This window comes from Arachis hypogaea, chromosome 18, assembly GCF_003086295.3.
Source record: "Arachis hypogaea cultivar Tifrunner chromosome 18, arahy.Tifrunner.gnm2.J5K5, whole genome shotgun sequence".
NCBI classification, from domain to species: Eukaryota; Viridiplantae; Streptophyta; class Magnoliopsida; order Fabales; family Fabaceae; genus Arachis; species Arachis hypogaea.
Window position 1 is genome coordinate 83,556,241 of NC_092053.1, and position 72,089 is coordinate 83,628,329.

The 72,089-nt window shown below is 39.2% G+C and overlaps 1 protein-coding gene across 1 annotated transcript; it reads left to right on the forward strand.

Moving 5' to 3' along the window:
• Window positions 1–30,027: 30,027 nt before the first annotated feature.
• LOC140181392 (uncharacterized) lies at window positions 30,028–39,561 on the forward strand. Its single transcript, XM_072224946.1, has 2 exons — window positions 30,028–30,928; window positions 38,915–39,561. The coding sequence occupies exons 1-2, from the start codon at window positions 30,028–30,030 to the stop codon at window positions 39,559–39,561; spliced, it is 1,548 nt and encodes a 515-aa protein (XP_072081047.1).
• The last annotated feature ends 32,528 nt before the right edge of the window (window positions 39,562–72,089 follow it).

The following is a 72,089-nucleotide window of genomic DNA, read 5'->3' on the forward strand; positions in this document are numbered from 1 at the left end:
AGCTCAAGGGGCTAACAAAGGTGATGTAAAAGGTAGGCTTATTTGGGATAAGTGAGCTAATAACAAATAATGGCCTCAATCATATGCAAGCATGTAAATATACTAAATAATGGACATATAGAATGGAACAAAGCAAAGATTGCAGTTATAGAGAAGAAAACACACAAGAATAAAAATTTTATGGTTAAATAATGTAACCATATAAATAAGCTCAAATCTCACAGGTTGTGTGTTCTTCGGCTCAAAAACCATGTTCCAAATACAACTTCAAACAAGTTTTAACATAAAAATTTTGGTTTTAAATTAGTGAAAATTTTCAAAAAATAGGATCTTAAGAAGAAACTTATTATTTTAACCAAGCAGTAACTAAATGCAAAAATCAAATAAACATGCAATTAAATATGCAAATGCAACAATTAACAAAGAAAATAAAATATTGGTGTTTGAGATAGGAAAATACTAACCCATGGAGATCGGTATCGACCTCCCCACACTTAAAGATTGCACCGTCCTCGGTGCATGCTAAGATGTGCAAGTGGATGGGGGTTGTGGTTCCTCAGTTGGGGCTCTTTTTGTTCCTTTCCTTGCTGTTGATTTGGGAATGGCTTTCTCTTTTCCTTTCTTGGTGGCCATCCTGAAAAAGGGAAGAGAAAGTAAATTAAATTCAAAGAGATATATATAGCAAGGAAGACAACGGAAAAGGTGGTGATGGATGCACATTAAGATATAACTGACATTATCACATGCTCGCGAGTACATGTGAAAAGCCAACAATGGAAAATAGCTAGTGCATGTAAAGACAAGTGAATGCAAGGTGTTTATTGGCATGCCGGCAAAGGGCATGAGTAGCATAGACCAAGCAATACTTTGTAACAAACCATCACGCTTGTATTGACAATTAATTTCAATTAATACAATAGTAAAGGGAGTTTATGAAAAGCAAGCATTCAGAGTAGTAGGATAAAAGATACTGAAAAGTAGTGCACAATGCCATACGGGTGTTTTCACAAACACATAGCATGCATGTTAAATAATCTAATGAAAATAATAAATTGAACATGCAAGCAACCCTTTAAAAATAAATATATATAATTGTCAAATAATTCCTCTAATAATCCACAAGTAAAATATAGAAATACTGACCCAAATAAATTTCTAACACCAATGAAAATAATGCAATGAATGAAAGTATGTAAATAAACTAAAATAAAATAAAAAGAAAAACAAGAGAGATGAGAAGGGAAAGAAGATAAGAAAGGAAGAAGAAAGAAATAAGAAAAGATAAGAAAAATAAGGATTAGAGAAGAAAAGATAAGAAATTTGGCTGATCTGGATATTCTGTGCGCCGCTTGTGATGCGGACGCGTGGTGCGCAAGAAGGTCAGGTGACGCGGACGCGTGGGTCACGCGATCGCGTGGCCTGTTTTGTGCGATTGGCGCAAGTGCATCCTCATGGTCGCGCAACTCTCTGTTCGAAACTCTTTTTGCCAAAATTTTGGGTGACGCGATTGCGTGGGGCATGCGATCGCGTGAGTGGCCATCATGGGGACATGACGCGGACGCGTGAGGCTTGGGCTACCAGCACGAGTCCAGCCCAACTCCAGCTCAACTTTCGGCCATGCACCTGGTTGACGTCGATTTTCAGGTCATGCGGCCGCGTGGGGCACGCGGTCGCGTGGGAGGCCATTATTCCCCTGCGACGTGGACGCAGACGAATTGTGCCACTGGCACGCCTCCAGCCTCGCTCCAGCGTGACTCTCTGTTCGTTTTTATTTTATCTTATCTCCTTGCGACGTGTACGCGTCGCGTGGCATTTTTTTTTTTAATCTAAAAAGATGCAGAATGCAGTGTTAATATGAATGTGATGCAAAACTCCAGGTTCAATATAATAAAATAAAATGAAACTCAAAAACAAATAAAACTAAATAAAAATGAAAAAGGAACAATCATACCATGGTGGGTTGTCTCCCACCTAGCACTTTTAGTTAAAGTCCTTAAGTTGGACATTTGATGAGCTTCCTGTTATGGTGGCTTATACTTGTATTCATCCAGGAATCTCCACCAGTGTTTGTGATTCCAGTAACCTCCGGGGTCCCAAACTAGGCATGTAAAACCCTTGAGCAGCTTCAAAAAGATTCTTAGGCTCCCGAGGTGTTGGATGTCAGAACAGATTCCAGGATCCCAAATCTTGCTTTTACACCCGTCTTCAAGTTGATTATCATGATTCCATCCGGGTAGTTCAGCTTTAGAATTCTCACTGAAGCGTTCGAACAACTTTCTAGACCCATTCAATTGAGCTTTACACCAACCTTTGTGTTTAAACTTAAAGCTTCCAACCATAATGAACCTTGCAGGAAAATTTTTACCACTGACCATCTTCCTCTTACTCTTAATGCCACAAAGAGCTCTAAGTTGACCATCCGTCTCCAGTAGCCCATATTCAAGTGGGATTAGAAAGCTGTGGGATATGAATTTTACCCACTTGAATGTTGTGAAGGATGATGGTAACTTAGGGGGAGGTATTTTTAATGAAATTGCAAGCTCCACTCCCTTGTGCTCTTCTCTGATAATTACCACTTCTTTGCAAGTTTCTTCAATTTCAACCTCTTCCTCTTGGTAGCTCTCATTCAATTCAATCTCCTCTTCATTGCTTTCCAAGGGCATGGGTGGTTGTGCTTTTTCTTCTTTAATCTCCATCTCTTGATCAACCTCTTCCAAGTCTTCAACTATGATATGCTTTGGAGGTTGTACACCCTCCTCAGCATCAATTTCAACCGTCTTAGAAGGAGGCTCTATGACTGGACTTTCCCATGGAGGTTCTGCATCTCCTAAGTCTTCAACCACTTCTTCTTCTTCTTGAACATTGACAGCTTCTTCTACTTGTTCTAGTACGAATTCATTCTCTGTCTTGTCCACTGGGGTTTCTGGTATCTCCTTCATGCTACGCTCTTCACTAGACTGTCCACATGGAGCTGTGGCTGATCCTTGTATATTTGAGCGCCTAGAAGCCCATTGAATTAATGCTTGCTCCAGTTGTTGAGTGGTTGCCTGAAATCGATCCACTGTTTCCTTGAAACGATCCTTTATCTCCTGATGCACTCGGTTATCATAGGTAGGATCATAGTGCTCTTGGATTAATGGATATGGAGATGGCAAATATTGAGGTGGTGGTGGGATGAGGAGATCATTCTGTGATTAAAAAGGAAGTGCACTAGAGCTTGAGGGTTGATTGTTAAAGGTATTTGGTGGTCTGATTTGGGCGGCGAGAGCTCGTATAGTAGAGTTTAGATCGGTAAGTGCTCTCTCCATGGAGGTTTAGGGTGGATCTATGTATGGTTCATTTGGTTCATAAGGTGGTTGGTATGGTGGATGTGGGTTAGGGTCATATGGAGGTGAATGGTGGAAAGAGGCTTGTGAGTATGGTGGTCCAAAGTCATGTTGAGGAAAGGGTTCATAGGCATATGGTGGTGGTTGTTGATAGTCCATTGGAGGTGGTTGTTGCCATGAGGGTTGATCAAATCCTTGTGGCTCCTCCCATCTTTGATTGTTCCAACCTTGATGCCTGTTCTCATTGTAATTTCTTCTTTCTGCAACATTATTGTAACCAGACTCATAGCCAAAGGGGTGAGAGTTCATAGTAGCAAAATAAAAAATAAAAATAAAAATAAAAATAAATTTAAATTAAAAGGTTATTTAAATTTTGAATTTGAAAATTAAATTTTGAAATTTGAAATTTGAAAATTTGAAATTTGAATTTTGAAATTTGAATTTTAAATTTTTGAAATTTGATTTTTTGAAATTTAAAATTTGAAATTTGAAAATTTTTAAATTTAAATTTTGACAATTTTTAAATTTGAATTATGAAATTTGATTTTTGAAATAAGATAAGATAAGATAAAAATTTTAAAAATAAAAATCTGAAAATTTTTTTTTTCAAAAAATTTAATTAAAAATATTTTTGAATTTAATGAGGAAGGAGAAAAACAATAAAATGACACCAAATTTCAAATTTTTAGATCAAAACAAAGAAAACAACTAAGAACAGCTTGAAGATAAAGATGAACACTAAGAACAAATTTTTGAAAAAATATATTTTTTTAATAACTAAATAAAAACCAATAATCTCTTAATTTACGAAAAAGCAAAAATAAAAACAAATAAACAAGCAAAAATCAAAAAATATTTACAATAACCAATAATAAGGCACACGTTTGCAATTCCCCGGCAACGGTGCCATTTTGACGTTAGGATTTTTGCCAGTAAAGAATGTCATAAAAACAGTCGCGTTGTAGATATAGTCTTTAAACCGACAAAAATCCCTTCGTACAAACGTTTTGGTTGTCACAAGTAACAAACCCCATTAAAATTGATAACCGAGTATTCAAACCTCGGGTCGTCTTCTCAAGGAACTGCAGGGAAGTATGTTCTTATTATTAGTTATGAAGATTGTAAATTTGGGGTCTTGAGAAATTTGGAGTTTGGGCAATGTGCACAGGTATATTTTCAAGCAATAAAAATTAATAAATAACTGTAAAATAAACTCTTGGCAAGGTATGGAGAACTGGAGGTCCCATCCTAGTTATCCTTATCAATTGTGATGAGAATTGGATTCTTTACCCACCTTATTAACCTCTAACTATGAAGGTAAGTTAAGTGGACAAATTAATTCCAATTTTCAATCAATAATGAGTTTGATAACTCAAGAGTTACCAATGTCTCAACCAAAGCCAAAAGAGAAAAATCCAAATTATTTATATAATAAAAAGGAGCAATCATAAGTCTGAAATACCTCAAGAAATATATTAAATAGAAAATCAATCTAAACATAGAGAGTCATAAACAAAATTGAGAAAAGCAATAAAAGAACATTGAACCTGGGATTGAGAGTCACTCTAAAATTAAGAGAAATCCTAAATCCTAATCCTAAGAGAGAGGAGAGAACCACTCTCTCTAAAAAACTACATCTACTCCTAAAATTGTGAATTATGAGAGCCTTCTTATGAATAGATGCATTCCCCCACTTTATAGCCACTAATCTGTGTTTTCTGGCCTGCAAACTGGGTCAGAAACAGTCCAGAATTCGCTGGTTTCGAATTTTGCCACGCTGGATTTCTGTCACTGCGACGCGGCCGCATGGATCACGCAATCGTGTCGCCTAGTGTCAGGAGAACTATAACATATTATATATCAAATTGAAGCCCCGGACGTTAGCTTTCCAACGCAACTGAAACCGCATCGTTTGGACCTCTGTAGCTAAAGTTATAGCCGTTTGAGTGCGAAGAGGTCAGGCCGGACAGCTTAGCAATTTCTCCAGCTTATTGCATTCCTTCCACTTTTGCATGCTTCCTTTTTATCCTCTGAGCCATTCCTGCCCTGTAATCTCTGAAATCACTTAACACATATATCAAGACATCTAATGGTAATAAGAGAGGATTAATAATAAGCAAATATAAGTCCAAAGAAGCATGTTTTCAATCAAAGCACATAATTAGGAAGGTAAATGTAAAACCATGCAAATAGTATGAATAAGTGGGTAAAGAGTAGATAAAAACCACTCAATTGAGCATAAGATGAACCATAAAATAGTGGTTTATCAACCTCCCCACACTTAATGATGCGGGTGGAAACTGTCTCTCAACAAATTTCCTTCGGCAAGTGTACCGAATTTGTCGTCAAGTAAAAACTCACAATAGAGTGAGGTCGACATTTAGAACACTCTGGAGATACTTCAGCAGATAAGCAAGAAGAGAGTAACCACGAAATCAAAACTACACAAAAGGAGATTCTGAACCCCTATGCATCTTTTCCCAAAGACTCAAGGGTGGTTTAGAAAAGAGAATATACTCAAAGTTCCTCGACATGTTTGCATCTCTCCATGTAAACATACCATTCATCAAGGCTCTCCAACAAATGCCCTCATACATTAAGTGTTTGAAGGAGCTGCTGACCAGGAAAAGCTCACTCAAAGGAGGGCAAACAATAGTGATGAATAAGGAGTGCAGTGCTCTCATTCAACCAGAGTTACCTACAAAAAAGAAGGATCCAGGGAGTTTTGATGAGCGGATAATTTATACGCTTTTTGCCATTGTTTTTAGGTAGTTTTTAATATGTTTTAGTGACTTTTTATTATATTTTCATTATTTTTTAAATAAAAATCACATTTATGGACTTTACTATGAGTTTATGTGTTTTTCTATAATTGGATTCTGACCTCTCTGCACTCGGAATGGATTTTCTAGAGTTACAGGAGCCCAATTGGCACGCTCCAAATTGCGTTGGAAGGTAGACATCTAGGGCTTTCCAAAAATATATAATAGTCCATACTTTGCTCAAGGATAGACGATGTAAACTGGCGTTCAACGCCAGTTCCATGTTGCAGTCTGGCGCTAAACGCCAGAAATAGGTTACAAGATGGAGTTAAACGCCCAAAACAGGTTACAACCTGGCGTTTAATTCCAGAAACAGCCTAGGCACGTGTAAAGCTTAAGTCTCAGCCCCAGCACACACCAAGTGGGCCCCAGAAGTGGATTTCTGCACTATCTATCTTAGTTTACTCATTTTCTGTAAACATAGGTTACTAGTTTGGTATTTAAACAACTTTTAGAGATTTATTTTGTACCTCATGACATTTTAGATCTGAACTTTGTACTCTTTGATGGCATGAGTCTCTAAACTCCATTGTTGGGGGTGAGGAGCTCTGCTGTGTCTCCATGAATTAATACAATTACTTATGTTTTCCATTCAAACACGCTTGTTTCTATCTAAAATATTTTTTCGCACTTCAGTATGATGAATGTGATGATCCGTGACACTCATCACCATTCTCAACCTATGAAAGCGTGCCTAACAACCACCTCCGTTCTACATTAGATTGAATAAGTATCTCTTGGGTTCCTTAATCAGAATCTTCGTGGTATAAGCTAGAATCCATTGGCAGCATTCTTGAGAATCCAGAAAGTCTAAACCTTGTCTGTGGTATTCTGAGTAGGATTCAATGATTCAATGAGTAGAATCCATTACTGCAGAACAAGTATTTATTTCATACTCTTTTATTTCTCGCAATTCAAACTGATAAATATAATTGATATCCTGACTAAGAGTTACAAGATAACCGTAGATTGCTTCAAGCCAACAATCTCCGTGGGATTCGACCCTTACTCACGTAAGGTATTACTTGGACGACCCAGTGCACTTGCTGGTTAGTGGTACGAGTTGTGAAAAGTATTATTCACAATTCGTGCACCAAGTTTTCACATCCCCTGTGCCATAGGAGAAACAGTGATTGATAAGGGACTCTGTGATCTGGGAGCAAGCATTAATTTAATGCCTCTATCCCTCATGAAAAAGCTGCAGATCAATGAGCTAATACCCACAGACGTAGTCATCAGGCTGGCTGACAAAACTAAAAATCAAGCAGCAGGAGTGGTTGAAAACGTATTGGTAAAGGTTGGGAACTACTTCCTTCCCACAGACTTTGTCATATTGGAAATGGAAGAAAGTTACCTCCATCCAATCATATTGGGAAGACCATTCCTAGCTACAGCCAGAGCACTTATAGATGTGGAACGAGGAGAGCTAATAATGAGGATATATGATGAACAACTTACCTTTAAAGTCTTCAAACCCTCACAAGGAGCAGATCAAGAAAACAAGGAATCAAAGGAGGATCACAATAAGGCACTGGTGGAAGAGACAAGCACTGAAGCACAAACAATAACCCTGGGTATCCCTTTGGTTGACAAGCAATACAATCAGAAGCCACCACAGCTAAAGGAAACCCAAGAGGAGCTAAAACCACCAGAGTCATATGAGACCAGCAACAAAATCTCCCTGGGAAAAGAAGCCACAAGGAGCAGGAGAGCATTAAAAGAAACAAGGAAGAAGGCACCAAGGGGATGGAGGAACAAGAAGATCCCTACAGAAGGCTTCTCTCCGGGGGATAAAGTAATATCTGCGCATTTCCCAGTTATTCCACCTCATCTACCCACCATTCCATCTCAGCTACCTAAAGTCTATACCATCAGCAGAATTCTATCCTTGGAACATGTGGAGATTCTTAATGAAACCAACGGAGATAGATTCACTGCGAGAGGGGAAGACTTGAAGCATTACCAACCACCTTGAAAAAGAAAAAAAAACGTCAAGCTAATGACACTAAAGAAGCGCTTCATGGGAGGCAACCCATGTTTTATATGCTTTATATCCTTTTAGTTTCTTCTTAGGTTGTTTAAAGTAGTTAAAAAAACAAGGTTCCTGAATTCCAAATCAACCTTGACAAACACTTAAATGAATCCTTGTATGCAACATATAGTGAACAACAAGTTTGGTGTTCAAGGCACACTAAGAGAACATAAATTCAATTCATATTGTGTTACTCTCAGAGCCTTGAACAAAAATCTTTTTTACACTACATGGCCACAAACTAAGTTTGGTGTTACCAATGTTGCATACATGGACAATTAAATAGTCAGTTGGTTTGCATTCACGAATAGCACTTAGTTAGTTAAAAAAAAATTTAAAAAGTAGTTATTCCACTTTCTAATTTTGCTGCCAACTTTCAAATTCATTAATTTTATTCCCTTGTCTTGTATAGGAAATGAAGGAAGGATTGAAGAGAAAGGATGGGACAAATGAAGAGGGGAATTCAGCCACTTCACAAAAAGGAACTATACACATGTCTTCAAAGGGAATGCATTGGGAAATGTTGCCATGCAACATTGGAAGAATAATACCCTTGGAGACCGAACCAACCCCATCATAAAAGTGATGATCCTTGTGCCCATCCCATGCTAAACAGCATCCGTTCATTATTAGCATACACCATCAATCCACACCTTCCATTTACTCACTACTTTTTTATATAAGTGGTTCCTAGTCTGTACCTCTTTACTTTCCAATTCCCTTTTCTTTATACTTCTCATTTTCAGAACTCAACACCTCTTACCCCATGGAAAGCACTCTCACCCACTCCTTTAGCTACACCCTATCCTAACTCGGCCGAATTCCATCACCTATCCATACCCTTCAACACCTTCACATATCAAAAGTCACTTATGGCATCATCAATCTCCAAAAGGCGAAAGGGAAAGACTCCGGTGGAAAGCATTCCTTTTGATGAGGGAAGGTTCAAGACCGCCTTCCATGAGCTTCAATTTGAATGGATAAAGCACAAGAAAATATTGCCAGAATTGACATTCCAGTTCAAGGATGATGAATGCCCACAATTTAGAGAGAAAATTGAACAAAGGTGTTGGCAAGAGCTCACGAACCCAGACACAAGGATAAATGCAAATCTTATTAAGGAGTTCTATGCCAATGTGGCCAGAGAAGATACCACCAAGGCCCCTACCTTCAGTAGCTATGTGAGAGGAACAGAGGTAGATTTTAGTCCTAATGCCATAATGAGGATTCTTCATCTGAGATCACAACTCTCTAACAAGCCAAGTTGTCAAGCAAGAATAAGTAATGGCCCCGACAATGATGAGCTTGAAGAAATTGTGAACGACATGTGTGTTATAGGATCAGATTGGGAAAGGTATTCGAATAAGAGGCCACGGTTCATTAGAAGAGGAGATCTCATCCTGGAAGCCAAGGGATGGTTTGAGCTCGTGAGAAGATCTATCCTTCCAGCCTCAAACAATTCTGAGGTCAACATTGCTCGAGCTACTATGTTACATTGCATTATGAGCGGTGGAGATATCAATGTACATGAAATTATAGCTGGGGGAATCCAAGAAGCAGCCAAAAAGAGTGATCCGAATGCTCGGCTTTTGTACCCTAGTACCATCCTGAGACTATGTATGAAAGCCAAGGTGGTCTTCGAAGATAACAATCAAAATTGGATAAACCCTGGAAGGTTAGTTACACTTTAGCGCATAACATATGTAGCACCTGCTCAACAACAAAGAAGGCCTCAGATAAGGAAAAGAATATCACAAGAAGAACCTCATCAAGAAGAACCTCAACAAACAGAATACCAGCAAGAAGAGCAATACGATCCAACCAATATCAATCTGGTTCACATTCAAGGAGCCATTGAAGATTTGGCAAGGAGATATATGGAAGGAGAAGAGCAACAACTACACTTTCAATCCCAAAGGATGGATCGTCAGGAAGAACTACTTGCTAATTGGATGAATCAACAAGGAGAGTGGCAGAGACAACAAATGGAGCAGCAACAGGAACACCACTCCCAGCTCACTCAAGCCATCAATCAAGTGACTGAAAGGCAAGAGCGTCAAGATAAATGCCTTCAAGAACTCAACCAACGACAGCTAGCTCAGATGAAAGCATTCAACGAGTTCAGCGTGCTTAATGAAGGACGGCAACTACATAGGAAAGAATTCAACATAAACACTCAAGCCAAGTTGAACTATGTGGCTGGGCATATGCATAACTTGCACCCTGCGATCCCAAGGTATGATACAGTTCACAAAGATCTAACAGAACAAGAGGAAGGAAAGGTGAAACAACAGAAGGAAACATTGAAAAAGAAGATGGAAGATGCTGGCTTCTAGAAAAAGTTTGTCGGAAAGCGCAAGGGAAATAGGGGCTCAAGCACTCAAGAAGAACATAAAGAGGACAAACTAGAGAGAGAGCATGGACACCCTCATGAGTAAAAGGTGGCGGAGTTCCTTTTCATTTTTCTTTCTTTCAATGTTTAAATAAGGAAAATCATGTATGAAATAGAACATGCTTCCATAGTAGCTTAGGCATTTTCAATTCTGTCTTTAGAATTTTCAGTTATTAGTTCTATGTGTGCTAGTCCAAGTTACTTGTTTTCACTTTCACCTTGCTTAATTGTATGCTTGCTCTTTAAGGTTAAATAAAAGAAAAATGTTATGAAAAACCAGAGTGGGGTTGACGTTAGGATTTTTGCCAGTAAAGAATTTTACAAAAACAGTCGCATTGTAGATATAGTCTCTAAACCGACAGAAATCCCTTCGTACAAACGTTTTGGTTGTCACAAGTAACAAACCCCTTTGAAATTGATAACCGAGTATTCAAACCTCGGGTCGTTTTCTCAAGGAATTGCAGGGAAGTATGTTCTAATTATTGGTTATGAAGATTGTAAATTGGGTTTTAGGAAGTAAGGTGGGAATATGTTATATGACAAATAAAATAAAATAATAATAATAAAATAAACTCTTGGCAAAGTATGAAGAATTGGAAATCTTGTCCTAGTTATCCTTATCAGATGTGATGAGAATTGGATTTTAATCCCACTTAGTTAAGTCAAGTGGACTAATTAGCTTGATCCTCAAGTCCTAGTCAATCCCTGTGGGAGGACTAGCTTTAGAGAGATCTAGATCAATTAGAATCTGCCAATTTCAACCACTCCTGAGTTTGACAACTCAAGTGTTACAAATTACCTAACCAAAGCCAAAAGGAAGAAAATATATAAATTAAATTAAAAGCATTAATATAAATAAAGCAAGGTAATCTTAAATCTGAAATACCTCAAATAATATTAAATAAAATATGCAGATCTTAACATGAAAAGTTCATAAGCCAATTGGGCAAAATATCTAATACAAGCATTGAAGCATCTGAAAGTAAAAAGAGGAATACAAAGTAAAAGGAATATTAAACCTGGGATTGAGAGTCACTCCTAAAACTAAGAGAAATCCTAAATCCTAATCCTAAGAGAGAGGAGAGAACCTCTCTCTCTAAAAACTATATCTACTCCTAAAATTATGAATTATGAGAGCCTTCTCATGAATGGATGCAATCCTCCACTTTATAGCCTCTAATCTGTGTTTTTTGGGCCGCAAATTGGGTCAAAAACAGTCTAGAATTTGCTGGTTTCGAATTTTGCCACGCTGGTTTTTCGTCACTGCGATGCGGCCGCATGGGTCACGCGGTCGTGTCGCCGAGCGTCAGGGAAACTATGGCATATTATATATCAAATCGAAGCCCCGGACGTTAGTTTTCCAACGCAACTGGAATCGCGTCGTTTGGACCTCTGTAGCTAAAGTTATAGCCGTTTGAGTGCGAAGAGGTCAGGCTGGACAGCTTAGCAATTTCTCCAACTTCTTGTATTCCTTCCACTTTTGCATGCTTCCTTTTCATCCTCTGAGCCATTCCTACCCTGTAATCTCTGAAATCACTTAACACACATATCAAGGCATCTAATGGTAATAAGAGAGGAGTAATAATAAGCAAATATAGGATCAAAGAAGCATGTTTTCAATCATAGCACAAAATCAAGAAGGAAATATAAAACCATGCAAATATTATGAATAAGTGGGTAAAGAGTTGATAAAATCCACTCAATTGAGCACAAGATAGACCATAAAATAGTGGTTTATCAACCTCCCCACACTTAATGATGCGGGTGGAAACTGTCTCTCAACAAATTTCCTTCGGCAAGTGTACCAAATTTGTCGTCAAGTAAAAACTCACAATAGAGTGAGGTCGAATCCCACAGGGATTGATTGATCAATCAACTTTAATTAGAAGAACGTTCTAGTTGAGGGAATCCAGAATTTGGGTTGAGAGTTGCAGAAAATAAAATGGTGGGAATGTAAATAACAAAAAAAATAAATGCTATAATTAAAGGACTGGAAGTAAATGACTGAAAGTAAATTGAAGAATTGTAAATGGGAATGGGGGATTTGCTTATAAAATTAAATGGCAGAAATTAAAGAGAATGGGTAAGATCAGAGATGGAGAGTTCATTGGGCTCAGGAGATGTTGCAATTCTCCGGATCAAGTTCATTTTCATCTCTTCCTCAATCAATGCACTCATTGATCTCCTTGGCAATATTAATTGATTGAATTACAATTTCTTGTAATTCAATCTCTCAAAGCTTGATCAATAGCCAATTCCTTGGTCAATTGCTCATGAGAAGAGATGAAGTATGGTCACTGATTATACCACATGCATTTCCCAAATCAAGTATTGAGAGGGTTATAGTCACATACCCATCCAAACCAAATTTGGTCCAGCATGAGAAAGCATTTCTAGCTTGATCTCTTCATTCCTCTTTCAAGGTTCAGAAGAGATCCAAGTTTGAATAGCTTCTTTTCCAAGATAACTACCCAATTGGATGAAGATCGAAAGCTTTCAAGTAAAATCAAGAGAAAAGATAGAAGAAGAATAATGAAAATTAGTATTGATCCATCAAATTACAACAGAGCTCCCTAACCCAATGAAAGGGGTTTAGTTGTTCATAGCTCTAGAAAATGAAAACAGAGATGGAGAATACATCATAAAACTAGAAAATGCAGAGAAGGTAAAATACAGAGAGTAATTCTCTTTTCCAACTTTTTTCAGAACTCCTAAACAATTCAAAGTTACTCCTATATATACTACTTTTCTCAGCTTCTAGTTGGCTCTTCAAGTCTTGGGCCTTTGGATCTTGAGTTTGAAGCAGTTCTCTTCTTCATTTGGGCTTGGCTTTACTTGCAGAGAGAAAGTGTGAAGTGGGCAAAGACTTTAGCTCAGGACGTTAGGGGTGTTAACGTTTAGTGAAAATATGAGTTCGAGAACGTTAGTGACAATCAACTTTCTCACTAACGTTCCTAAGTAAAAGCCACGTTAACTTCAACGTTAGTGGCACAAATGTTGCCACTAACGTTGCCTCTAAGTCCTTCGCACACGTTATTGAGACTTAACATTCCCAATATCTTTGAAAAGCCCCCTTTGTTCCCACGTTAGAGCCCACGTTAACTTAGTTAACGTGGCTCTTTAACGTGGGCTTGCCATCCTTCGAGAACGTTAGTGACACTCAACATTGTCACTATCGTTCCAAGGTGCCCCTATGTCTCACGTTAGAGTCCACATTAACTAGGTTAACGTGGCTTCTAACGTGGCCATGCTTAGCCATCCCCAACGTTAGTGACAATGTTGAGTGTCACTAACGTTGGCCATTCTTTCACTCATCAACGTTAACTTCCACGTTAACTAAGTTAACGTGGAGGTTAACGTGGCTCCTTGGGGGGTTGTGTGGTTGCTTCCAACGTTAGTGACAATGTTGGGTGTCACTAACGTTGTCGACCACTCTTGCTTCTTACATTAGCTCCCACGTTAACCAAGTTAACGTGGGAGTTAACGTGGTATATTTCTCCTAAGGCCAACGTTAGTGACAATGTTGAATGTCACTAACGTTGGTGTTTCTCCCCCCTTCTAACGTTAGAGGCCACGTTAACTAAGTTAACGTGGACTCTAATGTGGCCACTTATGAGCATTTGCCAACGTTAGTGACAATGTTAAGTGTCACTAACGTTGGCTCAACTTCCCCTCTCCACGTTAGAGTTCTCATTAACTTAGTTAACGTGACTCTTAACGTGGTCAATGATGGCTTCGAGAGCGTTATTGACAATCACTTTTCTCATTAACTTTGCAAGTTACCTCCCATTCCTTGTTTCCTTTGGTCCTGAAATCAAGCAATAGAGTGCATCAAAGTTCTAGTCCAAGTCATGGGTAATGCAACATATAATTTGTCACTAAACTCATGCAAAATCCTCATGAAATAATGTAAAATGCACAATGTATGCTTGAATCAAGGTGTAAGTGAATATCTACCCAAAACTAGCTTATTTCCTAAGGGAATGCATGAAACTATCCTAAAAACAGTAAAGAAAAGGTCAGTGAAACTGGCCAAGATGCCCTGGCATCACTTAAACACTAGCATGTCCTCATGCTAAGCTCAAGAGAAACTATAAAGATGAAGAGGAATGGTGGAATGTATGAAATGCAACCTATGAATGCAACTAAAATGCAAAATATTTCTACCTACTTGGTTAAAAATAAACAAATCTTTCAAGAACAAATATGAACTGGATTTCACTAATTCAAATCATAAAAATGAAACACAAATCGACTTGCAAGAAGAAAATAACTTATGAAAGCAGGGAACAAAGAATTGAGCATCGAACCCTTACTGGTAGTGTATACACTCTAATCACTCAGGTGTTTAGGGTTCGATCTCTCAATTCTCTACTAACCTTGCTTTCTAAGGCTTGCTCTTCATCTAACAATCAACATAAATTTAATGTACAGATACACATATCAAGAGGTCTTTTTAGGGTTGTAATGGGGTTAGGGTCAAGGTAGGATTGTATTTGGCCAAGTGGACTAAAATCTAAATCCTTAATTAACTTAAACTTTCCACCTAACTTAAACAATCCATGTAATCATAATACAACATCTAACTATCCATTAACCATGTTTTCCACATATTCATGCATTCTAATTTCAAGTACAACTCATATGCATTGCTTTCACCACTTACTTTGGGGCATTTTGTCCCCTTTTATTATTTGCTCTTTTTCTTTTCTTTTTCTCCTTTATTTTGCTAAAATAAAGAATAAAGGGGTAAAATAGGCTCAAAATTGGTTTGCAAGGGATAATGAAAGGTAAGGCCATATGGGTATGTAAGCTCAGTGAAACAAAGGCCTCAATCATATAGGTGCATGCATACATCAAACCATGGAAATATAGAATTAAGCAAGACAAAGATCAAAATTTTAGAGAGAAAAATACACACTAAAACAAAATTTTTGGTTGATAAAATGTAACCAATTCAAATAGGCTCAAAAATCTCACAGTTTTTGTGTGTTCGAGTTCTAAACCATGTTCCAGTATAATATCTCTTCAAACAAGTGTAACATTAAATTTTATTCAAATTAGTGAAATTCTCTAAAAGGTTTCTTGAAAAAGAAAATATTACTTTAACCAAGTGGTACAACATGCAAAAAAATCAAATAAATATGCAATTAAATATGCAAATGCAACAATTAACAAAGAAAATAAAATATTGGTGTTTGAGACAGGAAAGTACTAACCCATGGAGATCGGTATCGACCTCCCCACACTTAAAGATTGCACCGTCCTCGGTGCATGCTAAGATGTGCAGGTGGACGGGCTGTTCCAACTGATGCTTTTCTTCAAGGATTGTGCTGATGGACTTGTTTGTCTTCCCATGTAAACGTCTTCCGGTTCCCTTCCGGGTGGCGATCCTGAAAGAAAAAGGGAAGAAGAGTAACCCAGAAATAGAGATAAGAAAATAAAAGAAGTATGAGTGGGTTAATGCCAAATAATAAGGATCTCAATTACATGGTAGCTACAACATGCAAGTGAGAAAACAATAGAAGCACATGGCATACCAGTGGTGCAAAAATTTGCAACAATGGAGAAGAGAATGGGGAAGGAGAGATAATATAAATTCATGTCAATGCAAAAGTAATACTGATATAAAAGATTGGCATTGATTTAAATAATATTACTCAATCAGAACTAAACAAGTCATTAAGCACCAAGAAAATACCAGAAAAGATGTAACAGTTGAATAAGAACATTTGAACACCAATAATAATTTTAGAAAAATAAAAATATGCAATGAATGAAAGTATGCAAATAATTTAAATAAAATGGAATGGAAGTGAGAGAAAATAGGAAAGGAAGAAGAAAGAAATAAGAAAAGATAAGACGAATAAGGATTCGGAGAAGAAAAGAGAAGAAAATTGTGCTAGTGGCGCGACTGCAGCCTCGCGGTCGCATAACTCTCTGTTCAAAACTTAGTATTGCCAAAATCCAGGGTGACGCGGTCGCGTGGGGCATGCGATCGCGTGAGCAGCCTTATTTCCAATATGACGCGGAAGCGTGGGGCACGCGTTCACGTGGGAGGGCTTGGGCTGCCAGCATGAGTCCAGCCCAACTCCAGCACAACTTTCGGCCATGCACCCTTTTTACGCCGATTTCAGGTCACGCGGCCGCGTGGGTGACGCGGTCGCGTGGGAGGCCATTATTCCAATATGACGCGGTCGCGTCAGCGACACGGTCGCGTGGGGTGATTTGTGCCATTGGCACACCTCCAGCGCTGCTCCTGCGAAACTCTCTGTTCATATTAATATTGTCTCCCATCTCCTTGCGACGCGGACGCGTCGCTGATGCGGTCGCGTCGCGTGCTTGCTTTTTTTTTTTTAATATGAAAAGATGTAGAATGCAGTGTTAATATGAATGTGATGCAAAACTCTAGGTTCAATAAAATAAAATAAAACTTGAAAATAAATAAAACTAAATAAAAAAGAAAAATGAAGGATCATACTATGGTGGGTTGTCTCCTACCTAGCACTTTTAGTTAGAGTCCTTAAGTTGGACATTTGATGAGCTTCCGGTTATGGTGGCTTATGCTTGTATTCATCCAGGAATCTCCACCAATGTTTGTATCTCCAGTAACCTCCGGGGTCCCAAACTTGGCGCAGAAAGCCTTCAAGTAACTTAAAGCAAGTGACCAGGCCCCAAGAGTGGTGATTGATAGAATGGATTCCGGGGTCCCAAATCTTGTTTTTGCACCCATCTTCTTGTTGATCATCATGATTCCATCCGGGTGGTAGGCAATCTGAATTCTCACTAAAGCGGCCAAACAACTTCCTAGACCCATTCAGTGGAGCTTTACACCAACCTTTACATTTAAACTTTAAGCTTTCAACCATAATGAACCTTGCAGGACAGTTCTTACCATTGACCATTTTCCTCTTACTCTTAACGCCACAAAGAGCTCTAAGTTGACCATCCGTCTCCAGTAGCCCATATTCAAGTGGGATTAGAAAGCTATGGGATATGAATTTTACCCACTTGAATGTTGTGAAGGATGATGGCAACTTAGGGGGAGGTATTTTGAATGAAATTGCAAGCTCCACTCCCTTGTGCTCTTTTCTGATAACTACCACCTCTTTGCAAGCTTCTTCAATTTCAACCTCTTCCTCTTGGTAGCTCTCTTTCAATTCAATCTCATCTTCATTGCTTTCCAAGGGAATGGGAGGTTGTGCTTCTTCTTCTTGAATCTCCATCTCTTGATCAACCTCTTCCAAGTCTTCAACTATGATATGCTTTGGAGGTTGTACACCCTCCTCAGCATCAATTTCAACCGTCTTGGAAGGAGGCTCTATGACTGGACTTTCCCATGGAGGTTCGGCATCTCCTAAGTCCTCAACCACTTCTTCTTCCTCAATAATTTCGGCTTCCTCTACTTGTTCCAGTACAAAGTCATGCTCCGTACTGTTCACTGGAGTTTCTAGTATCTCCTTCATACTACGTTCTTCTTTAGATTGTCCACATGAAGCCATGGGGGTTCCTTGAGTGTCCGAACATCGGGAAGCTAATTGACTCATTATTGCTTGCCCCAATTGATGAATGGATGCCTGAAATCGATCCACTGTTTCTTTTAGGCGAACCTCTGCTTCTCGGGTTGCTGGATTTGGACAGGACACATAGAGAAGTGGTGGTGGTTGGGAGTGAGTGGATTGGAATTGGGATGGTTCTATATATGGTTCATATGGCTCATAAGGTGGTTGGTATGGTGGTTGAGGGTTAGGGTCATATGGAGGTAAATGGTGGTAGTTGGCTTGTGAGTGTGGTAGTTCAAAGTTGTGTTGAGGAAAGGGTTCATAGGCATATGGTGGTGGTTGTTGCCATGAGGGTTGATCAAATCCTTGTGGCTCCTCCCATCTTTGATTGTTCCAACCTTGATGCATGTTCTCATTGTAATTTCTTCTTCCTGCAACGTAATTGTAACCAGACTCATAGCCAAAGGGGTGAGAGTTCATGGTAGAAATTAAAAATAAAAATAAATTTAAATTAAAAAATTATTTAAATTTTGAATTTGAAAATTAAATTTTGAATTTTGAATTCTGAAATTTGAATTTTAAATTTTTGAAATTTGAATTTTTAAAATTTGAAATTTGAAAATTTTTAAATTTAAATTTTGAAAATTTTTAAATTTGAATTTTGAAATTTGATTTTTGAAATAAGATAAGATAAGAATAAAATTTTAAAAATAAAAATCTGAAAATATTTATTTTTTTTATTTTTTTTATTTATTTTTTTTTAAAAAACTAATAACCTCTTAATTTATGAAAAAGAAAAAATAAAAACAAATAAACAAACAAAAAGCAAAAAATATTTACAATAACCAATAATAAGGCACACGTTTGCAATTCCCCGGCAACAGCGCCATTTTGACGTTAGGATTTTTGCCAGTAAAGAATTTCATAAAAACAGTCGCGTTGTAGATATAGTCTCTAAACCGACAGAAATCCCTTCGTACAAACGTTTTGGTTGTCACAAGTAACAAAACCCTTTGAAATTGATAACCGAGTATTCAAACCTCGGGTCGTCTTCTCAAGGAATTGCAGGGAAGTATGTTCTTATTATTGGTTATGAAGATTGTAAATTGGGGTTTAGGAAGTAAGGTGGGAATATGTTATATGACAAATAAAATAAAATAATAATAATAAAATAAACTCTTGGCAAAGTATGAAGAATTGGAAATCCTGTCCTTGTTATCCTTATCAGATGTGATGAGAATTGGATTTTAATCCCACTTAGTTAAGTCAAGTGGACTAATTAGCTTGATCCTCAAGTCCTATTCAATCCCTGTGGGAGGACTAGCTTTAGAGAGATCTAGATCAAGTAGAATCTGCCAATTTCAACCATTCCTGAGTTTGACAACTCAAGTGTTACAAATTACCTAACCAAATCCAAAAGGAAGAAAATATCTAAATTAAATTAAAAGCATTAATATAAATAAAGCAAAGCAATCTTAAATCTGAAATACCTCAAATAATATTAAATAAAATATGCAGATCTTAACATGAAAAGTTCATAAGCCAATTGGGCAAAATATCTAATACAAGCATTGAAGCATCTGAAAGTAAAAAGAGGAATATAAAGTAAAAGGAATATTAAACCTGGGGTTGAGAGTCACTACTAAAACTAAGAGAAATCCTAAATCCTAATCCTAAGAGAGAGGAGAGAACCTCTCTCTCTAAAAACTACATCTACTCCTAAAATTATGAATTATGAGAGCCTCCTCATGAATGGATGCAATCTCCCACTTTATAACCTCTAATCTGTGTTTTCTGGGCCGCAAACTGGGTCAAAAACAGTCCAGAATTCGCTGGTTTCGAATTTTGCCACGCTGGTTTTTCGTCACTGCGATGCGGCCGCATGGGTCACGCGATCGCGTCGCCTAGCGTCAGGAAAACTATAGTATATTATATATCAAATCGAAGCCCTGGACGTTAGCTTTCCAACGCAATTGGAACCGCGTCGTTTGGACCTCTGTAGCTAAAGTTATAGCCGTTTGAGTGCGAAGAGGTCAGGCTGGACAGCTTAGCAATTTCTCCAACTTCTTGTATTCCTTCCACTTTTGCATGCTTCCTTTTCATCCTCTGAGCTATTCCTGCCCTGTAATCTCTGAAATCACTTAACACACATATCAAGGCATCTAATGGTAATAAGAGAGGATTAATAATAAGCAAATATAGGATCAAAGAAGCATGTTTTCAATCATAGCACAAAATCAAGAAGGAAATATAAAACCATGCAAATATTATGAATAAGTGGGTAAAGAGTTGATAAAATCCACTCAATTAAGCACAAGATAAACCATAAAATAGTGGTTTATCAGGGGTTCATCTTATGAAGTAAGTCCTCAAGGTTCGTGGTGTGGTAATAGATTAGCTAAGTTGGATCACCTATAAGGTATGAGGGCACTCATGTGTATTGAATTACATGCTTGAAGCACATTCTATGAGACTAGCTAAACAACAAGACCCCAATAAGAAAAAGAGAAAGGACAATAAGAGTTTGAAAAAGAAAGAAAAATAATAAGAAATAAGGCTAGGCACCAAGGGTTTAAATCTTGAGGGATGTGTCTGTGGTGTTCCGGTACAACGGATCTGCTTGGATGAATAAGTTCTCTGGAGTGCTTCATCACTTGGTAACTTGGGTTAACTAACCCGGGATTATCAACTGAAAATCCACTATCAAGAGCAACCTTGCTACAGAACATTTAGTGATCTAAAGAGATGCTGGACAACAAGACCTCAAGTAAAAGAAAATAATAAACCATATGCCTGTAGTGTGCATGTATAGGGGAGAGAGACTTGAGGGAGTAGCTCCTTAGGGGTGTTTCAATACCTAACACCTTGAACCAACTGGTTCAGGAGTGTTGGCTGAAAGCTTATTTTAAAGAGTCACCCTCTCACAGAACACTTAGCCTATGAATGCAATAAATCCTGAAAAGAAAGGGATATCAAGGAATAAAGATCTCATAGGATGCAATTAAGCAAGTATTCAAGAGCATGATGAGGTCCTGGAAACCAGTAAAGGAATGAACCTAAGTTGCTATGCATGAAATCCCATAAACCAAGCACTTTACTTCTATAATAAGAACTTGTTTCTCTTGTTCTTTCATTCATCATTCTTATGTTTCAGTACTTGCTTAGGGACAAGCAAGCTTTATGTTTGGTGTTGTGATGCCAGGGCATTTTGGCCAATTTCACTGACCTTTTCTTTACTATTTTATGGTAGTTTCATGCATTTTCTTAGTAAATAAGCAAGTTTTGGGTAAATATTCACTTACATCTTGATTCAAGCAAATATTGTGAACTTTACATGATTTCATGAGAATTATGCATGAATTGAATCATAAAATGGATGATGCATGATCTCATGATTAAGAACCAAGCTTTGATGCACTTTAGTTGCTTGATTTCAGGACAAAGGAAGTAAGGAAGAGCCACGTTAGTAGCCACGTTAGTCTAACTAACGTGAACACTAACGTGGAATGGGAGCTAGCTTGCAAAGTTAATGGAAAAAGTGATCACCAATAACACCTTCGAAAGCCATCATAGCCCATGTTAGTGGCCACGTTAATTACATTAACGTGGAAGCTAATGTGGAGGAAAAGGGAAGCTCCAACGTTAGTGGTAAAAGCGAATACCACTAACGTTCCAGAAAAAGCGCACACTTGGCCACGTTAAGAGTCACATTAATTACATTAACGTGAACTTTAACGTGGGAGGAACAAGGAATCTCCAACGTTAGTGACACTCACTTTTGTCACTAACGTTGGACTAAGCCAATATTGACCACGTTAGTTGCCATGTTAATTACATTAACGTGGAAGCTAACGTGGAGGAAGGAATGATGGACCAACGTTAGTGACACTCACCTTTGTCACTAACGTTGGAGATGGCAATCACCACCACGTTAGTGGTCACGTTAATGCAATTAACGTGAGACACTAACGTGGGAAGAAAGGGCATTTGAAGCATTAGTGACAAAGGTAAGTGTCATTAACGCTCTCGAAGCTTGGGCATGCCCACGTTAAGGGCCACGTTAGTTACACTAACGTGGATCACTAACGTGGGAAAAAGAAGCAAGAAGCAAAGTTATTGGAAAAGGTGAATGCCAATAACGTTTGCGAAGGACCAAAAGCCAACATTAGTGGTCACATTAGTGCCACTAACATTGAAGTTAACGTGGGTCAATTAGGTTTGGAGCGTTAGTGAAAAAGGTTATCGTCACCAACGCTTTCGAACCTAAATTTACACTTAACGTTAACGCCACTAACGTCCTAACTAACTTGCTACCATGCCTGACTCACTTTCTCTCTACAAGAAAAGCTAAGCCCAATGAAGACTGTAACTGCTTCAACTAAAGATAAAAGGCCCATATCCAAGACTTGAAGAGCCAACTAGAAGATCAGAAGAGTAGTATATATATGAGTAGTTTTGAACTAGTATGGAGCTTTTGGCATTTTGGAGAACTACACTCTGTATATTTTACTTTCTCTGCAACTTCTAGATTAAATTTCAGAATGTACTTTTCATTTTTGCTTTCCATTCCCAAAGCTATGAACAACTAAACCCCTTTCATTGGGTTAGGGAGATCTGTTGTAATTTGATGGATCAATAATAGTTTTCATTATTCTTCTTCTTTCTTTTCTCTTGATTTTACTAGAAAGCTTTCAATCTTCATCCAATTGGGTAATTGTCTTGGAAAAGAAGCTATTCATACTTGGATCTCGTCGGAACCTTGGAAGAGAAATGAAGAGATCATGCTAGAAATGCTTTCTCATGTTGGACCAAATTAGGGTTTGGATGGATATAGTGACATATAATCTTACCAATACTTTGATTTGGGAATGCATGTGGTATAATCAGTGACCATACTTCATCTCTTCTCATGAGCAATTAAATCAAGGAATTGGGCAATTGTTCAAGTTTAGAGAGATTGGGTTGCCAAGGAATTGGAATCCAATCACTTAAGATTGCCAAGGAGATCAATGAATGCATTGATTGAGGAAGAGATGAAAATGAACTTGATCCGGAGAATACAACTTCTCCTAAACCTAATGAATCCCCATTTACGATTCTGCAGTTTACTTTCCGCCCTTTACATTTTGCCATTTATTTCCAGCATTTACATTTTCTGCTATTTACTTTCCCGCCATTTAATTTCCTGCAATTACTCAACTCAAATTTCTGCTTCGCTCAACTAGAACATTCGTCTAATTAAAGTTGCTTGACCAATCAATCCCTGTGGGATTCAACCTCACTCTATTGTGAGTTTTTACTTAACGACAATTCGGTATACTTGCCGAAGGAAATTTTGTTCAGAGACAAGTTTCCGTGCATCAAACTTGTTTGTGGCATTTTGAGCAGGATCGTCAAGAGAATGAACTGCTATGGGCTTTACCCTTCGTCAAATTGGATGACCACGACCAATGGCATTCAATCTGTAGCAAAGGAGATCAATGACCACGGCCCATGGCGTTGATCACATACAGCCTGCCATAGAAGAAAATCATTCACAAGCAAAGAAGACAATAGTACCAGAGTTAATTCAGAAAGGCAAAGCAACTCCAATCCTCAACTCTATTCCTATTACTGATTTTAATGCATACAATATATTCCTTTTATGAATTGCCCTTGCATCAATCCAACAACCTTCTGATCTGCCTGACTAAGACCTGCAAGATAACTATAGCTTGCTTCAAACCACAATACTCGTGGAATCGACCCTGACTCACTCAGGTATTACTTCGACGACCAAGTGCACTTGCTGTACAATAGTACGAAAGTCTGGGGATTCGTGCTACCATGTTTTTGGCACCGTTGTCAGGGATTATTCAAGTTTGGACAAACTGACGGATTGTCTTGCTCCCTAGATCAGGTAATTTTTATTTTATTTGAGTCTTTTATTTTTATTTTCTTCTTCTTTAATTTTTTAAAATTATTAAAAAAAAATTTTCAAAAATATTTTTTTTGTTTAATTTACGTTCTTGGTATTGAGTCTTCGATGTTCTTGCTTCCTGTTTTTCAATTCCAAAAATTTTAAAACTCTTTCAAAAACCTTTTTCATATAGTTTATTTTTTATCATGCTTAGCTTTCTGTTTGAGTCTTTGTTTGTGTTCTTGTTTAAATCTTTTATTTTCTTCCTCTCTACTTTTTCAAAAAATTCAAAAACTATTTTTATTTTCTTTGTTTAATTTTTGTTCTTAGTTTGAGTCTTTTTGTTCATGTTCTTAGTTAATTTTCGTTTTCCTTGAGTCCTTTTTTCGAAAAAAATTTCAAAAATATTTTTTTTCGGTTAAATCTTGTTTCTTTCGTTTCTCAAAAATTTGTGTTTACTTTTCTAAAAATTTGAAGTTTGGTGTTCTTTTTTTGTTCTTGTGTTCTTTGAGTTTATTTGAATTTTGTTCTTCGTGTTCATGTTAGTCTTCAAGGTGTTCTTGGGTCTTTTTGTGTTTTGATCTTAAAATTTTTATGTTTGGTGTCTTTTACTTGTTTTTCTATCTCCTCATTAAATTCAAAAATAAAAAAATATCTTTTCTATCTTTATTTTAATTATAATTTTAAAAAATTCCTTTGAAAATTCATATTTTAATTTTAAAATTTTTATCTTATCTTATCTTAGCTTTAAATTTCAAAAATCAAATCATTTCAGAATCAAATCTTTTCAAAAATCATATCTTTTCCAAAATCTTATCTTATCTTATTTCAAATTCAAAATTTTAAAATTCAATTTTAAATTTCAAATTTCAAAATTCAATTTTCAAAACTCAATTTTCAAATCTTATCTTTTTCAAATCTTTATCGTATATTTTTGACTTTTTCAAACAAAAATTCAAAATTCAAATTTTAACTTTCAAATTTTAAATTTTAAATTTCAAAATTTTTATTTTAAAATCAAATCTTTTCTTAATTAATTACTTATCTTCTCTCTCTTCTTTTTCAAAACTTCCTAACTAACTCTTCTATTTCTCTTTCTTCTTTTTTGAACTTTTATTTCTTTTTAATTAATTAATTTTAAATTTGGTTTAATTAAACAAATAAAATAAAAACAAAAATATTTTAATTCTTATTCAATTCTTCTACTTCTCTCTCTTTTACTTCCCCTTCTATCCTTATTCTTCCTTTTTAATCATGAACCCAACTGGGAATGAAGAGTTCAGAAGAACTCTGGGATCTTATACAAATCACACTGTTGACTTCTATGGAAGAAGCATCAGCATACCTCACATCTGAGCTAGTAGCTTTGAACTCAACCCTCAACTTATTACTTTAGTGTAGCAAAACTGCCAGTATTCTGGGCTTCCTCAGGAAGAACCTACAGAATTTTTGGCTGACTTCTTAAAATTTGCTGACACAATACACAGTGAGGGAGTAGACCAAGATGTCTATAGATTATTGCTTTTTCTTTTTGCTGTAAAGGACCAAGCAAAAAGGTGGTTGGAAAACCAGCCTAAAGCTAGTTTAAAAACTTGGAAAAAGTTAGTGGAGAAGTTTTTAAATCAATACTTTCCCCCATGAAAGATGACCCAGCTGAGGCTGGACATCCAAGGCTTCAAACAAGGAGACAGTGAATCTGTTTATGATGCCTGGAAGAGGTATAGGAGGATGCTAAGAAAAGGTCCCACTGAAATATTTTCAGAATGGGTACAGTTTGACATATTCACCTATGGGCTTTCAGACACGGCTAGAATGTCTTTGGACCACTCTTCTGGTGATTCCATACAGATGAGAAAGACCATTGGAGAGGCTCAAGATCTTATTGAGACAGTTGCCACTAATCAGCATTTGTACTAATCTCCTGAGGCCTCTACAAAAGGAGAAGTTAAAGCAGTAGCTACTGAACTGAACCCTCCAGAGCAGGATAGCCCATTGACTCAGCAACTGCAAGCCCTTGCCCAGCAACTGCTGGAACTGCAAGAGGCTTTGCGAGAAACTCAAGCTTCTAACATGAATATGGAATCCCGATTGAGTCAAACAAAGCAGCAGTTATCGAAGTAGATAACAGATGAATGCCAGGCTATTCAACTGAGAAGTCACAAAATCTTAAGCACCCAACCTCAGTACAATAAGAACGAAAAGCCCATAGAGGATAACCAGGTCTCTGCACATGATGACTCTGGGCGTTTAAACGCCCAGAGAGGTATCCCTCTTGGCGTTGAACGCCAAGAAAGGGCAGAGATTGGGCGTTCAAATGCCCACGGGGCAGCAGCATGTCCGTTGAACGCCCAAGCAAGGGAGGCTAGTCACATAATGATAACAGCCCTCCTAAACAAGGTAGTAACCCCCCTTCCAACACACAAGGAACTCAACCTTCATCAGCCAAGATTGATGAGTACAAGGCCAAGTTACCATACCCTCAACGACTCCAGAAAGCAGAAAAGGACAGGGAATTTGCCAAATTCTCAAAAGCTTTTAAGAAGTTGGATATCAAAATCCCTTTGCAGAGGCTCTTGAACAGTTGCCTTCATACGCTAAGTTCATGAAGAAAATACTAAACAACAAGAGGGATTGGAGGGAAGTAGAGACAGTAACTCTTACTAAGGAGTGCAATGCAGTCATTCATAAGAACCTTCCTCAGAAGCTGCAGAAACACCCTAACACTCTTTTCAGAGCCACAGAAGTGAATCCAAGAGAAGAGTGTCTGGCCCTCATTAGAGGAGGCCGAACCTCAGGAGCATGCTACTGAGGAACTTAAGCAATCACGGACCAGAAGGATCCTGTGACTCCCACAGAGCAAGCCCTTGCAGAGGTGAAAGAGCCTCAAAAACCATATTTCCTAGGCACGCAGAAAGAACCGGCAGATGGGCAGTTGGCTTATTTCCCAGCAGCACTTAAGAGGCTGCAAGTCAATATCTCTTTTACAGAGGTATTTGAAAAGAAGAACCTAAGGTGAGATGAAATAGAGATACCTATTGAGAAGTATAGTATCCTAATTCAGCATGAGCTACCAAGGAAGATGCCAGATCTAGGGACCTTTCAGATCCTATGGACTACTGGAAAGATCATTTTTGACAAATAAGTTTAAATCTGATACCTTCCACTAAGGCAGCAGAGGAAAGCACGAGCCAACAACTATGTTTATACATCTCTCAGACGGCTAATCCATGACTTTGTTGGGGACTTCTCGAGACACCGGTTCAGCCGTATTCTGGGAAGATTAGGGTCTCCGTTGTATAGGCTAGAATCATAAGAAGCAGCATCCTCTCATCCGGAAGATTTGAACTTGTTTGTGGCGTTTTGATAGGATCGCCAAGAGAATGAACTGCTATGCGCTTCACCCTTCGTCAGATTTGATGGCCACGGCCAATGGCGTTCAATCTGTAGCAGAGGAGATCAACGACCACGGCCCATGGCATTGATCACATACAGCCTGCCATAGAAGAAGATCATTCACAAGTAAAGAAGACAGTAGTACCAGAGTTAATTTAGAAAGGCAAAGCAACTCCAATCCTCAACTCTATTCCTATTATTGATTTTAATATATATAATATATTCCTTTCATGAATTGCCCTTGCATCAATCCAACAACCTTCTGATCTACCTGACTATGACCTGCAAGATAACCATAGCTTGCTTCAAACCACAATCCTCATGGGATTGGCCCTGACTCGCTTCGGTATTACTTGGACGATCTAGTGCACTTGCTGGTACAATAGTACGAAAGTGTGCAGATTCGTGCTACCGGCGTGAAAGAGAGAAAATGGAAGGTGATGCGTACGCGTGAGGGACGCGTACGCGTTATGGGCAAAATTGTAGAGATTGTGCGTTCACACTATGTGTGCGAACGCCACGGGCAGTGGCCTTGAATTGATGTGTGCCCACGCACAGGCTGTACCCATGCACAAAAAGGCAAATTTTTTTTTAAGAAAACAAAACGTCAAAATGTAACGCCTTATTTGCCATCTGCGCGTACGCACGCAGGTCCTGGGTACGCACGAGAGGCAAAAAGAGTGAGATGCGAACGTACAAGGTGTACGAGCGCTCCGAACAGGGGCTGTGCAAAGGGGTGTGCGTACGGACAGGTGTGTGCGTGCGCACGGGTGCATAAATTGGGGTAGTGTGCGTACGCACAGGTGTGTGCGCACGCACATGCTCTATTTTTTCAAAAAATTTTTAGAGTTCTAAGGCACCAAACTTGAGCTCAACAAAAGGATTTTAACCCCAAAACATCCAACATTGCACAACTACATTATCCAAACTAAAATTTAACCTAACTAAGCTTGAAATTAAACTAAACATAAGCTATATATCTACTAGAAACAAAATGCAATGAATTAAAACTATATACAAAGAGAAGGTTAGAAAGGTGTTACCATGGTGGGGTGTTTCCCACCTAGCACTTTCATTTATTGGGAGAGCCCTTGCTATGGCGGCTTGTGCTTGACTTCTCCACCGATGCTTGAATTTCCAATGTCCTCCGGGATCCCAATCCTAACCATTAACAAAAACAAAAGACAACCAAAAAGCAAGCTATTTACATATTAACATATTTACAATAGCTAATAACATAACACCATTGCAACACCCTGGCAACGGCACTAAAAACTTGATGAATGGGATTTATGCCGGTTCAGAAATTAAGACAAAATAGGATTTCTTTCATTACAAGTATAGTCCAAACCGGCAATGGAATCCCATCATCAAAGTTTTAAAATAAGAGTTTGTAATAATTAACACAAAATATAAACCAGGAGTTTGAATTCCTGGATCGTCTTCCCTAGGAGTTGCAAATAAAGTGATAAATTATTGGCCATGAGGGAATGGGGTTGAGATTGCAAGAAGCAAGAAATGTAAATAGCAAGAAAGTAAATGAGCATGCAATAACTAAATATCAAAACCAGTTAAACTCAAGCAATTAATCAAAAGGAAAGGGGAATTCCAATGCTAGGTAACCTCTTGGCAAGGATTGGGAGTTAAGGTTACTGTTACGGATCCAGGCCACAGATCCCGGACCTGAGGATAGACCCGAACCCGGCTCCCCGGGTCCGACCCGCCTCTCTCTTCCAGAAGGCCCAAAACCGGCCCTCTAGAACTCCTAACCGACTTTCGAATTCAAACGTTTTCCCTATCTTGGCCAAACAAGATAAGATAGGATAAGATAAGTTAACCCCCATCACCTATAAATAGAGGACCCAAGTCCCTACAGGTATTCATTCATTCCTCATACCTTACACCTCTTAGATCCATTCTGACTTGAGTGTCAGAGTGTCTTTGCAGGTACCTCCCCCCATTGATCCAGTCAAGAGATCTGGCATCTACCTCGACCCACAAGTTCTCGATCCATCTCACAACTTGTACCAAGAGACATCTTGTACATTGGCACCGTCTGTAGGAACTTGCGCTGACTGAACCGGAATGGGGGACGTACTCGAAGAAGCCTCCTCAAGCCGGGATGACTCTCGAACAAAAAATCCGACCCCAGAGTACCAGGAAGTCGCAAACCAAGGAAGGGTAGCAAGTACCGTCCACCATGCACTGAATAAGGAAAACAATCACGTCGCCACGGAACCATGACACCCCGAGAAAACGGCGGACAAAGCGGCACAAATCATCCAAGATCTCTGCCTCCGGGTCTAGGAACTCGAAGGCAGATTGGCCGCCAAGGAAAGATACAATAACGAACACGGAAGCCACGCAACTTCCAAATCAAAATCTCGCCACGGCAGATCGCCAACTCGGCGACACGATAGGAGAGATGATCGCAACACCTCGCGTGACCACAGGTGAGAAAAATTGCAAGAACGGCGATACAGCAAAAGGCACAACCACAGCGCTTCCCGAGATCTGAGTCATCAGCATGACTTGGACGAAGATTGGCGACACCGAGAAACCAAACGCACGAGAAATGACCACACGATAATAGGAGCCACACCTTTCACAGAAAGGATCCTGAAAGCAAAACTCCCCAAAGGTTTCGAGAAACCCACCGACATGAAGTACGAAGGAACTAAAGATCCCCAAGAACATCTAACGGCCTTCGAGGCCAGGATGAACCTAGAAGGAGCGGCTGACGCAGTCCGATGCAGGGCCTTCCCGGTGACCTTAGCCGGGCCAGCAATCAAGTGGTTTAACGCCCTCCCAAATGAATCTATAGCTGGTTTCCACGACATCACACGAAAGTTCATTGCACAGTTCACGACCAGAATCACTAAAGCTAAACACCCCATCAGCCTGCTAGGGGTCACACAAAAACAAGACGAATCCACAAGAAAATACCTCGACCGCTTCAACGAGGAATGCCTAACGGTCGACGGGCTTACGGATTCAGTCGAAAGCCTTTGCTTAACCAACGGGCTCATGAACAAAGACTTTCGAAAACACCTCACCACCAAACCCATGTGGACCATGCAGAAGATCCAAAACGTCGCCAAAGACTACATAAATGACGAAGAGGTCAGCCAGGTCGTCCCTACCAACAAGCGGCAACACAACCACGCCCAACACGGCAACCCGGCACCACGACATAACCTACCACCCAGAGAAAATCAAAGGGACCACCCCAAACTAACAAACACAAACCGACCACCAAGAATCGGCAAAATCTCTAATTACACGCCCCTGACAGCACCAATTACCAAGATATACCACCAAATAGCCGATCGAGGCATCATACCGAAAGCCCGACAGCTCAAAGAAAGAACGGGAGGCAACAAAACCCTTTACTGTGACTACCACCGAGGTTACGGGCACAGGACACAAGACTGTTTCGACCTTAAAGATGCCCTCGAACAAGCCATACGAGACGGCAAGCTCCTAGAGTTCGCCAAAATCATCAGAGAACCAAAACGTGCGGAGAGAGATAGGTTGCCAGAAAGAGAAGGGCGCAACCCAAGTACCCAAAAACAAACCCCTAGGGAAAGCCTAGGGGAAGACCCAACCATCATAGTAAGCGTCATCACAGGCAAAGACGTATCAGGAAAGTCAAAATCAACTCTGAAAAAAGATCTCAAAGTGATGGCCGTCAGAAACCAAACCCCAACTGATGCGCATAAACTTGTTATGCTACGATTTAGGAAATTGCACGATCGGCAAAATTCCTTCCGGCAAGTGCACCGGTTATCGTCAAGTAAAAACTCACAATAGAGTGAGGTCGAATCCCACAAGGATTGGTTGAGTGAGCAATTCGGATTAGAAGTATGTTCTAGTTGAGCGGAATCAAGATTTAGATGAGAATTGCGGAATGTAAAATTGCATGAATTAAAGAGCGAGAAGCTAAATTGCTGAAATTAAAAGGGATGGGGGTGATTGCATGAATTTAATTGCAGAATGTAAAGAGAAGTGGTAAATCAGAAATGGGGAGTTCATTGGGTGTTAGGAGATATTGAGATCTCCGAATCAAAACAACTTTTATCCCTTCCTCAACCAATGCATTCATTGAATTTTGCTTGGCAATCTTATATGATTGGATCCCAATCCCTTGGCTCACCAATTCTCTCTAAAAACAAACAAATTCCCAATCCCTTGGTTTAAATGTTCATAAGAAGAGATGATGCTCGATCACTGATTATACCACACAGTTTCATGAACCACAATTTGGTAGGATTACATGTCACAATATCCATCCAAACCCCAATCCAATTCACTGTGAGAAAGCTTCTCTAGCATGAATCCTCCATTCCTTTCCCAAGGTTCCGAAGGATTCCAATTATGGGCAGTTTCTTTCCCAAGACAACTACCCAATGGAATTAGATCGAGAAGCTTTCTAACAAAATTCAAGAGAAAAGATTGAAGAAGAAGATAAAACTATTATTGATTCATTGAATTACAATAGAGCTCCCTAACCCAATGAAAGGGGTTTAGTGAGTCATAGCTCTGAATTCAATTACAAAACTAAAGGAAAATGATCCAAAGTTCTCTGTGCGTAAAAACTTCCCCCTCAGGGGATGGATTCCCCTTCAATCCCCCCCGTCTCTCAAATGCAGAAACTAAGGCCTTTAAATAGGCTCCCTAAATTACAAAATGAAAATGAAATTCAAAGCAAATTACAATCAAATGAAAATAAACTATTCTAGATGATTCTTGTGGCCTTGATTTGGTGTTGTTGATGGGCCTTGCTTGCTTGAAGGGTAGAGTGACATAATTGATCCAAAAAGGATAATGATCCATTAAACTACACTCAAACGTTGCACCCCCCTTTCTTGAGTCGTCACTTTGTTCTCTTGTCAACCTTGCCAATTTGATGCCAAATATAGACTATTATACCTCGTTGGAAAGCTATGGATGTCAGCTTTCTAACGCAACTGGAAGCACCTCAATTGGATCTCTATAGCTCAAGTTATGCTTGATTGAAGGCGACAAGGTTGCTGGTTGGTTTGACAGCGTTTAAGCCAACGTTTAAGTCACTTAAACGTGCTCGAAAATGCCAATTTTGGGAGCTCAGTTGCATTGTCCACCCCATACTTCTATGCATCGTTGGAAAGCTCTGGATGTCTACTTTCCAATGTAACTGGAAGCGCATCATTTGGAGTTCTACAACTCGAGTTATACTCCATGGAAGGTGAAGAGGTCAGCTGGCCTGATTGCATGTTGGTACTATGCTCTTCTATGCACATTACGGGGCTGTTTTCTCCCTCAATTTTTAGTATCCACAATGCATGCTATATATGCTTGGAAAGCTCTAGATGTCTTCTTTCCAATGCATTTTGAATCACCTCATTTGGAGTTTTGTAGCTCAAGTTATTTATGTTTGAAGAAGGCATGGTCAAGCTGTTTCATATAACACGTTTAAGCTCCAGTTTAAGCTTAAACTGGAGCTTAAACGCTGGCACTCCCTGGAGGCACAAGCTCGAGCACGTTTAAGCTTCAGTTTAAGGTTAAACTGAAGCTTAAACGTGGAAATGAGAAAGCAACCCTGGAGGAGAAAAAATAGTCGAACACGTTTAAGCTCCAGTTTAAGGTTAAACTGGAGCTTAAACGTGGAAATGCTCCCTGGTGCATTTCTAATTCTGGCGTTTAACTTCCAGTTTAAGGTTAAACTGGAGGTTAAACGCCACTTTCAGCATTTCCTTAGCTCTCATGGTTTTGGCGTTTAAGCTCCAGTTTAAGCTTAAACTGGAACTTAAACTCCATATGTGATATTCAAGCTTCCTTTATTGATTTTGTTGCTTCCTTGCCTAGCCTCTTCTTCCCTGAAATCATCCAAACAACTGCATCAAAGTCTTGCAAAATTTCATGAGAAATCTTTCATTCATAGCATTCAAGGAATATAACTAAAAACTCATGGAATTTGCATCAAAATCTTCATGTTTGAATGATTTAAGACCAGCATGACTATTTGGCCCAAATGATTACTTAAGGCTCAAGAAAATGCATAAAACAACTAAAAATAACAGAAAAATGCTAGTGAAACTAGCCTAAGATGCCTTGGCATCACAACACCAAACTTAATACTTGCTTGTCCCTAAGCAAGTCCTGAGTTACTTGAGAAGAAAGTATGAAACAGAAAGCAATTACATTGGCTATATTAGTAAGCACTTGAAGTTCATCAGAAGGGTTTTATGCAGAAAGTTTCAGCATCACTTTTTCATTCTTATCAAGTAAGATTATCACTTTTTCATTGCATCCATCAAACACTGCTATGGCCCCTTGTTATTCTTATGTCCTTGGCACTTTTCTCTTCTTTGTTTTTCTTTTTCTTAGAGCTCCTTTGCTCCTTGTTTGCTCAGTGTCATGTGTTGCACAAGCCTTTGGCATTTTTTTTTTCTTATCAGTGCACTACACATATCCACTACAGGCATTTTAGTTCACATTTCTTCTTGAGACATTGGTGCCCAGCACCTCTTTGTGTGACTAAATGTTTTGTATTTAGCTTGCTCTTGATAATGGACTTTTGGTTGATAATCCCGGGTTAGTTAACCCAAGTTACCAAGTGTTGAAACACTCCTCAGAACCTATTCATCCAAGCATATCCTTAATACATAAACACCACAGGCATTTGTCTCAGAAGTTCAAACCATTGGTGCCTAGCTTATTTTCTCAATTTTTTTGCTTTTTTGGTTGCCCTTTTTCAGTGGCTTTTTCTTCTTCTTTTTCTTTCTTTTTCATGGCCAAAGACATTTATTCATCAAGATCCATAGACATTTTTCAAATTCTACACAAAAAATGATAATTCTACACTCAATTTCCAGTGATCTGACTAAACAATCAAGCATGCATACCACCACTTAATTCTACTTGATTTGTCACTAATTGAGCCAAGTTACTTTTGTTCAAACTTTTCTTTTATTTTTGGAAACAGAACAAGCATGGCAAGCATACATTTAAGCAAGTGAAGTTTATCCAGACACTTAGACTATCACTTATTTGGAAATTAAACAAACAGACAAACAAAAACTGCAATGAGTCAAACTTAAAGCAGGGGTGCATGCAAACTTCCAATATCAGCAATTCAAAGTACAAGCAATTAAGTGACAATACAACCTTTTAGCATCTTCTTTGTTGTTCATCATCCTTCCTAGCCTTGGTGTTCTCTTTGATGATGATGTATATTCCTTCCATGAGATTGATTGTCTTCCTGCAAAGCTATTAGAAGTTGCTTGTTCCCCAAGCACTTTGAGAATTGGTTAGCATGCATGTATGTTTGTAGGCCTCTGAACTTAGATTAGTGTGTGAACACCAAACTTAGTTCCTTGCCATATGCAGCAATTTGGATCATATGCAGAAAACCTCATGTGCTTTTATTAAGAAAATAACTATGAACTAGAAAAAGAAACTATGAACTAGAAATTAAACTATTGTTTAAGTAGTTTCCCTGATTGGTTGGAGCTAGTAACTAGTCATGCTGAGGTAGAAATGTGCTTTTAATGAAGTTTTTGGTGGAACACCAAATTTAGAATCTCACATTCACCCTTGAATTGTTTTGGTGTGCAACACCAAACTTAGCTCCTTGCAATACAGATAAATCTACTTAACTCTTTTATTGAAATAACTAGAAAAGAAAAACTACCTTTGGTTGGGTTGCCTCCCAACAAACGCTTATTTACTGTCATTAGCTTAACATGCTGTTCCTGACTTTCTTCCTCTTCCTCCAGTTTGTTAAGAGGAATGACTTCAAGTGGATAAAGGAGCTAGTTAGTGCCCCTTGTTGTGAATGCCTCTTTCCAGCAAGCTTTCCCTTGTGATTGGCTTGAGTGAACTTGCTTGTTGGCTCAGGAGTTGGATTGTTCTTCGACCTTCTCTTCTTCATGGATATGGTCCTTTGTTTCTCGGTCACAATCCTCATTTTGGTGCTTGTTTCTACTGCCTTCACATCCTTGATCTCAGAACTTGGTTGTTGTTGGACAGTTGGAGTATCCTGTTCATCAAAAGCTTCCTGAATTTGTGGTTCAATGAACCCTTCCTCTTTGCAACTCTCTGTTTCATTGGAGTGTGATCTCCCTTGATTGACTTTCTCCCTTTCTTGTTCTTCTGATTCCTCCCTTGGGTTTGCCATGGTATCACTAGAAGAATTGTGGGTAGGGATTTGCTTTGATAGATATCCAATTTGTGCTTCTAGCTTTTGACTAGCAGCACCTTGATTTTGTAAGTTGGATATCACTTCTTCCTTAAAGCTTTTCAAATCGGCCACATCTCTGCCCATAGTTGCAAGCATTCCTTCTATCCTGGTTAACTGATCATGAAGTGATTGGTTCGGATTGGGTTGATGAGGTTGATTATCTTGGCTGTGATATGGTGGCTGGGAGTATGTGTTTTGTGTGGGCTGATAGAGTCTTTGGTTGGAGTGTTGGTAGTGGTATGACTCTTGTGTGTAGTGGAATGAGTCTTGTGGATAGTGAAATGAATTGTATGAATTTGAGAAGGAATTTTGTGCTGAGAAATGCTCAAGTGATGAAGAATTTGGATATGTAAAACTAGGAGGTGAGGTTGGATAATTCAGAGGTGATGGCTCTTGATGAATGGGGTGTGAATAAGTGAAATCTCTTTGGTTTTGATCTTCCCAGCCACAACTTGAGTAGTGATCAAATTCACCAAAACATGGACCATTTTGTGGCTCTGGGAAGTACCCCGTTTCCTGTTCCTGATACTCCCACCCACCATGAGCATAATAACATGAATCATTCTGTGGTGGTGGAGAGTTTCTCATGAATTTTGATTGACCAAAAGATGATGGATACTCCTTTCTTTTTTGCAATGTGCTCAGTCTCAAACAATACTCATCCAAAGATAGTGGAAATTCCATAGTGAGGCAATATCACAAACAGCTAGTGGTTAGTATGCTAACAAGTGAATAAGCAAAGAAAACAAATTAAAATTTGTAGAAATTAGCAGTAATAAACTGAAACAAAAACTATTAACAAAAGAAAAGAAAAATTGCTCAATCTAGTTAACTTCCAATTGGAGAATTGTCAATCGAAAACCAATCCCCGGCAACGGCGCCATAAACTTGATGCGCATAAACTTGTTATGCTACGATTTAGGAAATTGCACGATCGGCAAAATTCCTTCCGGCAAGTGCACCGGTTATCGTCAAGTAAAAACTCACAATAGAGTGAGGTCGAATCCCACAAGGATTGGTTGAGTGAGCAATTCGGATTAGAAGTATGTTCTAGTTGAGCGGAATCAAGATTTAGATGAGAATTGCGGAATGTAAAATTGCATGAATTAAAGAGCGAGAAGCTAAATTGCTGAAATTAAAAGGGATGGGGGTGATTGCATGAATTTAATTGCAGAATGTAAAGAGAAGTGGTAAATCAGAAATGGGGAGTTCATTGGGTGTTAGGAGATATTGAGATCTCCGAATCAAAACAACTTTTATCCCTTCCTCAACCAATGCATTCATTGAATTTTGCTTGGCAATCTTATATGATTGGATCCCAATCCCTTGGCTCACCAATTCTCTCTAAAAACAAACAAATTCCCAATCCCTTGGTTTAAATGTTCATAAGAAGAGATGATGCTCGATCACTGATTATACCACACAGTTTCATGAACCACAATTTGGTAGGATTACATGTCACAATATCCATCCAAACCCCAATCCAATTCACTGTGAGAAAGCTTCTCTAGCATGAATCCTCCGTTCCTTTCCCAAGGTTCCGAAGGATTCCAATTATGGGCAGTTTCTTTCCCAAGACAACTACCCAATGGAATTAGATCGAGAAGCTTTCTAACAAAATTCAAGAGAAAAGATTGAAGAAGAAGATAAAACTATTATTGATTCATTGAATTACAATAGAGCTCCCTAACCCAATGAAAGGGGTTTAGTGAGTCATAGCTCTGAATTCAATTACAAAACTAAAGGAAAATGATCCAAAGTTCTCTGTGCGTAAAAACTTCCCCCTCAGGGGATGGATTCCCCTTCAATCCCCCCCGTCTCTCAAATGCAGAAACTAAGGCCTTTAAATAGGCTCCCTAAATTACAAAATGAAAATGAAATTCAAAGCAAATTACAATCAAATGAAAATAAACTATTCTAGATGATTCTTGTGGCCTTGATTTGGTGTTGTTGATGGGCCTTGCTTGCTTGAAGGGTAGAGTGACATAATTGATCCAAAAAGGATAATGATCCATTAAACTACACTCAAACGTTGCACCCCCCTTTCTTGAGTCGTCACTTTGTTCTCTTGTCAACCTTGCCAATTTGATGCCAAATATAGACTATTATACCTCGTTGGAAAGCTATGGATGTCAGCTTTCTAACGCAACTGGAAGCACCTCAATTGGATCTCTATAGCTCAAGTTATGCTTGATTGAAGGTGACAAGGTTGCTGGTTGGTTTGACAGCGTTTAAGCCAACGTTTAAGTCACTTAAACGTGCTCGAAAATGCCAATTTTGGGAGCTCAGTTGCATTGTCCACCCCATACTTCTATGCATCGTTGGAAAGCTCTGGATGTCTACTTTCCAATGCAACTGGAAGCGCATCATTTGGAGTTCTACAACTCGAGTTATACTCCATGGAAGGTGAAGAGGTCAGCTGGCCTGATTGCATGTTGGTACTATGCTCTTCTATGCACATTACGGGGCTGTTTTCTCCCTCAATTTTTAGTATCCACCATGCATGCTATATATGCTTGGAAATCTCTAGATGTCTTCTTTCCAATGCATTTTGAATCACTTCATTTGGAGTTTTGTAGCTCAAGTTATTTATGTTTGAAGAAGGCATGGTCAAGCTGTTTCATATAACACGTTTAAGCTCCAGTTTAAGCTTAAACTGGAGCTTAAACGCTGGCACTCCCTGGAGGCACAAGCTCGAGCACGTTTAAGCTTCAGTTTAAGGTTAAACTGAAGCTTAAACGTGGAAATGAGAAAGCAACCCTGGAGGAGAAAAAATAGTCGAACACGTTTAAGCTCCAGTTTAAGGTTAAACTGGAGCTTAAACGTGGAAATGCTCCCTGGTGCATTTCTAATTCTGGCGTTTAACTTCCAGTTTAAGGTTAAACTGGAGGTTAAACGCCACTTTCAGCATTTCCTTAGCTCTCATGGTTTTGGCGTTTAAGCTCCAGTTTAAGCTTAAACTGGAACTTAAACTCCATATGTGATATTCAAGCTTCCTTTATTGATTTTGTTGCTTCCTTGCCTAGCCTCTTCTTCCCTGAAATCATCCAAACAACTGCATCAAAGTCTTGCAAAATTTCATGAGAAATCTTTCATTCATAGCATTCAAGGAATATAACTAAAAACTCATGGAATTTGCATCAAAATCTTCATGTTTGAATGATTTAAGACCAGCATGACTATTTGGCCCAAATGATTACTTAAGGCTCAAGAAAATGCATAAAACAACTAAAAATAACAGAAAAATGCTAGTGAAACTAGCCTAAGATGCCTTGGCATCACCAACCACCGCGTCTGACAATACGATAACCTTCCTACCTGAAGACTGCCAGCACGGCACCTCGGCTGAAGACGCCCCTTTCGTCATCTCGGCACGGATCGGAACAGTGCTAGTACGAAGGATATTAGTGGACACCAGTGCAGACTCAAACATCCTCTTCCGAGGAGCCTTCGACAAACTCGGGCTCCACAACGACAACCGCCAAACACATCGCAACGGTGTCACGGGACTCGGAGACAACTTTCTTAAACCGGACGGCTCAATCACCCTCTCCGTCATCATAGGGACAGGTAACCAGAAGAAGACAATCCTATCCGAATTCGTAGTCTTAAAAGACTCCACCACCTACAACGTAATTCTCGGAAGAAAAGTAATCAATGACCTCTCCGCCGTCATTTTTACCAAATACCTTCTAATGAAGTTCAGAACCGAAGACGGCTCCATTGGTACTATCCACGGAGACCGGGAGGTCGCGGTAGAATGTGACAACACCAGCCTAGCCTTACGAAAGAAATCCCGGGACGCGGTCGGAATATTCCTGGCCGACCTGGACGCTCGACAAGACGGCCAACCCAGACCAGAGCCAGAAGGCGACACGGAAAAACTACAAATAGGGCCAACCAAAGAGGAATACACCTTCATTAACAGGAACCTCCCGTATGATCTTAAAGAAGATCTTCCCAACTCCTGAAACAAAATAAAGACCTGTTCGCATTTACACCAGCAGAAATGCCGGGAATAAATCCCGACGTAATGTCCCATCGACTGGCCGTGAACCCCAAACTAAACCAGTAGCACAAAGGAGATGAAAAATGTCACCAGACCGAGCCACCGAGGTCAAAAGGCAAGTTAAAACCCTACTCGAAGCCAACTTTGTAACGACCCAACTTCCAGTATGCCATAGTCATACAAGAAGCTAAGTGTTACTAACTTATCCTTTCTAATTATTATTATTTATTTAATATATGAGCCTGTTCCTTGTTAGAGCGATGCCAATTTTACGAGTAATTTTTTTTTAATTTTTGCGGATGGTCTGGTAAAATAAACAAGCATACATTGGGAGTAATAGAAAAGCGGCATAAAGAAACATAGAAATACAACTGATAATATACATCATGTACACTATAACAAAACATGTAGCGTTTACACAAGATCAAGTCAGTTTACATCCTCGTCATCCTACGTAGCTAATATTTACACGACACTCCCAGGGCCTGGCCCATACAAAAAGCCACTAAGCTGGTGCCCAGGCTAGCCTAACCACTATATAGCTCCTAGCTCTCGGGTGTATTAACACAAGTGAGAGACTAACTATCTGATAATGTTAGACTAGAGTGTCATCAAAAGAATGCCCCTTTCCGCAGTCAAACTATATTTACACGTGGCCGTTCGGAGAATCATCATGAGGCTCATCCATCTCCTCATCCTGCTCTATCTCTATCTCAGGATCCTCCTCCTCCTCATCGTCCAAAGCTACAACTATGTCCTCAGATCCACCAGAAACACTGCTGTCACTATGTACAAAACCATTCGCGAGCACAGGTCCGTTCGCGTATATAGGAGCTACCCCACCGTCTGGTAGTGCCGGCTCATCAGGCTGTGGAAAGTCGGGGATCGGCTCAGGGGGAAAATCCCACTCTGGTGGTATCACAGGTACGTAGTCATCAGCTAACTCAAACTCATCAGGAATGATAGGCTCAGGTACCGCCTCATTCAAAGGTTGAGCTGGTATAGGGTGCTCAGGATCATCAGGAAAAGGATGTCCAGGTGCGTCAGGGTGTAACCAGGATAAGGGAAAGTCGTAAGGAGCATCAGGGTCAAAATGCGGGCTAGACAGAGGATGTTGAAAAGCTCGATTAGGTAACGCATATCGTCTAATACGAGGCTCCAAACCCATAATGAAGTAACTGTGATGTACCGGATCCTCGTAGACGTAAGGGTCCTCGAACTCATAGAAGATCACGCCCGTCTCCATCTGAGGGGGGAGGAAGGGAGAGAAGGGGTAAGAACTGGGGAGTTCTTAGTAGAGTCGGGGTTATTAGTTACGTTCATTTATTTGATTCCGATTAGCAGATAGATATTAGAATACAGTAAAGTAGTAAACAGTAGTTAAAATAGATAGGGAAAACAGAAAACAGAACACAAACAGAAGAGTGCAAGAAAATAAAGCATAGACATAGCATTCAAGCAAACAATCATAAAGAAATTGATCAAACACAAGTAGGAATGCAACAGAGAATAATGCACAGACAAGAATGATGCATGTCTAGTCCTAGTGCAGGTAATGAGCTCATTTGTCGGTTTCTACCCGCTCCCGACGTAACCCAGCATTACTAGCCGGATATGGCTTTCCTGTTGGCTATACCCCTGTGTACAGGAAATAACCCCTCTGCCACCACAGGGTCCACTGCACGCAGGAAATAACACATCTGCCACTGCAGGGTTGTATGCCGACACACCTTCTATATACAGGAAATAACCCCTCTGCCACTACAGAAATGGAACAGGTGGTCACGGTACTTCTGTAGCAGGAAATAACCCCTCTGCCTTACAGAAATAAAATATGGATCTGTACCGCAGGAAAGCGTTTCTCAGTGGTTGCACCATTATCTATCTGACTGCTACAATGCAGTAGATGAACATATAGATATCTCTGAGGTTGCCTTAATGCAACAGATGACCTCTCAATAGGTCCTCTACTCTTTATCATATTACTCTCTTCGCTTTGTCTCTTTATTCTGCTCTGTTTGTTCCTTTCTCTGCGCTTCCTCACTTTATTCTGCTTTCTCTATTTAACGTATGTATTTAAAGCTTATGTAAATTTCGGTATGATTAGTTAGCCTGCCCCAACTATAGGTTCATTAAGTCTATACTGAAACAGTTTAACTTTTCATATAATACCTAACCCTATTCGCAAATCAAGAACTAACTATGTTGCCCTAGTTCGTTCACTAGTCTCTGTCTGTTTTTCTGTCATTAAAACTTTACAGACTTTTCTTTGGTTTTTATCTTTTCTTTAACTTTTTATCTTTCCCTTATCTTTGCCTCACTAATATGTTCTTACCACACCCTAAGTATTTTATGAAGGTAATTATAAGATTCTGCACTTAAAGTTGTCTTTCTAAAGCTTATACAGAAAACTGCCTTTTCTGCATTATTTTATTATTTTTATTAAAATATTATTTTTAATTAAATATTATTATTTAGTATTTTATTATTATTTATTATTTTATTAATATATTTTCGAAAATTAACTTTACTTTAACCTTTAACCTTTAAAATTCACTTTTTACCACCCGTAACTTTTAATATTTCTACTTTTACCACCCTAACTTCCAGAAATTACCATATAACCCCTTAAACACCAAAAATTTTACTTCCTTGCCCTTTTATGAATCAAAAAGGTGTTCTTCATTGTTCTTCACCACAATCAAAGTGTTCTTCATGTTCTTCATAAATTCTTCAGATTCTTTCTCTGTTTTTGCCCGTTTTTCAGTCTTTTCAGCAACCGATTTTTACTATAATTCATAATAAATTAGCAGCCACTAAAACCCCATCTTTTCTACATGATTTCAACACAAATTGAACCTCAATTTAAGCTTAGGGTTTCGTTTTTCCATCTGCCCAAGAACATGAACTTTAAAGCTTGAATTTCATCAAATTTCATCAAAATTTCACCAATTTTTCACCAAGAATCAATCATATATGCAACCAATTTTTAGCACAGCCAAATAATACAACATTCACACAACTCAAACACAAATAATCAAGATTAATTTCGTGACACCCTACCTGGTCTTGCTGCTCCTAATTCAATCAAACATTCAGGTGGTCCTTAAGCACTTTTTCCTCCTAAATCACATCAAGAAAACACATATTTAAGCATGTTTCCTTGAAACTGAATCAAAAGAGAGATGGTACAGCCAACTCACCTTGATCCCAGCCTTGAGAAGTCATATGATCATGTAGAGAAAGAAGAGAGGATCATTTTGGTCGGATTGGAATTTTGATTTGAGTTTTAGTTCAGCAGAAATCAAGCTTTGAAGATTTGGAACTAAGAACTTTTCTCTCTTTTTCTCTCTACCTATTTTCGGCCACAAAGTGAAAATGAGCCAGCCTTGGGGGTTTTGGGGGTGTAGGGTGAGTTGTGATTGGTTGGCTTGAAGGTGGATTAAAATAATATTAAAATATCTCAGGTGTATAACTACTAAAACTAGATGTATCGGAACACTTACAAAAACATCTCTAAAAATTATTTTCTGAGCTACTAGCATAAATGACACTAGTAACATATTTATTATGAGAATAAAACATGTATAATGAGGCCTTAGCATTGCTAAAGTCATCAGAGAGTGCTGGTGCTAAGCTGCACCAGCAAATTGTGAACCCGGTTAAACCGGATTTCTATTTTTAACTAAAACTGACCATGTAACCTTATAATATTATTCAAGAAGCTTCTAATACTAATATAATGATAACATCATCCTATTATCTCTCTTCTCTCATAAATCGAGTCCGGTTTGTCAAACTGAGATTATTTACGAAAAACCGAATTAAAACTCCTAACCGATACGGTTCAAAAACTAGGTTCTTCGCGACTGCATCATCGAGCTTGCCTCGGGAAAGATTCTAACTTAAAGATAACATAATGACAATGAGGATTAAGATACTTGACGATATATCAAAGGTTTTCCCCTTACTGATCTTCTGGAGAAATTCGTACTTTCAGAAAAGATCTCGCGTACTCGAAAATCGGGGTTGTTACAAACTTCATCAGAGAACTCCCTTACACGACCTGGCTAGCCAACGTCGTGCTAGTGAAGAAATCTAATGGGAAGTGGCGAATGTGCGTCGATTACACGGACCTCAACAAAGCCTGTCCAAAAGACGCCTTTCCCCTACCAAACATCGACGGATTAGTAGACGCCGCATCCGGCCATCGATACCTCAGCTTCATGGACGCATACTCCGGCTACAACCAGATTCCGATGCACCGACCTGACAAAGAAAAAACAGTGTTCATCACCCCAGATGGGAGGTACTGCTACACAGTGATGCCCTTCGGCCTAAAAAACGCCGGAGCCACCTACCAAAGACTTGTCAACAAGATATTCCAAAACCTGACCGGAAGCAAACTAGAAGTCTACATAGACGACATACTCGCCAAAACCGAATCCGGGGAACAACTCATCAGCGACCTCAAGGTCATTATGAACACCTTACGAAAGCACCAAATGCGACTCAACCCGGCAAAATGCGCCTTTTGGATGGAGGCAGGGAAGTTCCTCAGCTTTATGATCACACAACGCGGTGTTGAAGCGAACCCAGAGAAATGTCGCGCCGTCCTTGAGATGACGAGCCTAAAAAACCACAACGACATCCAAAAGCTCACCGGCCGACTAACGGCACTATCACGCTTTCTCGGAGCATCGGCTCAAAAAGCAATCCCTTTCTTCAAACTGATGAAGAAAGGAGCCCCCTTCAAATGGGAGACAGAATGCGAAGAAGCATTCCAACATTTCAAGAGAGTCTTAGCGGAACCACCAGTCCTCGCCAAACCCCAAGCAGGGGAGACACTCTACTTATACCTCTCCATAACGGAAGAAGCACTCGCAGCAGCACTCATCCGTGAAAACGAGAAAAAAGAACAAAAACCCGTATACTTTATAAGCAAAGTCCTGCAAGATGCGGAAACTCGCTACTCACGCCTAGAAAAGTTAGCTTTCGCACTCCTCTCGGCCTTCTGGCACCTGCGACAATACTTCCAAGCCCACCCTGTGACGGTCCGAACCGACCAAGTGGCCAAACAGGTACTACAAAAACCGACCTAGCGGGAAGAATGCTAGCATGGTCCATCGAGCTATCCCAATTCCAGATCAAGTTTGAACCCCGAAACGCAATCAAAGCGCATGCCATGGCCGATTTCATCGCTGAGATGACCCCTGGAAATCTCATCCCCGAATCATGGAAACTACACGTCGACGGCTCGTCAAACGTCACCTATGGAGGCGCCGGAGTCATACTCGAGAGTCGAAACGGGGTCACAATCGAACAATCGGTACGATACGAGTTCCTAGGGTCGAACAACCAAGCAGAATATGAGGCCCTCCTGGCAGGCCTAGCCCTAGCCCGGGAAGTCGGAGCAAAGGTCCTAGAAGTGAATACTGATTCACAGGTAGTCAGTTCCCAAATTGACAGAGACTACCAGACACGAGATCCCCTACTCCAACAATACCTCACCAAGGTAAACGAACTAAAAGAAGGATTCGAACACGTTACCATACAATACGTTCCTAGGGAATGAAACGCCAGGGCAGACCTACTTTCCAAACTAGCCAGTACCAAACCAGGACACGGTAACAAATCGCTAATTCAGGAAGTTGTTAAGTCACCATCCATAGCAACAACGGCCAATGCTTATCTGACACTCTCAAACCAGGGATCATGGACCTACCCTATCCTGCAGTACCTCCTCAATGGAACACTACTAGAAGACCCCAAAGAGAGAAAATGGATAAAAAGGGAAGCCGCCAACTACACAGTTGTCGTAGGACACCTATATAAGCGCGAGTTCTCGCAACCCCTACTCAAATGCCTCGAACCCGGGGACACGGAGTACATACACCGTGAAATCCACAAAGGTTGTTGTGTCCACCACATTGGAGGCAAAACCCTAGCCCAAAAAATCATCAGGGCAGGTTACTTCTGGCCCACGGTCATCCGAGGCTCCATGCAGTTGGTAAAAAATTGCGATAAATGCCAAAGACATGCCAACATCCACCAGGCCGCCCCACACCAGCTCAGCATTATATCGGCAGAGTGCCCATTCGGCACCTGGAGGATCGACCTTGTCGGGCCTTTCCCTACGGCACCCGGTCAACTCCGATATCTCATCGTCGCCATAGACTATTATACTAAATGGATCGAGGCCGAACCCCTGGCCTCCATCACGGCGAGCCAATGCCAAAAATTCCTTTGGCGACAGATCATAACCCGATTCGGGATCCCCGAGATCATCATCTCGGATAATGGAACCCAATTCACCGATAGGAAATTCAGAGAATTCCTAGAAGGTTTGCATGTATCCCACTGTTTCAGCTCGGTAGAGCACCCCCAAACAAACGGACATGTGGAATCCGCAAATAAAATAATTGTCAAAGGACTAAAGAAGCGACTCGACGAAGCCAAGGGGCTGTGGGCCGACGAACTCGGCTCAGTCTTATGGTCATATCGAACAACCCCCCAAACGGCCACACGGGAAACCCCTTTTCGACTGACATACGGCGTGAAGCAGAGCGAAACCTCACCAAGGAGAACGGTCGGGGGTCACGACGAAGAAGTAACCCTAAAGCAAAGAATCAGTCTAAGGTACAATCACGGCGTCGTCCAAAGAGAATTCGTACCCGAAGACCTCGTCCTACGACGAAACGACATCGGAGCTCCAACCCCGGGTGAAGGAAAACTCACCCCCAACTGGGAAGGACCATACAGAATCAGGGCGGTAATCGGAAAGGGAGCATACAAGCTCGAACGGCTAAACGGCGACGAAGTCCCGAGGACATGGAACGCCGCCAACCTGCGACGATACCACACCTAGGACAACCCCCCTAGGTCATCCCCTAACGTTGTTCTTTCCCTATCTATTTCCAGCTTTATTTTATTTACCTTAGTCTTCTGTACAGCAAATTTTGTTTTTTCTTTTAAGTGTTATTCCCGGGTACTCTTTCTCGCCATAAACGGAGGGTTTTAACAAGGCCCAACCATCAATAAAATTCTATCAAAGCCATTTTCCCAAATACGGAATAAACACACGGCCAAAACTGGGGGACCGATCACCCCCCAGGCCCTAAATACGGATATCCACAAAAATCTGACCTCACGACGATCCGCTAACCCAAATAAAGCGGATAAAGAAAAACGGATCAAAACGGAATATACAAAAAGGCTCGAATGGCCCAAAAGCAACAAAAATAAACTTCAAAGTTTAAATCACACGGCCACACGGCCAAAATCCACAAAACATAAAAAACGAACCTCAAAATCACGATTACACGGCCACACGGCCAAAACCCATAAAACAATCCAAAACAAGTTCATAATTACAACTACTCAAGGTCGACAATCTCGCCATCCCGGACAGTCTTGAATGCTCCCATCACAGACACGTCTGTGCCGGGCGCCAACACTAAAGCTTGAGCCCTCATCGTCTCCTCGATAGTAGCAACAACTTCCTTTACATCAGCAAGCAACACAACTTTCTCCTCTTTCAAAACCACGGCCTCCGCTTTCAAGCCGGCCACCTCATCTTTCAACGTACCGACATTTGCCAAGAGAACGGCTGCCCAGGACTCAGCATCGGAAGCCTTCCTTCGCTCTTCCCCAAGTTGAGACATAAGTGAATCTCAACCTCGGAAAGGCAAAGGATCTCGGCGCCAGATTCCTCGGATGACTTCACGGTCCGCTCCCTCGCTGACTCGGCATCAGCAAGTAACCCCTTCAACCTCTCCACCTTGGCCTAAGATTGGCAGCATTTCTTATCCAAAAGGCCCACCTGAGCCATCACAGGCTCGGCCTTCCGGACAATCACGGTAGAGCGAAGAAGAGATCGATAAAGGTACTTAGCCTTAAAAGTCACATCAAACTCACGAAAGAAATCTTCCGTGCCCGGCATGAGGTACTCGTCAATAAAGGCAGGAACGTCAAAGCGGCGATCCATCACTGACGAAATTGCGCCCTCTCCCTCCACCACATTCTCGCTCTCAACATCCTCCGACCGCTTCCGCTTGCGGGAAGCAACCTCTGGCGACACCACAACCACCTCATCCTCAGCCTCCACACCCTGACCCGACCCCTCGGTACCACCTTCAGTCAACACGAGATCCTCAGAAATAGTTCTCGTACCATCAGTGGGTCACGAGTTCGGAGTGGAAGGAGTACTGTGATGAGCGGATAATTTATACGCTTTTTGGCATTGTTTTTACATAGTTTTTAGTATGATTTAGTTAATTTTCGTTATATTTTTATTAGTTTTTAAATAAAAATTACATTTCTGGACTTTACTATGAGTTTGTGTATTTTTCTGTAATTTCAGGTATTTTCTGGCTAAAATTGAGGGAGCTTAGCAAAAATCTGATTCAGGCTGAAAAAGGACTACTGATGCTGTTGGATTCTGACCTCGCTACACTCGGAATAGATTTTCTGGAGCAGGAATCCAATTGGCGTGCTCTCAATTGCGTTGGAAAGTAGACATCTAGGGCTTTCCAGCAATATATAATAGTCCATACTTTGCTTAAGGATAGACGACGTAAACTGGCGTTCAACGCCAGTTCTATGTTGTAGTCTAGCATTTAACTCCAGAAACAGCCCAGGCACGTGAGAAGCTTAAGTCTTAGCCCCAGCACACATCAAGTGGGCCCCATAAGTGGATTTCTGCACTATCTATCATAGTTTACTCATTTCCTGTAAACCTAGGTTACTAGTTTAGTATTTAAACAACTTTTAGAGATTTATTTTGTACCTCATGACATTTTAGATTTGAACTTTATACTCTTTGACGGCATGAGTCTCTAAACTCCATTGTTGGGGGTGAGGAGCTCTGCTGTGTTTCGATGGATTAATGCAACTATTTATGTTTTCTATTCAAACACGCTTGTTTCTATCTAAGATGTTTATTTGCACTTCAATATGATGGATGTGATGATCCGTGACACTCATCATCATCCTCAATCTATGAACGCGTCCATGACAACCACCTCTGTTCTACCTTCGATCGAATGAACATCTCTTGGATTCCTTAATTAGAATCTTCATGGTATAAGCTAGAATCCATTGGCAGCATTCATGAGAATCCGGAAAGTCTAAACCTTGTCTGTGGTATTCCGAGTAGGATTCAGGGATTGAATGACTGTGACGAGCTTCAAACTCACAAGGGCTGGGCGTAGTGACAGACGCAAAAGGATCAATGGATCCTAATCCAGCATGAGTGGGAACCGACAGATGATTAGCCGTGCAGTGACAGCGCACCTGGACCTTTTTCACTGAGAGGACGGATGATAGCCATTGACAACGGTGATCCACCAACACACAGCTTGCCATAGGAGGAACCTTGCTTGCGTGAAGAAGAAGACAGGGAGAAAGCAGAGATTCAGACGACAAAGCATCTCCAAAACTCCAACATATTCTACATTACTGCAGAACAAGTATTTAATCCATGCCCTTTTATTCTTCGAAATTCATACTGATAATTATAATTGATTTCCTGACTAAGATTTACATGATGACCATAGATTTCTTCAAAACAACAATCTCCGTGGGATCGACCCTTACTCACGTAAGGTATTACTTGGACGACCTAGTGCACTTGCTGGTTAGTGGTACGAGTTGTGAACAACTGACAACTGACGGGGATTGTTCGAATTTGAACAACTGACGGTTCATCCTGTTGCTTAGATTAGGAAGATTTTGTCTTTTGGGTTAGAGTCTTTTACTTTCTTTTCAAAAATCTTTCAAAAATTTTTATTTTTCTTTATTAATCTGTGATTTGTCTTTGAGTCTTTTATTATTGTTCTTGTTAAAATTTTAGAATCCTTATTTTCTTTTTCAAAAGTTTTTCGAAATTTTATTTTTTTTACTAATAATTGAGTTTTTTTCTGTTCAAGTTTAGTTTTATATTTTAAGTTTGGTGTTAATTGCATATTTTATATTTTCCTTTAAATTTTTTAATTTGTGTTCTTTGTTTTTCCTGGATCTTCAAGTTCTTCTTGTTTATTTTTCTTGTTTGATCTTTAGTTTTTCTTGTTCTGTTTCTTTTCTTGTTTTTCTTGTGCTTTTTCAAAACATTAGTTTTCGAAAAATTTTATTCTTAGTTATTAAAAAAAAATACTTCTTTAAAACAAGTGTTACATTTACATCTCAATTGGCTAGAGCGTTGGTTTATTTTTTGGTAATTGGGTATCTTCATTTTAAAATCTTTTTTTTCAAAAATAATTTTTCTTTGATTAAATCTTGTGCCAAACTTTATGTTTGGTGTTTTCTTGTTAATATTTCTATAATTTTCGAAAATTTTATTGAGGTTTTCTAAAATTTTTAAGTTTGGTGTTCCTTGGTATTTTTCCTCCAAAATTTTCGAAAACAACGAGCATTAGATCTAAAAATTTTAAGTTGTGTGTCTTTTGTGTGTTTTTCTTTTTCATCATAAAATTCAATAATAAAAAAAAATCTTCCCAAACTATTTTTGAGCAAATATTTCGAAATTTTTTCAAAAAAAATTCAGATTTTTATTTTAAAATTTCTATTTTATCTTATCTTAGTTTTAAAAATTTCAAAAGTCAAATTTCTTTCAAAAAAATCATATCTTTTTCAAAATTTTATCTTATCTTATTTCAAATTTCAAATTTCAACTTTCAAAATTTCAAAATTCAAATTTCAAATTTTTAAATTCAAAATCTAATTTTCAAATTTAAAAATCAAATCTTTTCAAAATTTAAATCTTTTTCAAATCCTTATCTTATATTGTTGACTTTTTCGAAAATTCAAAATTCAATTTTCAAATTCCAACTTTCAAATTTCAATTTTCAAATTTCAATTTTCAAATTTTCAAATTTAAAATTTCAAATTTAAAATTTTAAATTTTAAATTTTAATTTTCAAATTTAAAATTTAAATTTTAAAACTTTTAATTTAAATTCCTGATCTTCTCTTACCTAGCTTATCTTATCTTTTCTAATCTCAAATCTGAAAATCAAATCTTTTTCATATCTTTTCTTATTTTATTTTATTTTATTTTCTTACAAGTATCTTTAATTTTAAGACATATCTTTTTCAAAACTTCCTAACCAAATTCTCTCTCTTCATTTTTTCGAAAATCCTCACACACATCTTTTTCGAAAATATAGTCAATTTTTTTATTTTATTTTATTTAATTTAAATTTTGGTTTTCAAAAAAAAATATTTGCAATCCGCATCATCTCCCTTTTTCCATCATGGACATAAGTGGAAATTAACAGTCCAGAAGGACTCTGGGGTCATATGCTAACCCCACTACTGCTTCATATGGGAGTAGTATCTGTATACCCTCCATCAGAGTCAGTAGCTTTGAGTTGAATCCTCAACTCATTATCATGGTGCAGCAAAATTGCCAGTATTCCGGTCTTCCACAGGAAGAACCTACATAGTTTCTGGCACAGTTTTTACAAATTGCTGACACAGTACATGATAAAGAAGTAGATCAGGATGTCTACAGATTATCACTGTTTCCATTTGCTGTAAAAGACCAAGCTAAGAGGTGGTTAAATAACCAACCTAAGGCTAGCATAAGGACATGGAAACAGCTATCAGAAAAATTCCTGAAACAATACTTCCCTCCAAAACGGATGACACAGCTAAGGCGGACATCCAAGGCTTTAAACAAGGAGATAATGAATCTCTTTATGATACCTGGGAGAGATACAGAGAGATGCTAAGAAAATGTCCCTCTGAAATGTTTTCAGAGTGGGTGCAGTTAGACATCTTCTATTATGGGCTTACAGAGAAAGCTCAGATTTCTCTAGACCACTCAGCTGGTGGATCTATACACATGAGAAAGACAATTGAAGAGGCTCAAGAGCTTATTGATACAGTTGCCAGAAATCAGCATCTGTACCTAAGCAGTGAATCTTCCATGAAAGAAGAGGCTAAAATAGTAACTGTTGAACTCAGTCCTGTAGAACAAATTACTGAATTCAATCAGCAATTAGACTTTCTAACAAAACAGCTGGCCGAATTCAAGGAGATACTACAAGACACAAGAATGGCTAATCTAAATATGGAAGTACAGTTGAAGCAAACAGAACAGCAGTTATCAAAACAAATAACATAAGAGTGCCAAGCAGTTCAATTAAGAAGTGGAAAAACATTAAATACCTCACTTCAAGGCAGCAGGAAGCCAAGAAATGAACAACCGGCTATCTAAAATCCCTCTGAGGACAGTAAGAGCCCAGAGAGGAATAACTCTGGTGCTCAAACACCAGAAACAGGCAAGGAGTTGGCGTCAAACGCCCAATGGAAGCTCAGTTCTGGCGTTCAAACGCCAGAAACAAGTAAGGTATCTTTCAAACACCTGCAAGTGAGGGATCAAACACCTGCAAGTGCTGACAATAAATCCCTCAAGAAGGCTTCTCAACCTGCCTCTGTAGGAAATAAACCTGCAGCAACTAAGGTTGAGGAATACAAAGTCAAGATGCCTTATCCTCAAAAACTCCGTAAGAAGGAGCAGGATAAGCAATTTGCCCGCTTTGCAGACTATCTCAGGACTCTTGAAATAAAGATTCCATTTGCAGAGGCACTTGAGCAAATACCCTCTTATGCCAAGTTCATGAAAGATATCTTGAGTCATAAGAAGGATTGGAGAGAAACTGAAAGAGTTCTCCTCATTGAAGAATGCAGTGCAGTCATTCTGAAAAGCTTCCTAGAAAAGCTTAAAGATCCCGGGAGCTTTATGATACCATGCATATTAGAGGGTAACTGCACCAAGACAGCTCTATGTGATCTTGGGGCAAGCATCAACCTAATCCCTGCATCCACTATCAGAAAGCTTGGCTTGACTGAAGAGGTCAAACCAACCCGGATCTGTCTTCAATATGCTGATGGCATTAAATATCCATCAGGCATAATTGAGGACATGATTGTCAAGGTTGGGCCATTTGCCTTCCCTACTGACTTTGTAATGCTGGAAATGGAGGAGCACAAGAGTGTAACTCTCATTCTAGGAAGACCATTCCTAGCAACTGGACGAACCCTCATTGACATCCAAAAAAGGGAGATAACCCTGAGAGTGAATGAGGATGAGTTTAAGTTGAATGTTGTCAAAGCTATGCAACATCCAGACACATCAGAAGACTGCCTGGGCGTTGATATTATTGACTCTGGTGGAAGAGGTCAATATGACTGAGAGTCTCGAATCAGAGCTAGAGGACATTTTTAAAGATGTTCAGCCTGATCTGGAGGAACCAGAGGAAATAAAAAAACCTCTGAAAACTCCTCAGGAAGAGGAGAAACCTCCTAAACCAGAGCTCAAACCACTATCACCATCCCTGAAATATGCATTTCTGGGAGAAGGTGACACTTTTCCTGTAATCATAAGCTCTGCTTTAGGGCCACAGGAAGAGAAAGCACTAATTCAGGTGCTAAGGACACACAGGATAGCTCTTGGGTGGTCCATAAGTGATCTTAAGGGCATTAGCTCAGCCAGATGCATGCACAAGATCCTATTGGAGGATGATGCTAAGCTAGTGGTTCAACCACAGAGGCGGCTAAATCCTGCCATGAAGGAGGTAGTGCAGAAAGAGGTCAATAAGTTACTAGAGGCTGGGATTATCTATCCTATTTCTGATAGACCCTGGGTGAGCCCTGTCCATGTTGTCCCTAAGAAGGGAGGAATGATAGTAGTTCATAATGAAAAGAATGAACTGGTTCCTACAAGAATAGTTACAGGGTGGCGTATGTGTATTGACTACAGAAGGCTCAATACAGCCACCAGGAAGGATCATTTTCCTTTACTATTCATAGACCAGATGCTAGAGAGAATAGCCGGTCATGAATATTACTGCTTTTTGGATGGTTATTCAGGTTAGAACCAAATTGCAGTAGATCCTCATGACCAAGAGAAAACAGCATTCACATGTCCTTCTGGAGTGTTTTCCTACAGAAGGATGTCTTTTGGTCTGTGTAATGCACCTGCAACCTTTCAGAGGTGCATGCTCTCTATCTTCTCTGATATGGTAGAGAAGTTTCTGGAAGTCTTCATGGATGACTTTTCAGTATTTGGAGACTCATTTAGCTCCTGCCTTGATCATTTAGCACTTATTCTGAAAAGATGCCAAGAGACTAACCTAGTTTTAAACTGGGAAAAATGTCACTTTATGGTGACTGAAGGGATTGTCCTTGGGCATAAAATTTCAAACAAGGGAATAGAGGTGGATAGAGCTAAAGTTGAAGTAATTGAAAAATTACCACCACCTGCCAATGTTAAGGCAATCAGAAGCTTTCTGGGGCATGCAGGATTCTATAGGAGGTTTATAAAGGATATTTCAAAAATTACAAAACCTCTGAGCAATCTGCTAGCTGCTGACATGCCATTTGTGTTTGACACAGAGTGTCTGCAGGTGTTTGAGACCCTGAAAGCTAAGCTGGTCACAGCACCTGTCATTTCTGCACCAGACTGGACATTACCATTCGAACTAATGTGTGATGCCAGTGACCATGCTATTGGTGCAATATTGGGACAGAGGCATAATAAGCTTCTACACGTCATTCACTATGCTAGCCGTATTTTAAATGACACATAGAAGAATTACACAACCACAGAAAAAGAGCTGCTTGCAGTGGTTTATGCCATTGACAAGTTTAGATCATACTTAGTAGGATCAAAAGTGATTGTGTACACTGACCATGCTGCTCTTAAATATCTACTCACAAAGCAGGATTCAAAGCCCAGGCTCATAAGATGGGTGTTGCTTTTGCAAGAGTTTGATATAGAAATAAGAGACAGAAAAGGGACAGAGAATCAAGTAGCTGATTACCAGTCCCGGATAGAACCAGTAGCAGGAGCATCCCTCCCTCCTACTGAGATCTCTGAAACCTTTCCGGATGAGCAATTGTTTGCTATTCAGGAAGCTCTGTGGTTTGCAGACATTGTAAACTATAAGACACAAAGTTCTCCTTCTGTAACCATGGAGAGGAAGCATGAAAAGCTTCTCTCACTGCAGAGTCAACCAAAGCCCCCACAGTCAAACCCTATGTTTGGTGTTGGGGGGCCACAACCAAACTCTAAGTTTGGTGTTGAACCCCCACATTCAAACTCTAAGTTTGGTGTTGGGAGGTCCCAACATTGCTCTGAACAATTGTGAGGCTCCATTACACTAAAGAAGCGCTTTTTGGGAGGCAACCCAATGTTAATTCATTATTTATTTTCTATTGTTATTTTATTTTTTAGGTTAATGATCCTGTGGAGTCACAAAAACTACAAAAAAAAAAATCAAAAACAGGATAAAAACAGCATTAAAAATAGCACACCCTGGAGGAGGAGCACTCTGGCGTTTAAACGCCAGAAACAAGCATCTGTCTGGCATTTAACGCCATAAACAAGCACCAAGCTGGCGTTTAACGCCAGAAACAAGCATCAACCTGGCGTTAAATGCCAGAAACAGGCTACATTTGGGCGTTTAACGCCAGAAACAGGTAGCAGTCTGGCGTTAAATGCCAGGATTGCATACAGAGGGCGTTTTGCACGCCTAATTGGAGCAGGGATGCTAAATCCTTGACCCCTTAGGATCTGTTGACCCCACAGGATCCCCATCTACCCCACCTCTTCTTCTTTTGCTCGAGGACGAGCAAACATTTTAAGTTTGGTGTGGAAAAAAGCATTGCTTTTTTTTTTCCATAACCACTAATGCCTCAAGGGATGCACTTCCCTCCACAAAACTATTGGGAGCAAATCAACACTTCCCTAGGAGAATTAAGTTCCAACATGGGACAACTAAGGATGGAGCACCAAGAGCACTCCATCATCCTCTATGAGATTAGAGAAGATCAAAGAGCCATGAGGGAGGAGCAACAAAGGCAAAGAAGAGACATAGAGGAGCTCAAGAGCACCATTGGTTCTTCAAGAGGAAGAAGACGCCACCCTCACTAAGGTGGACCCATTCCTTAATCTCCTTGTCTATTTACTTTTCTGTTTTTCGTTTACTATACTCTATGTTTATTCATGTTTTTGTCTTTCATGATCATTAGTATTTAAGTGTCTATGCCTTAAAGTTATGAATGTCCTATGAATCCATCACCTCTTTTAAATGAAAAATGTTTTAATTACAAAAGAACAAGAAGTACATGGTTTCGAATTCATCCTTGAAACTAGTTTAATTATTTTGATGTGGTGACAATACTTTTTGTTTTCTGAATGAATGCTTGAACAGTGCATATGTCTTTTGAAATTATTGTTTATGAATGTTAAATATGTTGGCTCTTGAAAGAATGATGATCAGGAGAAATATTATTTGATAATCTGAAAAATAATAAAAATGATTCTTGAAGCAAGAAAAAGCAGTGAATACAGAAAGCTTGCAAAAAAAAATAGCAAAAAAAAAATAGAAAGAAAAAGAAAAAGTAATCAGAAAAAGCCAAAAGCTCTTTAAACTAAAAGGCAAAAGCAAAAAGCCAATAGACCTTAAAACCAAAAGGCAAGGATAATAAAAAGGATCCAAGGCTTTGAGCATCAGTGGATAGGAGGGCCTAAAGGAATAAAATCATGGCCTAAGCGGCTAAACCAAGCTGTCCCTAACCATGTGCTTGTGGCGTGAAGGTGTCAAGTGAAAACTTGAGACTGAGCGGTTAAAGTCAAGGTCCAAAGCAAAAAAAAAAAAAAGAGGAGTGTGCTTAAGAACCCTGGACACCTCTAATTGGGGACTTTAGCAAAGATGAGTCACAATCTGAAAAGGTTCACCCAATTATGTGTCTGTGGCATTTATGCATCCGGTGGTAATACTGGAAAACAAAGTGCTTAGGGCCACGGCCAAGACTCATAAAGTAACTGTGTTCAAGAATCAACATACTGAACTAGGAGAATCAATAATACTATCTGAATTCTGAGTTCCTATAGATGCCAATCATTCTGAACTTCAAGGGATAAAGTGAGATGCCAAAACTGTTCAGAGGCAAAAAGCTACTAGTCCCGCTCATCTAATTAGAGCTAAGTTTCATTGATATTTTGGAATTTATAGTATGTTCTCTTCCTTTTATCCAATTTGATTTTCAGTTGCTTGGGGACAAGCAACAATTTAAGTTTGGTGTTGTGATGAGCAGATAATTTATACACTTTTTGGCATTGTTTTTACATAGTTTTTAGTATGATTTAGTTAATTTTCGTTATATTTTTATTAGTTTTTAAATAAAAATCACATTTATGGACTTTACTATGAGTTTGTGTATTTTTCTGTAATTTCAGGTATTTTCTGGCTGAAATTGAGGGAGTTGAGCAAAAATCTGATTCAGGCTGAAAAAGGACTGCTGATGCTGTTGGATTCTGACCTCCTTGCACTCGGAATGGATTTTCTGGAGGTACAGGAATCCAATTGGCGCGCTCTTAATTGCGTTGGAAAGTAGACATCCAGGGCTTTCCAACAATATATAATAGTTCATACTTTTCTCAAGGATAGATGACGTAAACTGGCGTTCAACGCCAGTTCCATGTTGCAGTTTGGCATCAAACTCCAGAAACAGGTTACAAATTGGAGTTGAACGCCAGAAACAGGTTACAAGCTGACATTTAACTCCAGAAACAGCCCAGGCACGTGAGAAGCTTAAGTCTCAGCCCCAGCACACACCAAGTGGGTCCCAGAAGTGGATTTCTGCACTATCTATCATAGTTTACTCATTTCTTGTAAACCTAGGTTACTAGTTTAGTATTTAAACAACTTTTAGAGATTTATTTTGTACCTCATGACATTTTAGATCTGAACTTTGTACTCTTTGATGGCATGAGTCTTTAAACTCCATTGTTGGGGGTGAGGAGCTCTGCTGTGTTTCGATGGATTAATGCAACTATTTCTATTTTCTATTCAAACACGCTTGTTTCTATCTAAGATGTTTATTCACACTTCAATATGATGGATGTGATGATCCGTGACACTCATCATCATCCTCAATCTATGAACGCGTGCCTGACAACCACCTCCGTGCTACCTTCGATTGAATGAACATTTCTTGGATTCCTTAATCAGAATCTTCGTGTTATAAGCTAGAATCCATTGGCAGCATTCATGAGAATCTGGAAAGTCTAAACCTTGTCTGTGGTATTCTGAGTAGGATTCAAGGATTGAATGACTGTGACGAGCTTCAAACTCATAAGGGCTAGGCGTAGTGACAGACGCAAAAGGATCAATGGATCCTATTCCAGCATGAGTGGGAACCGACAGATGATTAGTCGTGCGGTGACAGCGCACCTGGACCTTTTTCACTGAGAGGACGGATGGTAGCCATTGACAACGGTGATCCACCAACAAATAGCTTGCCATAGGAGGAACCTTGCGTGCGTGAAGAAGAAGACAGGGAGAAAGCAGAGATTTAGAAGACAAAGCATCTCCAAAACTCCAACATATTCTCCATTACTGCAGAACAAGTATTTAATCCATGCTCTTTTATTCTTCGAAATTCATACTGATAATTATAATTGATTTCCTGACTAAGATTTACAAGATAACCATAGATTGCTTCAAACCAACAATCTCCGTGGGATCGACCCTTACTCACGTAAGGTATTACTTGGACGACCCAGTGCACTTGCTGGTTAGTGGTACGAGTTGTGAAAAGTGTGATTCACAATTTGTGCACCATACCGCCAGAAGAAGTCCCCTGAGACAGTTGAGCCTTCAACCGGGCAAGAGTCGTCAAACCTCCAGCCATCTCACCTGCAAAATAACAGGAAGCATAAGTACCAAACTCGGAACCTTTAAAAAAAAAAAAAAGCGGCTCACGCACCAACATAAGATCGACAACCAACCGGATCACCCATCACGTCCCGAGGATTAAGAGGACGCTCCTCAAACAACTATAACAAAACAAGAGCGACATCCTGCTCCTCCGAATTTAAGAACTGTTGGGTGACCCGAGTAAGAACGGACGGCCCCGCCCCGAAATTCCAATACGTGGGGAACCGCCGCTCACCCTCCAACGTCAACCAAAAAGGATGATGCCCCTTGCGGGACGGACTTTAAAATACCCACTCTTAAACCCGTGGAAAGAATCTTCATACAACCCGAAGACCTGGCGATGAGGCTGAGCTCTAAAAGAGATATACCCCTTCTTGTGCTTTCCCTTCTTAGTTGGAAGGGTACACAAAAAGACGAAAAGAAAGACATTTACCGAGGCAGGGAGCTCTACAAATTCACAAACAAGCTCGAAAGATCGTACCACCGCCCAGCTATTCGGATGTAGTTGGGACGGCGCCACAGAGCACCGGCTCAACGACTGCTGAACAAACGGGGAAAAAGGGGATCCAAACACCAAGTCGGGTAAACATCGCTTCGTACACCCACATCCAGTCCGGTATGGTCGGGGAGTCGAGGTTGGTATAGCAAACCCTCTCGTCAAACCCAGAGAGAGAAAACTCGTAGTGGCGTTTAGCGTCGCCACCCCCACAAACAGCTCCTTGATAATGGAGTCGTTGGAGGTCCGCCTCCGTCATCCGCGACGGCGTCCCCCACACATCACTAGTGACCCAAGAAAAAAGGTCAGGGAAACCCCCTACCAGGGCCACCGGAGCCCTCATACCCTTAGTCCTTCAACGAGCCATACCTAAAACAGCGATGAGCACCACCGTCAGCCAAACCTCGCGGTAGAAAACGGTGGAGGAAACCAAACAGACATCACTACATACTACCAACTACACAGTGGCGCTCATCCCCTCATAAAAACCCACTACCCCAACAGAACTGTCTACCACCACGCAATACCATCATACACCAGAAGCAATTTTAAACTACGCTAAGCAAAGACAAAACCAAAATGCAAAGGAAGACAAAGCATAAATCACATAAGAAACAAGGAAGAGCAAAGGAGAACCAACCTGACAATGCAAAAAAAGCCTGGAAAGAAGCTGAAAAATAGAAGTTCCACCGAAGCAACACCAAAAACACCACAGAGAAAAAGAACAGTTTCCTTCAGAAGAAGAGAGGACGAAAGTGAAATGAACGGATAGAGGGAAGTGAGGAGAAAAACCAAAACGGTTTTTAAAAGGGGCAGCAAAAGACACAAATAGCCCTAAGCAACAAAAGGCGCGTAGGGGCAATAAAGGAAAACGTCCCCTCACAATTAAATGCCCCCTCGGAAAAGAAAACTAATAAAGTGCGCCTCGAAGAATGCAACGATCGCAGTGAACACAGAAGAGTCGCGTCAGACCAAAACGGCTAGACGAACCTTCAGCGCGATCATCAAAGCCAGGGCCGAGACACCGACCCCCTTTAAAAGAATCAAACGACCATCCGAGAAAAGCTAAAAACCTAGCACACGGTCAAAACCACATCTCCCAGCGACAGACCGACCTTGCTCGCTCTCCCGCTGCGGGGGCAACTGTTACGGATCCAGGCCACAGATCTCGGACCCGAGGACAGACTCGAACCCGGCTCCCCGGGTCCGACCCGCCTCTCTCTTCCAGAAGGCCCAAAATTGGCCCTCTAGAACTCCTAACCGACTTTCGAATTCAAACGTCTTCCCTATCTTTGCCAAACAAGATAAGATAGGATAAGATAAGATAACCCCCATCACCTATAAATAGAGGACCCAAGTCCCTACAGGTATTCATTCATTCCTTATACCTTACACCTCTTAGATCCATTCTGACTTGAGCGTCGGAGTGTCTTTGTAGGTACCTCTCCCATTGCTCCAGTCAAGAGATCCGGCATCTACCTCGACCCGTAAGTTCTCGATCCATCTCCCAACCCGTACCAAGAGACATCTTGTACAGTTACCTATCCTAGACATTGACCACAAACACATAATGATTATGAAGAATTAATCCTTCTTAGTCAACTCTACATCGAGGATAAGTCAAATAGGCATAATTGATTTCAATTCACAAGTCTTACTCAACTCTATTAGTGGAAGACTTAGAGTTAGTGGAAACTAAATCAACTAACTACTCTAATATATCAATCAAGAATGGACATCAATGACTCAAGGGTCACCAAAGTCCTCAATTCCAAGCCAAGAGTGAAGAAGAAACTAGGTAAATACTAAGCCAAGTATTTTATCGAACACTTGGTGTGCATGAAAATAAAATAATATTAAATTACATTAAAAATAAAATCTAACTACCAAAAGCAAGAAAATAATAAGAATAACTCAAACAAGCATTAAATAAACATAAAACATAAATTGCATTAATAGAAACTAAAATTAACAAAGAGTGCAAATACATAAAAGTGGCAAAATTGAGAAAATGACAAGATAAACTAAGAAAATTAAGACAATAGAACAAAGAAAGGTAAAAGAAACTATATGAAAACAAGAATTAAAAAGAGAAATTACAAAGAAATTAAACTAATAACCCTAATTTCTAGAGAGAAGGGGGAGCTTCTCTCTCTTGAATGACTACAACATTATACTAAGCTAAACCTAATTGCTCCCCCCAATCATTCCTCTTCACTTTGGCTTGAAATAGCTTCAAAAATGAGTTGGACTGGGTTTTGGAGGCCCAGAATTCGCCCCAGTGATTTGCAATTAATGGGCTCACATGACAAGGGTCACGCGTACGCCTGGGTCACGTGTACGCGTCACCTGGTGAAATTCATCCTCACGCGTACTCATCGCCATGAGCTCACACTTGAGCGTATGCACGCATCACTGTGCGTACGCACGGCTGCTGAATCTTCCAAACTCCATTTCTTCATGGTTTCTTCTCTTTTGCAAGCCCTTTTTCTCACTTCTTCAACGCATACTTGCCTTGGAATCCTCAAATTACTTAACAAATACATCAAGGCATTGAATGGGATTAAAGTGTATAAAATTTAGCAATTAAAAGGTCTAAAAAGCATGCTTTCACTTTCATTCACAATTTAGGAAGAAATCATGAAACTATGCTATTTCAATGGATAAGTGCAAGAAAAGATGATGAAATCCACCCAAATAAAGCAAACCTAATTGCTCTGTTTTTTCCAAAAAATTTTTGAGCCTTAAGGCACCAAACTTGAGCTCAATAAAAGGATTTTAACCCAAAACATCCAGCATTGCACAACTACATTATCCATACTAAAATTTAACCTAACTAAGCTTGAAATTAAACTAAACATAAGCTATCTACAAGAAACAAAATGCAATGAAATAAAAATATATACAAAGAGAGGGTTAGAAAGGAGTTACCATTGGTGGGTGTCTCCCACCTTACACTTTCATTTATTGTCCTTAAGTTGGACAATTAGGAGTGCCCTTGCTATGGCGGCTTGTGCTAGACTTTCCCACCAATGTCCTCTGGGATCCCAATCCTAACCATTAACAAAAACAAAAGACAACTAAAAAGCAAGCTATTTACATATTAACATATTTAAAATAGCCAATAACATAACACCATTGCAAACCGGCAATTAAATCCCATCAATTAAAGTTTAAAATTTCTAATTAAAATAACTGAGAGTAGTTAAATCTCAGGTCATCTTCCTTAAGAACTAATGCCTAAGAGTGCACAATTTTGGTTGTGGAAAAGAAAAGGGTGTTTTCAATAAAGAAGCAAGCAATTAAAGGAATTAAAGAAGGATCCAAAATTGTAATTAATAAACTAATAAAGGAATAAAGGAACTATGTATGTAATATAAATAGGTAAGACTCAAAATTGATGGAAATGTGGTTCAAAACATAAATAGAACCTTGACATGGGATGGGTTATGGAATCCCTTCCTTGCCATAACCACAACTATGATAATTATGATGGATCAATCTTACTTAGTCTACCATTAACATTGAAGAGTAAGTCAAGAGAGCATAATTGTTATTAATCCATAAATCCTAGCTAACTTACTAATTACCTTAGTAAGAAGCTAGCATTAGTGGAAACAATAACAACTAACAACCCAAGATTATCACTAAATGTCGGACATTATGACTCTAGTAATCCATATACTCACTTCCCCAAGCCAAGGGGTGGAAATCTACCATGTAACGACCCAACTCCCAGTATACCATGGTCATACAAGAAGCTAAGTGTTACTAACTTATCCTTCCTAATTATTATTTATTATTTAATATATGAGCCTGTTCCTTATTAGAGCGATGCCAATTTTACGAGTAACTTTTTTTTTGTTTGCGGATGGTCAGGTAAAATAAACAAGCATACATTGAGAGTAAAAGAATAGCGGCATAAAGAAACATAGAAATACAACTGATAATATACATCATGTACACTATAACAAAACATGTAGCGTTTACACAAGATCAAGTCAGTTTACATCCTCGTCATCCTACGTAGCTAATATTTACACGACACTCCGAGGTCCTGGCCCATACAAAAAGCCACTAAGCTGGCGCCCAGGCTAGCCTAACCACTATATAGCTCCTAGCACTCGGGTGTACTAACACATGTGAGAGACTAACTATCAGATAATGTCAGACTAGAGTGTCATCAAAAGAATGCCCCTTCTGCAGTCAAACTATATCTACACGTGGCCGTTCGGAGAATCGCCGTGAGGCTCGTCCATCTCCTCATCCTGCTCTATCTCTATCTCAGGATCCTCCTCCTCCTCATCGTCCGCAGCTACAGCTATACCCTCAGATCCACCAGAAATACTACTGTCACTAAGTACAAAACTATTCGTGAGCACAGGTCCGTTCGCGTTTATAGGAGCCACTCCACCGTCCCGTAGTGCCGGCTCATCAGGCTGTGGCAAGTCGGGGATCGGCTCAGGGGGAAAATCCCACTCTGGCGGTATCACAGGTACGTAGTCACCAGCTAACTCCGGCTCATCAGGAATGATAGGCTCAGGTACAGCCTCATTCAAAGGTTGAGCTGGTATAGGGTGCTCAGGATCATCAGGAAAAGGATGTCCAGGTGCGTCAGGATGTAACCAGGATAAGGGAAAGTCGTAAGACAGAGGTTAAAAATAGATAGAAAAACAAAGAACAGAACACAAGCAGAAGAATACAAGAAGATAAAGCATAGACATAGCACTCGAACAAACAAACATAAAGAAATAGATCACACACAAAAAAGAATGCAACAGAGAGTGATGCGCAGACAATAATGATGCATGTCTAGCCCTAGTACAGACCATGAGCTCATGTGTCGGTTGGCTGCCCGCAATCCCGACATTTATCCGGTCATGAGTAATCCCGATTTCCCGAATACGATTTTCCGTTCCTAAATAAATGCGCATATAATAATAGCCGCTCATTTGAGACAGCCTCTGCTTACTGCAGGAAATTATATATATACTCTGCTCTGTTCTAGGGAAGCGGAAAATAGCTGTAGGTGACTTAGTTTCCCTACAGAAGCTCTGGGTTGCATTAAGCAACTAATATATATTAAATATAACTCTGGGTTGCATCAAGCAACTAATATATATATATATATATATATATATATATATAGCTCTGGGTTGCATCAAGCAACTAATATATATAAATATCTCTTTATTATATTACTCTTCTCTTTATATCTCTTTACTCTGTTCTAGTTTCTCTTTTCTCTGTATCTCTTTACTCTGTTTTAATTACTCTGTTCTCTGTATCTCTTTTCTCTTCTCTGATTACTTTTTTCATCTGTATCTATATTACTCTTTTTCTCTTTATCTCTTTACTTTACTCTGGTTACTCTGTTTTCTGTGTTTATCTACTCTGCTCTGATTTCTCTGTTTAACGTATGTATTTAAAGCTTATGTAAATTTCGGTATGAACAGTTAGCCTATCCCAAGTATAGGTTCATTAAGTCTATACTGAAATAGTTTAACTATGTTGCCCTACTCGCAATTCCAGGACAAACTATGTTGCCCTAGTTCGTTCACTAGTATCTGTCTGTTTTTCTGTCCTTCAAACTTTACAGACTTTTTCTTTGATTTTTATCTTTTCTTCAACTTTTTATCTTTTATTTATCTTTACCTCACTAATATGTTTTTACCACTCCCTAAGTGTTTTATGAAGGTAATTATGAGATTCCGCGCTTAAAGTTGTCTTTCTAAAGCTTTTACAGAAAACTGCCTTTTCCGCATTATTTTATTATTTTTTATTATTTTATCATTAAATTTTCGAAAATTAACTTACTTTTACTTTTAACCTTTAAAATTCACTTTTTACCACCCGTAACTTTTAATATTTCTACTTTTACTACCCTAACTTTCAGAAATTACCAAACAACCCCTTAAACACCAAAAATTTTACTTCCTTGCCCTTTTTAAGATCTAAGGCCTGTTCTTCATTGTTCTTCATCACACTCAAAGTGTTCTTCATGTTCTTCATAAATTTTTCAGATTCTTTCTCTGTTTTTACCCATTTTTCAGTCTTTTCGGCAACCGATTTTTACTATAATTCATAATAAATTAGCAGCCACTAAAACCCCATATTTTCTACATGATTTTAACATAAATTGAACCTCAATTTAAGCTTAGGGTTTCGTTTTTCCATCTGCCCAAGAACATGAACTTTAAAGCATCAATTTCATCAAATTTCATCAAAATTTCACCAAATTTTCACCAAGAATCAATCATATATGCAACCAATTTTTAGCATAGCGAATTTATACAACATTCACACAACTCAAACACAAATAATCAAGATTAATTTCGTGACACCCTACCTGGTTTTGCTGCTCCTAATTCAATCAAACTTTCAGGTGGTCCTTAAGCACTTTTTCCTCCTAAATCACATCAAGAAAACACATATTTAAGCATGTTTCCTTGAAACAGAATCAAAAGAGAGATGGTGCCGCCAACTCAACTTGATCCCAGCCTTGATAAGTCATATGATCATGTAAAGAAAGAAGAGAGGATCATTTTGGTCGGATTGGAATTTTGATTTGAGTTTTAGTTCAGCAGAAATCAAGCTTTGAAGATTTGGAGCTAAGAACTTTTCTCTCTTTTTCTCTCTACCTATTTTCGGGGGTTAGGGTGTAGTTGTGATTGGTTGGCTTGGAGGTGGATTAAAATAATATTAAAATATCTCAGGTGTATAACTACTAAAACTAGATGTATCGGAACACTTGCAAAAACATCTCTAAAAATTATTTTCTGAGCTACTAGCATAAATGACACTAGTAACATATTTATTATGAGAATAAAACATGAATAATGAGGCCTTAGCATTGCTAAAGTCATCAGAGAGTGCTGGTGCTAAGCTGCACCAGTAAATTGTGAACCCGGTTAAACCGGTTTTCTATTTTTAACTAAAACTGATCAGGTAACCTTATAATATCATTCAAGAAGCTTCTAATACTAATATAATGATAATATCATCCTATTATATCTCTTCTCTCATAAAGTGGGTCCGGTTTGTCAAACTAAGACTATTTACGAAAAACCGAATCAAAACTCCTAACCGATACGGTTCAAAAACTAGGTTCTTCGTGACCGCGTTATCGAGCTTGTCTCGGAAAAGGTTCTAACTTAAAGATGACATAATGACAATGAGGATTGAGATACTTGATGATATATCAAAGGTTTTCCCCTTACTGATCTTCCGGAGAAATTCGTACTTTCAGAAAAGATCTCGCGTACTCAAAAATTGGGGTTGTTACATACCACATAATCAAAATTGGCATTTCATCAAACACATAATGGACATAATTATAAAACATGGAAAAATTGGAAAAATGATAAAAGCTATGAACCACAAATGATCAAAATCAACACCTATAACTCAAATAAATATAAAACAACCAACAATCATCAAATTAACCAACTAGAAATCAAAATTTCAAAACTATATTTGTATTGATAAAGTGCATTAAAATATAAGAAAGTGTAGAACAAGTAATGTAATAAAATAGGAAATTAGGGAATACTTACATTGGGATAGCAAAATCCAAAACCAAAATTGAACTATAAAATGCTAGATTGAAAACCTAATTAAAACCCTAATGAAATTGAGAGAAAACCAAAACTAAACTACCCTAAAACTACTCCTAAGTGTGTTGTATGTAGTATAGTATCATGTGCAAGTGTTTAAGTATGGGGGAATTGATGAATCCATATTTCATGATATTTATTGGCTTTATTTGGGTGGATTGATACGAAAAATTGTTGTCGGTCTAGATTTTCTTCCTAAAGAAAGGAATTACTTCGTTGTAAGCATAGCTCCAAACTAACAAATAACTCTCACATCAAATTAAAATATGGTGTTGTCACAAGTACAAACCCCAATGAAAATTAATCGAAGTGTTTATACTATGGGTCGTCTCACATGGAATTGCAATGAAGTGCTCAATTATTGGCTATAAAGGGGGGTAAGGGGTTGGTTTTATATTTTTGCAAGAAAGTAAATGATAAGAACTAATGAAATAAAGCGAAAGAACTCTTGGCTAGACTTAGGTAATTGAGATCACCATCCTTGTCTACAAACCAAATTTTGATAATTATGAGGAACCAAGCTCATTAAGTGTACTTCTATACTTGAAGTATATCAAATGGCTTGATCAACATCAACCTATAAGTCCCAACCTATCTACTAATTAGATTAGTAGTTGGGTACTGTCAATGAATATCAAATTGATCACCAAGGGTACTCAAATCACCAAATCATTGAGACCCAATGACTCAAGGTCACTCAATTCTCTTAGCCTAGGCCAACAGTCAAGAAAACTACTCAAAAACTAAAGGAAACATTTTATCAAACACGTAGAGTGCAACAAAAGTAAACATCATAAATTTCAATAATCAATAAAATCTACCAACTACCAATTGCAAGGAAAGTAAATTCACAGCTCAAATCATCAATAAAGAAACATCAACTATCAAATCTCATTAAAAGAAAATCCAAATCCAACATGAGTTTATCATCACAAAAGAGAGCAAAAAGGGAAATTAACACTACAAATCATGAGATTGAAAGAGTAGAAGCAAGAATTCATAAAAGAAACAAGATGAAAACATGTAATTGAACCTAAATCTAAGAGAGATTAACCAAACCTAATTCTAGAGAGAAGATGGAGCTTCTCTCTCTAGAAACTAACCTACATGATGCCCAAATCTACAAACAATTGCTTCCTCCTTGCCCAAGCTTGAATTCAGCATGAAATAGCATCAGAAATGAGTTGGATTGGGCCCAAAGTGCTTTAGAAATCGCCCCTAGCGATTTCATCTTTAGTGGGCCATGTGCAGCATCAGCACAGACACGTACAGTGCGTGTGCATGCTTCTAAACGTGAAGAAAATATGGCAAATTTATATCATTTTGAAGCCCCAGATGTTAGCTTTCCAACGCAACTGGAACCGCTTCATTTGGGCCTCTTTAGCTTAAGTTATGGTCAATTGAGTGCGAAGAGGTCTGGCTTGACAGCTTTACGGTTCCTTCTTTTCTTCATGACTTCTCCCACTTTGCATGCTTCTCTCCTCACTTCGTCCATCCAATACTTGACTTATGAATCTGAAATCACTCAACAAACATATCAAGGCATCGAAAGGAATTAAAGTGAATTAAATTTAGCTATTTTAAGGCCTAAAAAGCATGTTTTCACACTTAAGCACAAATCCAGGGAGAATTGCAAAACCATGCTATTTCATTGAATAAATTAAGCACAAGATAAACCACAAAATCGGGGTTTATCAAATCTCTCCACACTTAAACCAAGCATGTCCTCATGCTAAGAATAAAGAAGGACAAGAAAAAGGGTATGAACATTTATTCAATGCAAATAAACTATATAAACCTATCTACATGCATGCAACTAAAAGCAAAATGCTTCTACCTGCTTGGTTAAAAGTAAATCAATCTCCAAGAATATATATCAAGTAGGGCTAAGTAGTATGATAACTCATGAATCCTACCAATTCAAATATGAACATGAAGTTCAAATAGACTTGCAAGAAGAAAGCTCATGAAAGCCGGGAACAAGGAATTGAGCATCGAACCCTCACCGGACGTGTATCCACTCTAGTCGCTTTAGTGCATAGGGTTGATCACTCAATTCTCTTCTAATCATGCTTTCCATGATTTGTTTTTCTTCTAACAATCAACAATTATTCAATGCATGTATACATTCATCAAGAGGACTTATGCATAGGTTGTAATGGGGCTAGGGTAAAGGTAGGGATGCATATATGGCTAAGTGAGCTTAAAATTTGTATCTTTTATTAGCCTAAGCTCTCACCAAACACATATATCAACCTACAAAATTCTAATACACATCCTAGCTACCCATGATTCCCACTTTTTCACATACTCATGCATTCTCTTTAATTAACATTCCATATGCATTGATTTTTATTGAACTTTACTTTGGGGCATTTGTGTCCCCTTTTTATTTCCTTTTCTCTTTTTTCTTTTTCTATTTTTTTTTCTTTTATATATATATATATATATATATATATGTTCTTTTTCTTTTTCTTTATCATTTTTTTTGTAAATTATATACAAATGTATCAATGCATATGGTTTTACATATAGTGCATGAATATGTACCCAATTCCCAATATTTTCAACAAAAATAAAATTTACACTTTTACCTCAACCAATGTCCCAAGTTTCCCACACCCAAATGATACACACCCTCACTAGCCTAAGCTAATCAAAGATCAAAATTAAGGACATTTATTATTTTTCGCTTATGGGTAGTGATGTGCTACAATTAAGAACAAAAGGGATTAAGTAGGCTCAAATTTGGCTAATAATGGTTGATGAAATGTAGGCTATTTGGGTAAGTGAGCTAAATAAAATGATGGCCTCAATCATATAAATGCATGTATACATGGAATAATAGACATAAAGAATTAAACAAATCAAAGATTACAATCATAGAAAGAGAACAAGGCACACAAGAATGGGAATAAGTGGTTATATGATGTAACCACACAATTGGGCTCAAAACTCACATGCTTGTGTTCTTAGCTCAAAAACCATGTTCCAAAATACATTCTTCAAGCAAGTTCAACAAGAAAAATTTTTTCAAATTGGTAGGGTGCCCTAAAAATAGTTTCTTAGAAAAGAAATCATCACCCTAACCAAGTGGTCCTAACATAAAAAGGAGTGATAGAATATATACAAATTATAACAAACATCCAACCTATCATGCAATGCAACAACTAACTGACAAAGACAAAAATTCAAAAAAAAATTGGTGTTGAAAGTGAAATTGTTACCCACGGAGATCGGTCGAACGACCTCTCCACACTTAGAAATTTGCACCGTCCTCGGTGCATACAAAGAAGAGCAAGGTGGATGGGTTGCTACAATCGATGAGCTCCTTCAAAAGGTTGTGCAGGTGAACTTGTTTGTTTCCCCATTAGAAGTATTTCCATTCCTTTCCTTCTTGGTGGCCAACCTAAAAGGAAAGAAAGAGAAAGAAAATTAAGCTTACAACAAAGATATGAAAGCAATTAAAACATAGGCAGGGGCTAATGCCAAATAAGAGTAAGGTTCTCACTATATGGTAGCTACAACATGTGAGTGAGAAATCAATATAAGCTAAGGCATATTAACTAACACTTGATGCAAGGGTAAAGTCAAGGCATGAAGAGCACTCAAAAGTATCAAGTTCAAATAGAAAGAGTGGGTCATGAAAGGCATGCAAGTTCATATCAATGCACAAAGAATATAAGAGCCATACAAGATTAAGCATTGATTTCAAAGTTTCATCACCCAACAATGTCAAACAAGTCAAGAAGCACTAAGATTAATCAAGAAATTCTCAACAATTGAGTAGGAAAATGCAATACCATTATTCAAATAAGACGCTAAAAAAAAAGAAGGTAAAAACAGGCTATAAAAACATATTGAAAATGCAAAGAATAAAAGTATGCGAATGTAATGGACAAAAGAAAATGGAAGATGAGAAAAAAAAACCCTTTTTTTGTGACATGGACGCGTCATGCACGCCCACGCGCCGATGCGCAGTTTGGCAGAAGGGCGCGGACTCGCCAGGTGCGCACACGCGTGAGTGAGACTATGCGCGGGGTACAGAGTCAGCCCAAGGTTGGCTCAACTCTCTGGAACATGTACCAGGAGGGCAGGTGGCGCTATCGGCACGCGCGTGCACAGCGTGCAAGCGTGCGAATTGCGCAATTAGCTTCAAGGACGCGTATGCGCCAGGTGCGTGTACGCGCGGGTTAGTTTGTACCTCAGGCATGGTGCTAGCGCAATGTAGGCGCAACTCTCGGGTCAATGTATGGAGGGATGAATTTTTCAATCCATGCGTACGCGCACATGACGCATGCGCGTGGAGGGGTGAAAATGCTTAATGCACGCATACGCGTGCAGTGCACATACCCGTGGATGGTGCTCTGTTTTTTCAAAATTTTCCCAGTTCTTGCACCAAACCAAGCCTTCCGAAACTCCGAACAGCTACCAAAGTACCCTAAAACCTTATTTAGCATATCAAACTACCAAATATACTCAACAAACTAAACAAAATATGAAATCAAACCTATTCTACCAATATTTACAAAAGAGAAAAATGAAAATAGTTTACCATGGTGGGGTGTCTCCCACCTAGCACTTTTAGTTTAACTCTTTAAGTTGGACATTTGGTGGGGTCCTTGCTAGGGTGGTTTATGCTTGAATTCATCCTTGAATCTCCACCATTGTTTGCATCTCCAATGTCCATTGGGATCCCAAATTAGTCGCACAAGGCCTTCAAATAATCTTAGGTAGATGACAAGGCCCCAAGAGTTCTGATTGTTGAAATGAATACCGGGGTCCCAAACCTTGCTCTTGCACCCATCTTCTCGTTGACTACCATAGTTAAATTTGGGTGACAAGACTTGTGAATTCTCTATTGAGCATCCAAACATTCTCCTAGACCCATGCTATTGGGTTTTACACCAACCATTGCCATTCAACTTTGAGCATGCAACCATCATGAACCTAGAGTGATGTTTCCAACCACTACACAATTCTCTCCTACTCTTAACTCCACAAAGAGCTCTAAGTTGACCATCATTTTCAATCAAACCATATTCATGTGAGAAAGTAAAGCTTAGGGATAGGAATTTTACCCACTTGAATGTTGTGTTGGACGATGGTGACTTAGGAAGGGGAACTCCCCACACTTAGACAATGTGAGGTCTACTCGCTTGTGCTCTTTCTTGACTACCTCCACCTCTTGGCAAGCTTCTTCAACTTCAACCTCTTCCTCTTGACATAGTTCTTCACATTCAACCACCTCTTCACCAACTTCTTCTAGTTCTTCCCCACTCTTCATGTCACAACATGGAGGTAATGTAGAACATATCTCAACATTTACCTCAATATCAATAGGGGAAGATTCCTCAAATACCAAAGGATCATGTGTTGGTGTGGGCTCACCTCCAAGAGGAAGAATTGTTATTTTCTCACCTTCTTCTAATTCTTCATCATTCATTATATGCTTAGAAAGTTGCGCACCCTCCTTCACATCATCTTCAAGTTCAATGGAAGAAAGTTCAACAACTTCCACAAATTCAACAACAACATCACTTGGTCTCAAGCTTGAAATTCACCTCTTGCTCAACTTTGCCTAGCTCTTCAACCACTTCTTCTTCATCAACAATCTCTTCACTCTTTACTTGTTGCAAGACATACCT

Coding starts and splice junctions, on each gene's coding strand:
- LOC140181392 (XM_072224946.1), top strand. CDS start 30,028: ATGAAGTACGAAGGAACTAAAGATCCCCAAGAACATCTAACGGCCTTC. Junction 30,929..38,914: donor AAGAGAAGGGCGCAACCCAA/GTACCCAAAAAC, acceptor TCCTACCTGAAG/ACTGCCAGCACGGCACCTCG.